At 41.5% G+C, this 72,089-nt stretch overlaps 4 protein-coding genes across 11 annotated transcripts in view; all 4 read left to right on the top strand.

The window, feature by feature from the left end:
* The first annotated feature begins 9,748 nt into the window (after window positions 1–9,748).
* On the top strand, window positions 9,749–21,805 carry LOC134878359 (paralemmin-1-like). 6 transcript variants are annotated; one of them, XM_063904353.1, is made up of 5 exons: window positions 9,749–9,982; window positions 13,638–13,749; window positions 14,126–14,251; window positions 18,136–18,216; window positions 19,470–21,805. In XM_063904353.1, the coding sequence occupies exons 4-5, from the start codon at window positions 18,171–18,173 to the stop codon at window positions 20,219–20,221; spliced, it is 798 nt and encodes a 265-aa protein (XP_063760423.1). In that variant the 5' UTR covers window positions 9,749–9,982; window positions 13,638–13,749; window positions 14,126–14,251; window positions 18,136–18,170; the 3' UTR covers window positions 20,222–21,805. The 6 variants fall into 6 exon arrangements, 5 of the variants coding, with proteins under 5 accessions (XP_063760423.1, XP_063760425.1, XP_063760421.1 ...); XM_063904351.1 differs by having other exon boundaries at window positions 9,755–9,982; window positions 13,674–13,749; XM_063904355.1 differs by lacking the exon at window positions 14,126–14,251.
* Window positions 21,806–22,749: 944 nt separating this feature from the next.
* On the top strand, window positions 22,750–27,723 carry LOC134877702 (uncharacterized). 2 transcript variants are annotated; one of them, XM_063903299.1, is made up of 3 exons: window positions 22,750–24,735; window positions 26,793–26,863; window positions 27,242–27,723. In XM_063903299.1, exons 1-3 carry the CDS (start codon window positions 22,938–22,940, stop codon window positions 27,338–27,340), a joined length of 1,968 nt encoding a protein of 655 aa, XP_063759369.1. In that variant the 5' UTR covers window positions 22,750–22,937; the 3' UTR covers window positions 27,341–27,723. The 2 variants fall into 2 exon arrangements, with proteins under 2 accessions (XP_063759369.1, XP_063759370.1); XM_063903300.1 differs by having other exon boundaries at window positions 22,758–24,735; window positions 27,245–27,723.
* A 26,873-nt stretch (window positions 27,724–54,596) lies between these two features.
* Window positions 54,597–58,084, top strand: nfil3-6 (nuclear factor, interleukin 3 regulated, member 6). Its single transcript, XM_063904227.1, has 2 exons — window positions 54,597–54,838; window positions 56,038–58,084. Exon 2 carries the CDS (start codon window positions 56,119–56,121, stop codon window positions 57,244–57,246), a length of 1,128 nt encoding a protein of 375 aa, XP_063760297.1. The 5' UTR covers window positions 54,597–54,838; window positions 56,038–56,118; the 3' UTR covers window positions 57,247–58,084.
* An 11,133-nt stretch (window positions 58,085–69,217) lies between these two features.
* Window positions 69,218–72,089, top strand: part of LOC134877695 (ataxin-2 homolog) — an 11,833-nt gene continuing 8,961 nt past the window's right edge. Inside the window, exon 1 of one of the 2 annotated variants that reach the window (XM_063903287.1) lies at window positions 69,218–69,414. The gene's annotated coding sequence lies outside the window, so the exon portion shown is untranslated. Of the gene's footprint in view, window positions 69,415–70,265; window positions 70,466–72,089 lie in introns of those variants that run through there. The other variant, XM_063903288.1, reaches the window with a different exon arrangement.

The raw sequence follows: 72,089 nt of genomic DNA on the forward strand, positions 1-72,089 counted from the left end.
CAGTATTATCAGCAGGGGATGTGTGAGCATGATAAAGTGCAAGGTGCTGTTTGCAGAAAGAGAGAGAGAGAGAGAAAGAGTGTTGAAAGCCAAAGAGAGCCCGGGAGAGACACTGGATCAGGCCTTTAACCCCGAGGAGTCAGTGCTAACTTCCAAGACAAAAAGGAGAATCATTCAAAATTCAACTCTGAATATTGGTGTTCTCATCCTCATAGTTTCTTCCCCTTCTCCAGAGCCGATCCCTCTGTTACGCACAGGTTTCATCGACTGTTGTGAACCCTTGCCGCTCAAACACCCACTTCTCTCTTCTTCTTCTCGAGTTGTGCGTTAAAGGGAAGCGACAGCTGTAAAAGGCCACTTTTGAAGCCCCCTGGGAGAAGATCAGGTTGGAGGGGAAGATAAGAAGCCGTCCCTCCTGTAAGGAATACAGACTTTCAAATTCATGTCTGCTTTTCTTTTGCTTTTGCAGAAAATGCTTCTCCCATCAAACCGGAGAGGAGTCGTGACTCGGCCAGAAAAAGGCCAGACAGACGTTTTAAATGTCAAAACATGCGGCATTTATTTTTCCTCCCTTGCAGTTTAGAAGAACTTCCAACATCTCCCGGATAGGACGGTTTTTTTCTTCTTGATTGCGATTGTTAATGTCAACATCAAAGGCTCTCTGAGCACAGCGAGGTTGAAACGCATTTCCTATCTATCTGCACTTCTCCTGCTCTATGTGCACTTTTACCCGTGCGCATCAGAAGCCTCAGTAAACATTTCCATTGTGTAAAAGCAGGCGGCTTCCAGTTGTCTTTTTATAGGGAAGCATGAAAAGATCAAAACCAGTAAAGGCAGAGAGAGCAGGACCTGAGAGGATTTGAAGGAGGTTTCTCCTCAATACGGAGGGGAGTCTTTCACGGTTTCATGAACTTTAAAAATGAGACCTTTACACTTTCTACATCTGCATTAATTCTAAATTAGGTGCATGTCCTTCTGCTACGTTTGTCTATGAAAGAAAAACCTTTTAATGACAGTTCCATGGAACCACTTCGGACATTTCCTCTGTCAACTCTTAATTACAAATGAATTTCCCTGACCCTAAAACAAACGTGTTGATGGATGTCTAAAAGGCCAGCTTGTGTGGTGTGCTTCTGACTAAGGCCAGTACCCTTAGCATCTGTTCTTAGGCTCAACACTTCCCTCTACCTATGGTCTCCGAACGTAACCCTAACCCTAATCTCGGAAAAAGTCACATGGCTTTTATAGTGGGAATCAGTCCCGGTTCTAAATGGAACAATTCTAGATACAAATAGCATTATACAAATCTAAATAAGCCGTCATGAAGTGTATTTTTATCCAGTTTCAGCCTCTTTTTATTATAAACTGTCGATTTTAACCAGATGAAGGGTTTTAGTCATCATATTGTACAAACAGGCAGAAAACTATGCATGAAAAGATCAAAACCAGTAGAGGTAGAGACAGCAGGACCTGAGAGGATTTGAAGGATTTTTAAATTCATGGTTTAATGGACTTGTTTGTACCACTGAATGGATCTGTTCCTAGACTCAACACTTCCCTTTGTCTCCAACGTACCTAACCCTTCATCTCTCTGAAAACGCGACATGGCTGTTCAGTGTTATAGTGGGAATCCCCGTTCAAAACACATTGCTCTATGAACAGAAGGAACCCTTAATGGTCCCACAGAGGGGAAATGTACATTCTGTCTTAAGTTAAGTTCTTGTTAACCTTCTGTCGAATATGGAATAATAATATGGACAAATTCTAAGAAAAGAAGAAGCATTAAATCGATCTGAGTAACGGTCTGTGTAGCGGTGTCGTCCTATCCCCTCTGCCCTGCATTAGCGTAGTCGTAAAGTGTATTATTATCCAGTTTCAGCCTCATTTTTATTAGAAACTGTCTTATTTTAACCAGATGAAGGATTTTAGTCATCAAAAGTCAGAATTTTTGGTTAGAAGAGAAACAAGCTGTCTAACGTTAGCCTTTAGCTCGTAGCCCTTTCATCCAGCTTCCACAGAGGAAACACTGATCTTTAACACGAAACGGTGTTATCCAGGATCCAGATTTACTCTCCAAGTCTCTTTCATTTTGAGAGGAGAAAACCTCTTTGAAAAAAGCGATGAAATGTTATCCTAACCGGGAGAATCTGATATTCTGCTACTTCGTCTTCTGCTACGTTTTGATCGAGAGCCTCCTCTTGTACGTTTTAAGTTGGTGTTAACCTGCACTAGTTCCTCAGAAAACACAGCTTTAACATCTGCTCCTCCAGCTCTTAGTGTTCACGAGGCAAAGCGAGACTTCCTTTTGACCGTGGGGATTCCTCCCGGGTCTCAAACCTCCCTGGGACCCAATCTAAGGGGTTAGTTAGTCGGTGCCATTCCTGCCATCCCGTTGGGTTGTCTCACTGTCTCCGTGTGTCCGGAGGAACTGATACGTATGGTCTCAAACGTTTAACATCCATCATAAAGGCCTGCTTCTAAAGACCTGTGAGGATGATCATAACGGTGTCTGTGAAACGGAGGCTTCACTGCCAACCAAACATCAACCACCGCCTTTCTGATCTCATTAACCTCCAGGCGACACACCCACCACCACACTTAGTGTAATATCCATATTCTCTCCACTCCGAGGCAATGTGTTGGCAGCTCTTTAGTGTGTGTGTGTGTGTGTGTGTGTGTGTGTGTGGGGTGGGGGCTGAGGCTGCTGTCAGGAGCAGATAGCAGTTCCCCCGGGGTTGTCAGTGACCTTGAGCTTCTCAAATGAGCCTCTTTTTCAGATTCAGCTCCCAGTAGAGCTCCTCCATGAGCTGTCCTCATTATGATCTCCTTCCCAGAGACGCTTCCCCACCTGTAGATGACAGATATATTTTGTCTTGAACTTCGTGTTTCCTTTCATCTCTGCTTCGCTTTGTTCTGCTTATCAAATCGCTGGATTTCCGTGAGACTGTAAAGTTACAGTACTAGCGTTGTCACTACTCCTGCAACTCCTACTGTGTTCATCTTCCTTCTGTTTGTGTAAACCTTAAAGTCCCACCCCATACGTAATCATTGTCATTTCGTAATCTGCCTCCTTTACAGCCTGCGCTCGCGTAGGAAAGCTTTTCTCCAGATTTCCGAGCCTGGCTGCAGGGATTTATGGGATTTGCATTTTATTGTCATTGCCCAGAGTCAGCGGAGGCAACTAAATGCAGCTTAGCAGCAAACTAGAGAGAGTCAACAGCAGCAGCATGTTCATAAAGTATAAATATAACTGAATGACACCAGAAGATGAGACCAGGAGTACAACATATGTAGTTTAATGACTGTACACCTTAACCATCTTGTAATGGGATTTTAATGCCAGTATATTTTCATGGACAGAGGAAGCTGTAGCTGCTCCACACTGTAGTGCCTTATGTGGAGGAAAATGTATCCCATAGACGCTACAGACCATGCATCATACTTCAGTACCAATGATCAGTTATCAGCGTGGTTAATGCTGAGTCTTGAGTAAAAGTAGAAGTACTCTGATCTTGTTGTTGAGTAAAGTAGAAGTACTCAGATCTTGAGTAAAAGTAGAAGTACTCAGATCTTGAGTAAAAATAGAAGTACTCAGATATTGAGTAAAGTAGAAGTACTCAGATCTTGTTCTTGAGTAAAGTAGAAGTACTCAGATCTTGAGTAAAGTAGAAGTACTCAGATCTTGTTCTTGAGTAAAGTAGAAGTACTCAGATCTTGTACTTGAGTAAAGTAGAAGTACTCAGGTCTTGTACTTGAGTAAAAGTAGAAGTACTCAGATCTTGTACTTGAGTAAAGTAGAAGTACTCAGGTCTTGTACTTGAGTAAAGTAGAAGTACTCAGATCTTGTACTTGAGTAAAAGTAGAAGTACTCAGGTCTTGTACTTGAGTAAAAGTAGAAGTACTCAGATCTTGTACTTGAGTAAAGTAGAAGTACTCAGATCTTGTACTTGAGTAAAGTAGAAGTACTCAGGTCTTGTACTTGAGTAAAGTAGAAGTACTCAGGTCTTGTATTTGAGTAAAGTAGAAGTACTCAGATCTTGTACTTGAGTAAAGTAGAAGTACTCAGATCTTGTACTTGAGTAAAGTAGAAGTACTCAGGTCTTGTACTTGAGTAAAGTAGAAGTACTCAGGTCTTGTACTTGAGTAAAGTAGAAGTACTCAGATCTTGTACTTGAGTAAAAGTAGAAGTACTCAGGTCTTGTACTTGAGTAAAAGTAGAAGTACTCAGATCTTGTACTGAGTAAAAGTAGAAGTACTCAGATCTTGAGTAAAAGTAGAAGTACTCAGATCTTGTACTTGAGTAAAGTAGAAGTACTCAGGTCTTGTACTTAAGTAAAGTAGAAGTACTCAGATCTTGTACTTGAGTAAAGTAGAAGTACTCAGATCTTGTACTTGAGTAAAGTAGAAGTACTCAGATCTTGTACTTGAGTAAAGTAGAAGTACTCAGGTCTTGTACTTGAGTAAAAGTAGAAGTACTCAGATCTTGTACTTGAGTAAAGTAGAAGTACTCAGGTCTTGTACTTGAGTAAAGTAGAAGTACTCAGATCTTGTACTTGAGTAAAGTAGAAGTACTCAGTCTGATTTAAGGTTGATTATATTTACCATCATTCATCCTAATCTGCCTAGCAACTAAAGGAGTAAGTAAATGTAGTGGAGTAGAAGTACCAAGTTGCATAAAATGAAGTTCCTCAAAAGTGACAAGGGGTCACATGTACAGTGGTATGCAAAAGTTTGGGCACCCCTTAGGAAAACCACTGCATCAGTTTGTCACTTGCTGAGCTTTTGAAGCAGCAACTTCATTTTAACATATGTTATACCTTATGGTAACAGAAACATCTCAGTAGTGAAATAACTTTTATTGGTCAAACAGAAACATGTTTATGTGCATTCAAACAAAAATAGGCATGTGCATAAATTTGGGCACCCCTAAGAAATAATTCCATTAATATTTAGTATTGCCTCCTTTTGCTGCAATAACGGCCTGTAGACGCCTCCTGTAGCCACAGACAAGTCCCTTAAGCCTGGCAGGTGGTATTTTGGCCCATTCTTCCACACAAAACGTCTCCAGTTCAGTCAGGTTTCTTGGCCTCCGTGCATGGACAGCCTTCTTCAAATAAATCCATACATTTTCAATGATGTTAAGGTCTGGGGACTGGGATGGCCATTCCAGAACATTGTACCTGTGCTTCTGCATGAATTCCTTGGTGGATTTTGATCGGTGCTTAGGATCATTGTCCTGCTGAAAAATCCAACCCCGGCGTAGCTTCAACTTTGTGACTGACTCTAGAACATTCTTGTCAAGAATCTCCTGGTACTGTAAGGAATTCATGTGGCCCTCAACTTTAACAAGTTTTCCAGTACCTGTGCTAGCCACACAGCCCCATAACATGATAGATCCTCCACCAAATTTTACAGTGGGCAACAAGTTCTTTTCATTGAATGCAGTGTGTTTTTTTCGCCATGCATACCTGTTCATGTTATGACCAAATAACTCAATCTTGGTCTCATCTGACCACAGTATTTTGTTCCAAAATGCTTCTGGCTTGTCCAGATGTGCTTTTGCATACCTCATGCGACTCTTCTTGTGATTAACACTCAGGAAAGGCTTTTTGCACATCACCCTTCCAATGAGCTCTTCCTGGTGCAAAGTACGCTGGATTGTGGAACGGTGAACAACTACACCATCAGCAGCCAGATGTTGTTGTAGTTCTCTGGAGGTGGTCTGTGGCTTCTCTGTGACCATTTTCACCATCCTTCGCCTGTGCCTTTCCCCTATTTTTGTCGGCCTACCACATCTTTCCTTCACACGGACTGTTCCTGTGGCCTTCCATTTCACAACTACGTTTCTGACTGTGGAGACAGACAGTTTAAACCTGTCAGATAATTTTTTGTACCCTTCTCCTAATTTATAATGTTGGATTATCTTAGCTTTCAGGTCAGTGGAGAGTTGTTTTGAGGTCCCCATCTTGCCACTCCCTAAGAAAGAACCTAGGCCAGGCACAGCCAGCTATTACCTATGTTAAATAGCCTTTTTCATGATTGGTTCCACCTGTCTTTGTAATTGAAGGTCTAATGAGCTAATCAAAGCAATTTTGTGCAGCAACCTGTCAGCTATAAATCCGTACAGGTGTTGAAATGAATGCTATTTATAAGGGTGCCCAAACTTTTGCACATCCCATTTTTTGCATTTTATTTTATTATAATAAAACTATGTAATGCTACCCTAAGAATTTTGGTCTGGAAAACACTAAAACGTCTACATCTTTGTAGGAAAACAAATGTTGTTGCTGTGATCTTCTATTATAAAGGAAAAGCAAATTGTCATGAAATCTCAGAGGGGTGCCCAAACTTTTGCATACCACTGTATGTATTATAAGAGTCAAAAAGCAGCTTTACACGGCATCAAAGCCGACCCCCAGTGTCAGGCTTATACTGTAATATGTATTCCCACCAGGGACCAGTTGCCTGCATAGAGGTTACAGCAATATATAATCCATATTATCTGGTGAGTATTCTGGGTCAGAGAAAGAGCTCACCAAAACTCCCATCGCCTCATTTTTCAGATACGAAGTGAAGATCTGAAATGAACGCTCTCTCGCCGGGCGGTGCATCGACTCATCCTGCAGCGCCCTGAAGCAGATATTCCCTTATCCCTCCCGTGAGTTACTAAACAGTCATTAACGGTAAATTATGATACATCTCAAAGGGTTTCTAAAGCCTGCCGACTTCAAAGAGACGGGGCCTTTTCAGCGAAGAGGCTTTGATGTAATGTGCGTGCAAAGGAAGTCTGAAATCTGTCACAGGATGACGGAGCAAGGAGCATTACTTTTATATTTAGCTCTTTATATCTGGGGAGGAAATTAAATTAAGAAGATAGTATTTGTTGGTAAAACTGTTGGCATTCCTCTCCTAACCAGAGACGAAGGCATGAACAACAGGTGGAGCTAAAGCGCATTTTCACAGCGTGGAGAAAGTTCAGAGTGCAAGTTAAACGTGTGAGGAATGAGAGCTATATGTGTCCACAGCTGTCTCCCTCACACTCCGTCTAAACCGAGAGTGTGTGTAAGCTCTGGTGTTGGCAAGAGCTCAAATATTTAATCTGTGAGTCTGTCAGGTGTGAACTGATCGATATCTATGGAGTCTCTTTATCGCTGCTCCTCGTCTTGGGAGTGCTTCTTCCATTGATCAATAGGTGTTTGAGTTTGTCTCCTCATTATTACGGAGGGGCGACCAGCTCTTAAAGATGGCAAAGTTCAAGCCCCGTCACCTCTTACTTTCCTTTTGGTGTTTCAAGAAAGCCTGGATGGAATTTGTTCAAATTTGTCAGACATGTTGAATTGCACTCGAGGTTGAACTGTTTTAAATTCCCTCGTGAACCGTCTTGAAGAAATGTCTATACATGTGGCACAAAGGTCGACATTGACTCAAGGATTAACCCATTAAACTTTGCTGGTCAAAGGTTTCTGTGACCTAGAGTTCATGCCATTCTCAGGAATAGGATATCTCAAGAATGCCTAACAAGACTTCTGAAAATGTGCAAAAGGCCGATACACTCTTGAACTCCTATGTTTATTTGATAACCATGCAGCTGCTTATAGTGTGATATAGATTGGTGCATGTTAGGCGCTTCGAGGAAAGCTTAATGTACAACAGACACTTTTTGCCAGTTCAAGGATCGATTATTGCCCCCTTGTGTTTTTAATACTTAATGTATGATTTCTATTTCCTTTCTTTTTAAAGCCCCCATGCCGTGATGTAAAGTAACTAAGAACATTTACTCAAGTACTGTACTTCATTACAATTTTGAGACACTTGTATTTCATTTAATCCCTTTAGTTACTTTACAGATTAGGATTAATGATGGTAATATAATCCCCCTTAAATCAGACTGTAGTTCACCTGCAGTAAATCCAGCAGCTACCCTGCAGTATACAAAGCCATTCAAACTAGCTGCACCTTTACCAGCTCTGAGAACACTTTAATGATCAATCATTATAAAACATATCAGAGATATTATTCTGAAATGGACCAATCAGACAATGACTACTTTACTGTCACTACTTTAAGTACATTTAGAGGAGAGTACTTTCTACTTTCACTGGAGGAACATTTAGAATACTTTTACTGTGACAGAGTATTCCTACACTCTGGTACTTCTACTTTACTCAAGAACAAGATCTGAGTACTTCTACTTTACTCAAGTACAAGACCTGAGTACTTATACTTTACTCAAGTACAAGACCTGAGTACTTATACTTTACTCAAGTACAAGACCTGAGTACTTCTACTTTACTCAAGTACAAGACCTGAGTACTTCTACTTTCCTCAAGTACAAGACCTGAGTACTTCTACTTTCCTCAAGAACAAGACCTGAGTACTTCTACTTTACTCAAGAACAAGACCTGAGTACTTCTACTTTACTCAAGTACAAGACCTGAGTACTTCTACTTTACTCAAGAACAAGACCTGAGTACTTCTACTTTACTCAAGAACAAGACCTGAGTACTTCTACTTTACTCAAGTACAAGATCTGAGTACTTCTACTTTACTCAAGTACAAGATCTGAGTACTTCTACTTTTACTCAAGTACAAGATCTGAGTACTTCTACTTTACTCAAGTACAAGACCTGAGTACTTCTACTTTACTCAAGTACAAGATCTGAGTACTTCTACTTTTACTCAAGTACAAGATCTGAGTACTTCTACTTTACTCAAGTACAAGACCTGAGTACTTCTACTTTACTCAACTACAAGACCTGAGTACTTCTACTTTACTCAAGTACAAGACCTGAGTACTTCTACTTTACTCAAGAACAAGATCTGAGTACTTCTACTTTACTCAAGTACAAGATCTGAGTACTTCTACTTTACTCAAGTACAAGATCTGAGTACTTCTACTTTTACTCAAGTACAAGATCTGAGTACTTCTACTTTACTCAAGTACAAGACCTGAGTACTTCTACTTTACTCAAGTACAAGATCTGAGTACTTCTACTTTTACTCAAGTACAATATCTGAGTACTTCTACTTTACTCAAGTACAAGATCTGAGTACTTCTACTTTTACTCAAGATCTGAGTACTTCTACTTTACTCAAGATCTGAGTACTTCTACTTTTACTCAAGTACAAGCTCTGAGTACTTCTACTTTACTCAAGATCTGAGTACTTCTACTTTTACTCAAGATCTGAGTACTTCTACTTTTACTCAAGTACAAGACCTGAGTACTCCTCCCACCTCCGCTCCTGTATGAATGAGAGGAGCACTCATAAAGGCTGCAGGCCGTAGCGTTGACACTGTGTTTCTTCACTTTTGCCCTCTTACTGTACATTTCAGTCTGCCTTAGACTAACTTGAGCTCTCACCGCACCAACGTGGTCTCATGTCACTTCAGTGGAGCGCTCTGCGTTGATCTGCGCTGCCTGAAGTTAGCGAGCAGAGAGCGTTAACTTCCTGCGTAGTAATCACTGATCTGTGAAAGAAAAGGTTGGAGGGCCCGAGTGGATCCTGCTTGACCTCTCTGATTCATAACATACAAACACAGGTTTCTTCCCCAGAGGCCTGCAGTGGGCCTCACAGCTGACCGTACAGAAGCGGAGTCATGCATACAATGTGCTGCGTCACTAAAGAATCTCTCTCGGCCTCCCAGCTGTTTCTCCTCTCTTTAATCTTGCGGTTACGTCGCCTAAAAATATCCCCCCCCCCTCCCTCTCTCTCTCTCTCCGTCTTCCCTCAGAACCCTGCCCTCCATACACAACAAGTTCTTATCTTCAGGGAACCATGACTGCATTAGGGTGTTACTGCTGAAGAATTAAGAGTCAAAATTGGGTGTTTCCCTCCACCACAAGTACAGAGTTTGTGGATCAAGATCTGTCTGTTGTTAGCTGAGGAAACCCAGCAGCTGCAGAGGTTCCAGTTCACATTAACCTGCCTTTTTTCTGGGAGTAATTCAAGGGATCATTAGAAGACTGCTTATAAGTGAGGGGTAAGTAGTGATACCAGTCTGAATAATGCTCTTTTTTGTGGAATTACAGACAAAACTTTCAAGCAATGTAAATCTAAATGCAGCTTGTCATGTTCCGCTGTAGCTGTGGCAGGAAATCGAGGGAAAGTTGTGATTGAGTTGATCAAACAGAACAACTGTGGTCGTACTGAAGTGCAAAGCAGAGGATTTAAACCTCCTAACTTCTGAGGTGTGGTGTGAGGAGTTCAGTGGTGTCATGAAGTCTTACACTGGAAAAAAATGCTGCTTCAAAAACAAGTAAATATTCGAACAAATCCGCCACGAGAACGAGTGAAAAGGAGCTTGGTAAGATTTTTTGAAATAATATAATAATAATAATATATTTTATTTACAAAAGGCGCCCATCAACGCTCTCAAGGTGGGATATTTAGACAAATCAGAGCTTGCAATTTGCTGGGAACACTTATTTTGAACTATATTTTAGCAGAATCGGGACATGTTGTGATACAAAATCAGCCAGAAATGCTCAAAAGTTTCAGTTTTTCTGAAGTTATTTGGTGATTTTCCAATAAAAATGTAAAAAAACACAGTTTCATCTGATGCATTGTCTAAAAACAAGACTCTTTATCTCCCTGCATTGTTACATCTTAAGTGATTAGGTCTCATATCAAGTGTAAAGACAAATTCTGACCAGATATGAGACAGGTATACTTGGCAAGATTGGAGTAAAAGTCATTCGAACAGCTTCTAGGATTTCTATGGAAGCCCATTTTCGCCAATCAGATTTTTTAAAATCCTAGTAAAATGTTGACTTTTCCTCAAAATAATGATTTAGTATTTGCAATATGATGAGAACGTTTTCTGAAACTAATGAATGACAAAAAGAAAGTGTCATACATTGAGTTGCAAGAATAGACATTTGATTTATTCGACGTTGTTCTAAAGTCCCTAAATCTATCAATTCATTAATAATTCATCTTGATTTCAACAAAATCTGCTCTATTTTTATTCTACTCTGTTTCCTCTTGCAATGTTTTTTATTTAATGGATGTTTAGTGGAGCTTGGGACTTCAGATTTGTATTGCCATTTCTACACGGTAGCTACTGTGCACATTTGAATGGATCCGTTTCTCAAAATATGTCGTGTTGGGTTCTGGAATTTGAGGGGATTGGGTCTAGAAAACCATTGCATTTTGCTGGGTAGAGTGGGAACCCGGCATGATAATGAGGAACGTTTCTTTTAACTAAGTATCTTATAATGAATTAGCGTCTTAAATAATGATAGTTCCTCCCAAAAAGTTTGGAAGTGTGTGTTTGCTGCATTTGGTCCGTCAACAACCTCAAAGGCCTAAGTTGACGACAGATTTGTGATGGGTGACCGATGGCCATGGGTAAATATACGGATGCTAAACTAGCCGGGGTGCATCTCCATCCACCGTCTGCATTCCCAATTCCTGGGAGGTTAAAGATGCGGAGCGTGTGGACGAATAATGGCTCAAGTAATAAGCCAAATAGCAAAGTCAAATTTGAATTTCTCTTTGCAAACGAGTCAATAAATACATGTATGTCTGAGAAAATATGAATTTCAGTTATATTAGATTTACTTTTACCTCCAAAAACAATGAAAGTATGACAGTGGTAAAGACTGTTAAATAATGAAGGCTCTTGTCTTGTAAAGGCTGTAAAAGCTGAGGGCTGGGATCCCTTTGTTTGCCCTGCTTTCCAGCTGCTTCATGTTACAGATTGACTGGTCTGTCCCACCCTCCTATCTCGTCACGTGCCAAGCTGAGCTGCTCTCCAAACAACGTCAATAGCTTCAGTGTTCAGGGTGGGGTCCCTTTATTATGACTCTGATTTACTCACATAAGCAAGTTGTTTTGTATGTACGTTGCATTTGATTAACAGAGTAGGTCTATCCTATTGGAGGGGATATTTAAAGTCCTGGCTCCAGTGTGGAAAACAATATGGTGAAAGGAAACTGGTGTGATGACAGAAAAGGACATTTTTAGACAGGATTTTTTTTGGCATCATATTGCTGCAGGGCTCGCTTTTTGGAAACAAGTAACACGTAACACTCTTTATCCATGTACTCCTGTGCTGCATCGTGCACACAAACAGCGTGCAACACATTTCTGCTTTCTCCAAACATACACAACGCCTCGGGGCAAGTTCATTGCTAGCGGCAGAGACAACCCATTTCTACTGCAGTGTGATACCAATATAACGATGCCTTTCTGAAGCCTTAATGTGAGGCAGTTTGTCCCTTCTTTACTTGGAGCTATTTCAAAGGAATGTCTTTTTTTGTTGATTTTTGCAACTCATGTAGACCAAAGTGGTTGTGTTGCCGTGTAAGGAATACTCAGTATCCTGTTAGCATCATTGCTAAGTGAACTAAATACTATTTAATACTATTTTTCAAATAAGACTAAGCTGTTTGCAGGTTGCTTAGTCATTCAAAACACTATCTGTTACATGGTGCATGTTGGCTGTCATGCTTACCACAACCAAACATTTTTGTGGTGCTAGCTTTGCTCGGCAAATGCAGCTACGTTAGCTACAAAACTAGCATATCCACAGCAGCTACCGTCTGTTTTTTACCTCACACCAAGAGTATTACCCAGAGAGAGGAGAGTAGGATCAATCAAGAGTTTGGGGTTTCAAAAGAAAAGGCCATGTCAGGTTTCAGGTTGTCACTCCTACATGTACTCACGCCATAACCAGCCATGAGTGACAGATTGAGTGTTAGCTCCAGGATCAGGGTGTTCACAGAGCTGCGACACCTTTTCACTGTCACTTTCACTCGGACAAAAGCAGCCTGCTGGCATTACTCATCCTCTGCGAGACCCAAAAGAGCATCACCACAGGCCTTGTTTGGGCTGCAGAGGAGCCAAAATGCCAGAGGGTCGCTGCCAGGGGGCTAGCTGTGTGTCTTCTTCATCCCCTGAATGGTCGCTTCTGGTCTGACAGTCAGAAGGCTTGGGGTGCAGCGTGTTTGTTTAGGTCATGTCTCGGTCTTCTATGGTGGACAGGGATTGTAAAATCTTAGCTAGCATCCATAACAAGCCTCAGCTGGTCTGTTTTCTCATGCTGAAGCAGAGCGTATGAACCTGGAGTGAGCGTGATATTCTATATCCAAAGCATTTAGAGGACAGTGTCTTCCAAATTCTTCCCAAAACACACTTTAGAATGGATAAAACTGTATGTTTATTTGCTAAAGTGTAAGCTGAAATCATTAGCATGTTTGGCTAACTAGCGTTAAGCTATCAGGCTAACCTCAGCGGCTCTTTCAATATATTGTATTTGGGGTAAGGCAGCTCAAAGCCAACATTATCCACATCCTAAAAGCCTTCTTTGGTATAGTTGAAACTAGAAAGAAACATTTAGAATTAATAAGTAAGTAAGCAAATGGGGATGAGGGTGCTTACCTTTTGAAATGGACCTGTTAGCTTTAGTCTGTTAACATGCTAGCTTGTTTACCTCGGACTGGAGTAAAGACAGATAGCTTTAAAGATGTTGATGGTTAACCTGACCCTGATATTATATGAAATTATTTATAGTACAGTATGTGTAGCCTGTGTGTGAACTGAAGACACACGCTGAGGAAAGAGCCTCACAGAGTTAATGATTACTGCTGAGATAAAATCCTGAAACATTGACTTTTCTCACTGACCTTTAGTTTGGACCTTTTCTTGCTGTTTCTTTTGTCTCACAGGAAGTAATCGAGGGAGCAGTGGCTCAGTGAAACACCCCTCCACCGTTCCAACACTACTGAGGAAGCAGACGAGAGCGTAAGCCACATCTTCAATTCAATCACAATCTTTCAGTATTGATATACAGACATTCGTGATGAGGAGGACTGGAGCACTTGTGGTTTTAAGGCTATTGATTCTGCCCTCTGCTGGCACATAGATACTGTATGCACGTCTGAAGGTATTATGTAGCAGGCAGGACAGTGTTTCCGTCACAGTTACCATTCTATATTGACCGTGACGAGATAAAATAGGAGGCAGCCATGTGACAGCTAACGTGATGGATTATACCCAAGGACACACACACACACACACACACACACACACACACTACTCCCAATGCCTCTTTTCTCTTGCTCCACTGCTCTGAATCAAGTATTTTATGAGCTGTAATGTGGATTTTTTTTTGTGTCAGGGAGAAAAGCAGGAGTCAAAAGACGCCTGAGGAAGAGGCAGCTGATCCCACAAAAGAGAGGAAGTCTTCCAAGAAATAAAGAAGGAATCTGTGAACTGTACAGCCACAACACACAGCCACTATCAGGTGACATACAGGAGGCAGATGTTCCTTAGACCCAGGTTTATCTTCCAAAATGACAGATGAAAACGAGGCGATGTACAGTACATGTTTAGTCCTATTTCTTATACTTCCCTTAGTGCACTGTCATGTTGTTACATGAAGACAAAAGGGGGAGTTAGGGTGTTGTAGTTGGCTCAAGATATGGATATGCGTCCTGTTTGAAGACAGAGCTTTCCAGTCATGTTTATTTAGGCTGTAACAATGATACAAACAAAGGAAATGATATTCATAAAACAAAACAATGGAAATGGAATTAACATTAAGTAAATACACATTTACAGATAAAGACAGTCTTACAATCAAAGTATATCAACAACCAATTTACGCCAATTAATATACTGTAGAGACATTCCAGGCAGATATATATGTGCATTTTACCAAATAATCAAGCTGCTTCTAGTACACACTAACGCAGTTATGCACAGAAACAGAGGTAGTGCATGACGGAAGAAACGAGAGGAAAAAAACGTCACCTTAGCATCGACCATAACCAATAAAAGTAAAAGTACACATCATGTCTTTGGCTCGCTTGACACGGCAGCTACGATGATGTGACAAAATAAATTACTAGCGTCCTAGAAAACAACATTTATAAATCACAAATGCCCTGTGAACACTTGCACAGTTTGCACAGTTTGCACATCGTTGCGTTTTCTGAGCCGTACACAGCTGATGCTTTTCGCTAGCTAGCTAGTTAGCCACATTTTTTGTTTGCAGTCCTAAAATCATTACAAACTGATTAATAAAACCCAGTGAAATGCACAGTGGCTTCTTTTCCACACCAGTATGCAGTACATGTATTCAATATTCGGAAAAAACGCATGTGTAACTTCTATTTGCATAGTGCTGTTTTCCCGCCAATTTCGCTATGTAGCCAAGATGGCCGCTTTTACCCTTGTTGACCGTAAGAGTTTATTATCCAGTTAGTCAGTGCATTTTCCCATCATTTGATGAATGTATGCACTCAAAATAACAAGTGTAATGTACCCAAGCATGCACATTGATTCGTAACAGAACACAGCATTTATATATTTAAAATCGGAGACACTTTAAAGGCTAATATCTTCCCCAAAGGGTGAACCTCTTTAAATCTCTGCTACTGATCTGCTGAATATGAATAAAGGGGCAAATTTATCCCTCAGGTCAAAAGATGTAAATGGTATTCAGTTTGGCCCGGCGCCACATCCCAGGCAGTCGGGTGGTAAATAAATAAATGCTACAGCGAAACAGAAGAATAATCCACCGGTCGGTACAGATGGGATGCGAGTGCTTGGAATTATGTTTCATGAATAAGAAATAGCAAACACGCCTAACACATTATGATTTATCGCCTGCATGAGTAAACACGGAAATGTTACCCTGAATTTGCTGAATAATGAAACAGATGTCTTCTTTGTTTTCAAGGAGTCTTCACGAAAAACATTCCAATGAAATATTCAAAGCCTTCGTCGACATAAGCACAACAACAAATTGCAATTCAAATCTTAATTAATACACACTGCAAGTGTCATACTGGTGAGATGAAGGACGAGATACAACAGATTTTCAATGCTAAATGAAATGTACAGTGGAATCAAATGGGTCTAAAGACAGATGTGTGCTACAGATGTTTTAATATCATTTCAGCGTGAGTTCAGAACATACTGTAGCACGTGTTTTTATTCACAGTATTCAGGTTTATAATATACTGTTTATAATTGACTACAATAAACATGTATTGATTCTTTGAACTACTGTTAATATTGTTCATATTTGATATACTTTTTTATATCTGTCTTATTTATATTAAGGGACTCACCTTCAATGCTTGGATTGTTGGTTGTTCTACTCTATTATTTTCCCTACTTGTTTGTTTTATTTGTTTCCCGTCTGTCCTCACAACATGGAGAGCGGCCTTGGGTCCTTTGAAAGGCGCTATATAAATTGGATCTATTATTATTATTATTGTTGAAACCTTAAAGTGTAAACTTTTTTTGACCTTAAATCGTTCCGTTATTGCAGCGCAGATGTGTACCATGAATCACATGCCAGTGAAAGGGGGATAAATCAGCACAATCTACATCTTCTGCTCTGACTCCAGACCAATATCTCTTTGTGTCACAGTTTGGTTATAATGCAGACCCAAACGCAGTACAAACAGTCTGTGATAAACACAACATTATGCAGGGCAGGAGGTGAAGCCAAAGAAAAGTAGCAAACAAAACTGAAATCGAACCGGGAAGAGTTAGGACTCACGGGAGGTCAAGACTGGACGATGTACAGGACCAATGACGACAACCCAATGAGGAACACAAGGGGAAGCGAGACTAAGTACACCTGGAGGGAAATCACAAGACCAGACACAGCTGGGGAGGGGAGGGGAAACACAGGGGCAGCAGGTGAACACAATCAGACAGAGACAGGAAGCAGAAACAGACATGAGACAGGCGGTGAAGACCTTTCAAAATAAAACAGGAAACCGACCAACTGTGACAATTCAAAATGACACATTGGGGATCTCAAAAATACAAGTGAATATGTAACACTTGTGATTCCTTATGTTGCTTTACTGCTTCTCTTACACTTCTGGTTATCTTCTCACTGCCCGTCATTGTCCCAGTACTCCCAGTGCATGGAATCTAACCTATCTACTGTATGTTCCTCTCTACTGTACAGCCCAGATTTAGCTCTAACAAAAGGCACTCAGCAGAGGGGTCTGCGCGCGTCTCGATGTGACGGCTTTAAGCTCGCTCCAACACTTCTCTGACAACGACTGTGAAATATGTATGGCAGGGTTACTCGTCGGGGAGGGGGGGGGGCATGTGTTCAAAGTTGCAGACTCAGTGTCTGATGGAAGTGTGGGACCGCAGAGAGCACTTAAATGTGTCTCCTCACTTTTTGCCCGCAGGCACTGAGGAGGACGCGCAAGGTAAGGAACAGCCGTTAGCTTAGCATCAGCTCCCATCCCCTCTTTGTCACTGTCATGACTACGGTCGCCCAGAGTCTATTCTCTCCCTCTGACGGGACGATAATTCGCCATAACTAAGTCTTTGCATGAAGAATGGTAATATAAATCGGGGTGACAGAATGGAGCCGCCGCTGAGAAACAAGCTTACCCTCGATCCGCTCACATGTGACTCGCGGTGCATTAACGCCACGAGGGCAGAAGTTTAGCCCAACCCTGCAGACGGTCTCCACCTGGTGCACAGAGTTTAACAGCAGTAACCACTGTGTGTGTGTGTGTGTGTGTGTGTGTGTGTGTGTGTGTGTGTGTGTGTGTGTGTGTGTGTGTGTGTGTATATATATATTTGCAGGTTCATATTTATATCATTTATATTTAATAAAAAACATTTTACTTTTTATTCTAAAGGTTTTATTGCACATTTTTAAATAAACTTCCTATGTTCATACAAACAATGTTTAAACTTTGATCTTTTATTGGACATTTGTACTTTATTTAAATTAGATTTATTTATTCCTCTTTCTATTTATCTTCTATTTTACATTATTTCATTGTAAAATGGAATAACTGTAACGAAAACCAGTGCACTATTTAATTCTTTGCCCCCCCCAAACCTCACAAAACTATTTATACGGTTGCTAGGAAAAGGACAATTTGCATTCTTGCTAAAAATCCTTTTAGCACATTGAAATCTCCAGGACGCCGGCTCTGTTCAACACACCGGATGATTCACTAATACACCATGAAACTTCCCCACTTGATTCCTTACCATGAGAAATGATTTTCTTCACACAAAGGATATCTTGATTACAAAAACAATATTGGATTTAAATTATATTCATTGTTAACTAAGTTTCAATGAGCTAAATGCTCACCTGAACAACACACCCTACTTTTTCTGTTTCAGTGAGTGAAGAGGCTGAGGATCACTTCTCCACAAAAATGGCACAACGGACGTTTCCTGAAAGTGGGCAAGACGGACGTTCAGGTGAGAAACGGAAATAAAGATTATTATAATTCATTGTAAATGTGGATTTTCAGTATTTAGGATTGTGTAATTACTGTTTGCAGTGAAGATACCGATGAATATATCCAGTATTTTCGGCTTAAAAAGTCCTGTGACACTTCAGAATCAGAATCAAAATGCTTAATTTGTTTTTAAAGAAGATACTTATTAAACATAATATAAGTATCAATGTGCAATAAGTTTCAAATGAATTTAATCAAAACAACTCATAATCAAACTTGTATTTACAAAGTTTAAAAAGGTCTTTAAAACTACAGCTCGTTTGTTTGTGTGACGAAGCGGTGCTGAAAAAACCCCCCAATGTTTTACCATGAATCATTTCTAACTAGATAAACAGAAGTTTAGACTAGAAATATTATTGGTATTCATCTCTCTGCTCCTCTGCAATGATGACCTCTTTATTAAAAGTCGCTCTGCCCCGAGGGTACGACTTAACAAGGAGCAGAGATTTAGCTCACTTTGTTATTTCTGTTTGTTCATTTGTTATGCCGCTGCAGGGCTGTGTGGAGTCCAGAGCTCGCTGTGTTTCTACAATGATGTCCATATATGTCTATTGTGCTGGATAGTATAAGTTAGAGGGGATTCCAACAGAAAGATAAAAACCTTTAAAAGAAATCAAATAAATGAATATCACAGATGTAAGACCCCCTTTTCTTGATAAGGCCCCCTCCATACTACAGTATTTGCCTTATAACATTTTTTGTTTATATTTTAAAAATAAGTAATTATTTTATTTGTATTATTATTTATTCTATTTATTTTTATTGTTATTTATTCTATTTATTTTTATTTGTATTGTTATTTATTCTATTTATTTTTATTGTTATTATTATTTATTCTATTTATTTTTATTTTTATTGTTATTTATTCTATTTATTTTTATTGTTATTTATTCTATTTATTTGTATTGTTATTTATTCTATTTATTTGTATTATTATTTATTCTATTGTTATTTATTCTATTTATTTGTATTATTATTTATTCTATTGTTATTTATTCTATTTATTATTATTTGCATTATTTTATATTTATCATGTTTTTTTTAACCTCAATTTTCCTATGTTTATTTAAATATTTGTATTTGATTCTATTATAAAATAGGGAAACACAAACCCTAATTTCACCTTAAATAAGTCATTCTGATTCAGATTTATATCTTCATTATTAAACATATATATTTTTATAATTCCACTTCCATCTCTTGTGTTTGCAGTCCTGGGGATGTTGTCAGTGCAGGTCGAGAGAGACCCAAAGACAGGGGCCACCGTCGTCCGCTCCGTGGCCCCCCTGTCCTCCCCATCCGGAGCCACTACCACCGTGTTCGACGACGGGAGGAAGAGCATCCACGCTGTCGGCGGATCCGGAAGTCAGCCCTCGTCCGAAGAGCTCGGGCAGATCTTGAGTGTCGTGGACGGAGTCGGGATGAGAGTGCTGCTGGACGAAGTCACGGTCACACCGGACGAGGTAAAGACGGAGAGTGAAGACGCCGTCAAAGCACCGAAGGGAAAACTGTTGTCTGTTTTTAGCCGTCAAAACGAGGACGAAACGCTGCTGGACGCCTCGAGAAGCTACGAATCTGATCTGAAGACACAGGAATGTTCTGGAAGCAAAAGGCTGGTGCAAGACATCCCCGGTGAGGTCAATAACGTGGAGGATCTAAGTCTTGAGGAAGGCCCGGTTACTCTGGTGTTTATGGGATACTCTGACCAAGGCCAAGAGGACGACGAAGGTCCGATCACCGTGGAGAGAGTGATGATCACCGAGGAGGGGGAGGAAACCGTCATAGGACCCCAAACACCCCCAAAAGAGTCCAAAGAGTTTCAGGACATTCTCCTGGAAGGAAACGGAGCTAAAGTCCAAGGAGAGGAAGCCGACAAGGGGCTGCATAATTCATCTTCCCCCAGTGAAGCAGAAGGTGGAGGCACTCCCAAGCGTAAGAGCTGTCAGTGCTGCTCCGTCATGTGAGGGGGGGATGATTGAAGAGAGAGACTCACCTCATCAGCCTTAATCGTATCATTTGTCATAATCGTGACTTCCATTACACTCTACATGCTGCCTAAATGACTGATATGAGAGAGTCGACCACCACCTGGTGTAGTCTGACGATGGTGTTCGGCTCCCATCACTTTACTTCACTTTGCCAAAGACATCCATCATGTTGTAGCAGCAGCTCTGAGGGACTTTTGAAATCCACTTCCTCCCTCTGGTGGACAGATCAGAGAACTACAACAGGACGTTTTCTCATTTGAAATATCTCGGGGACTTTTTCGTGCCTTATTTTCAGACAAAATATAACATATTTGCTCTAGAAATGGAAAAATCCAAAGCAGAAGAAATGTATTTTGCTTTAAACATGGTGTGGATGTTAATGGATGTTAATGGATGTTAATTTGCAAATGAGAAACATTGGTGAAACACTCTGAATCTTTTTCAACTGTACCTTCCTCTCACCCACTACTCAGGGCTACAGTTTCCTCGTAGGACACAAACCAGGAGGGAATTACATAATCAATTAACTCTGTTGTGGATGTAGTTTTGTGTCAAAATCCTATAATATGTCATCATTTCTGGAGGAAATACTACTTTTCTTTAAGAAATAGAACTTCCACAAAGTAAAACCTTTCCACAGAAGGTACTGCACATTTAAATTAGACCATTTTAGACTTCAAAGGTTATCATAATGATCGGATTTGTTATTTCTCCTGCAGAATACAATGATTTGCGTTGGAGGAAAGGTTTTGAAATGTCCTTTATGCAATGGTATAGTTAGATCAAATTTGCCAAATGTAAGAAGATGTTTTTTAAAGATGTTGTGGCGTGGTCATGTCACGGATGGAAAGCAGCGTACAAAGGACCCAAATGCAGAAGACCATTCCTGGAAATCAAAGTCCTTTATTGGCGGAGCTGGGCCAGGCGTAAAACCAGGAAAACCATTAACTCTCTTCCTGAAAACGACATCAAGACTCTGACACCGAATGACAGAAAAAAGTGAACTTAAATGCACAGGTGACACAGGTGGGGAGGGACGAGAATCACAGGATCACCAGGTGAACACAAACAAACAGGAGGGAAACCGAGACAGGAAGTGACAGCAGACATAACACGGGGAACGCTTTTCAAAATAAAACGTGAAAGCACAGACAGATCGTGACAGGTCGGACCTTTACTGATCGCTGGGGGGGTTTCATGCCCATTTTACATCTTAAGTCCAACTTTAGTTACTTTATCAAGGATCAGTTACTCAGGTACTTTACTTAAGTACACATTTAAGGTACTACACTTGAGTTTTTCAATTGTATGCATGCTTTTAACACTTCCACTCCGTCACCTATCATAGGTAAATATGCTTCCTAATGCATTTTGAAAGTGTGCACAGCAGCCGTTATCCTATCTCTGCCCAGATATTGGATAATGAAATCATGTAACTGCATGTACAATGCCACTAAAGTATTTAATAATCTATAAAAACCTTCATTGCAACAGCGTAGAAAATGCTCCTTGAAAGGATGATGGAATAAACAGGTTAAGCTTATTAAGGCGCATCAATATGTTCTGTTTGTACAGTGTAGTAATCCGGTGTGCAGCGTGGCTGGCATTAAGCTGCTCGATACAGGTGTAAATATAGAGTCACAGATTCAAATCTGCAGCTCAGAGAAGGGGATGACACCGGGATAATATTTATATTGAGGAGGACACATCTTGAAAATGAAACTGCATGGCGTCCACTTGAGGAGGAATATGTGTTTCATGCTCACGGATAACAGGAAGTAACGCCGATGAGTTGAGGTCGATTATACATAAAGCTTAATTGTAAACACTGGTGAGAAGATCAGAGTCTCTGTACACGGTGTGCGTGCCAATACAGACTGAGAAAAGCCGATTACTCTTTCCTTTTGTCAGCAGAATTGGCTGTGCTCGGTCACAATGGGGGGGGGAAACAAGTCCCCACAACTACACAGAGGCTTTATGCAATGCTGGAAACAAAATATTGTGATCACTTCAGGCAGAACAATTAGGAATCTGGACGCCTAAACAATAAAGTCAGGAAGAAAATATGTACCGTTTTGATCCGTATGAAGGCGCTGCAGCAAGGGAAGACACATAGTTCAAGGGAGGCACAACTGACATGATAAGGGGCCTTAACATGCATCCTTAAGGCCTCATCGTGCTTCCTTATAGTCATTTGCAAAGCAGGGAATTGTTTAAGACCACCTTAACTTTCTTGCAGTTTCCTTTCCCATCTTTTTTGGTGCTTTGCTTCTTTGAAAGGGAATGAAATAGCACTATTTGTCCACGGTGAGTTGCATGAGGAACACAAACAGCATTACATATGGTCAGGAAGGGCAGCTGATTAATCAGGGTGGATGCAGACTCACAGTTCGAGGGTTAAATCAATTTCCCTCCGGTTTAGGGGCATAATTGGAACTGGGCCGATGTCTTCACACCACCTCCTCCATCCTTCATGGCACCTTATTTGCACCTGCAGATGGCAGCAGGGCTATTAAGGTAAATAATTCCAGTCTGACCCTTACAAATGGGCCATCTGACGCCACAGAGCCTAGAGATAATCCTAGTGGCTTAGACTGGCACCCTGCTGAGAGGCTGTTAACGGCAGCAGGCGGATGAAGTGATAGAAAGTGCAGTCAGGAGTTTCACGTCCCAAATACAAGACAAAACATATATGGAGGAGACATGTTATGATTCACACGGAAGAGACTATCAGGATAGCACAGGGGACGAAGAATCGAATGAAGAACAGGAGGATCATTCAACTTTGATTGAGGGCCAGGAAAAGTGGAGGGAAAATGACGAAGGAGAAGACGGCTCTCCTGAAGATGTGACTCATCTTGATGAGGAGGAAGATGATGGAATATCCCAGGACATTTGTGGTTTTGCTGAGACAGAATCCAAACTAAACACAGAAAATACAGAGGATGTGGAGACCCCAAAGCTGTCCAGTCTGAGTGATGATTATTTCGAGTCCTGCCGTAACAAGATGGACGCATCAATGGGCGATCAGCTACCAGATATCCAAACAGAGATGTTCAGTGATGATGAAGAGGAGGCTGACAACTATACCCTCAGAAAACACAGAGGTAGTGGTACCAGCCAGTTGCAAGGGTCCCGAGACTCGATCTCTGAAGACAGCAGGAAAATAGCGACTGAAATCCAACAAGGAGAGGAACTGCTTCAACGTCTGCAAATGCTGCAGCTGCGACAGGATGAATGTACACCGGAGAGTCCTCAGACCTCCAAGACTGTTGTCCACGAGACGGGAGGTGAGACGAAGGGTGAGCTTAGGGATGAATTAGATAATTTCAAAGCAGAAGAAGACGATCTGCCAGGTGGAGATGAGACAGAAGAGGAAAGATCTTACCTTGGAGAGGATCAGGAAGCAAAGAGGATGGAGAATGAAATAAATGAGAGTGAAGAGGTTGAACCAAAAGCAGGGATGTCTTCGCACACAACGCTTGCGGAGTCAGAGTATCAAGTGATTGCAGGAGACTCCGATGATGACCCAAGTGAAAGCGGGGCACTTGAAGACCAATCTCCACTCGACCCCATTGCATCTTCTACCCCCCGACTCTCAGTCGACGAGACCTTGTTGGAGACGCAGATCTTCGAGGAACCAAAGGGGAAGCAGAACATGCAGAGGTCTGGCGGCCTCTTCAATCTCACGGATAATCCAGATGTGCTCGAGTTTCCCTTTAAGACCGATATCTTGCTTGAGCCATTTGAGCCGACAAAGGACGAACCGGACCAGCGCAGCGACTGGCAGTTCTCCGAGCAGAAGATGAAGAAGGAGATAAGTCAGGATTTTCAGAGGGAGCTGGTCATGGTCAACCAGGGGAAGATCCCAGGGGGATACAGCAAGGAGGAAACCCGGCAGTTAAAGGAGACAAAACTGCTGTTTGAGGCTTTCCAACAGGACAACACAGTGGGTCCGAAAAGGCACCGGAAACCTCCTACATCACTGACGAAAGGTTACGTCTACCCTTCCGTAATGGAGCGCACACGTAGCATGAGGTTGTTCTCAATGAAAAGCTGCCCTGTGTCTAGATCAACTTCCCTCAAACTGTTCAAAGACACTGAGAAAAGTCCTGAAATCTTGAGATCACTGAGCTCCGCTGGTGGTACTCTAGACAAATCATGCTTAGGGTTCTGCAAAAACCAAAAACAAAAGGCCAGCTGGAACAGATCGATGGACTCCATAAACAAAGATGTCTGTCCGTCCGATGTCGGTGCGAGGAGTAAAACTCCGGATGTAAACACGAAACAAGAATCTCCTATCCTGAAACATAACCCTTTCTTCAAGTTGCGTCCAGCTCTCGCTCTGCAGCCAGAAGTAGAGAAGGAGATCCGGGAGGCCAAAGAAAGAGAGGAAGAACTGCGCAGACAGAGATGCACTTTGTACGGAGAAAACGGGCACGGAAATGAAGACGTTGAAAAGTCTCACATCGAACCAATACTTGCAACAGGTGAGTCTGCATGGTCTCTGTCATACGTACGGCACATGAGTATTCTGAGGTACTTATATTTGAATATTTATATTTTTGCTTCACCACTTTTCAGAGGGCAAGCATGACACCACCAAGTAGAATGAATAACATACTTCTCAAAGGGTTACTTTTACTTATTTATCAGAAATGAAAGTACTTTTGTTCCTTTCGATTCCCCTGTACTTTTATCGAAGTATTTTATAAATGCATTCCTACTTTTACCATCACTTTGTTGCTTATTTTACTTTAGTTTTCTTCCATCTCTAATGATAAGTATTCTGTGCGCGACTGTATGCAGCAAGGAGGTTAATTTGCACATTAATTAAACAACCTCCATTGTTGTGATACATTTCAGTGACAATCTGTTCATTTGGATAAACATTACTGACAAAGCCGGGAGAAAAATTAATGGAAAGTAATAAAAGATTCATGCATGATTTCCATCAGACTGCTAGGACATCACTATGTCTGATAAGAGTCATTTAGATCCTTATTCATTCCACATCCCGGCCTTCTGACACTCAGTCTGAGCGCTTTAATGAATGCCTCTCTACATTAGCATCACACGGTGTTATCTAAGCAGTCTTATCGACAACTTAGTGTCGACCCTGTCACAAGCGGTTAAGGGCGAATCACTCCTACAGCCGTCTGATCTGAGTCAGCAAATGGCAGCGGGCTGAGTGACAACATGAAGGCTGCACCCCAGCTTGAGCCCGGGGTAGATCTGGTTCCGTAATAGTGTTTTGTAAATACCAGTGAATTCAGAGGGTTGATAGGTCTTGTTGAAAGTGTGTACGGTTTGTGTGTCTTCATTTTTCTGATGTCTGATGTTGTTGTTGCCTCTATGCATAGCAGCAGAGCTCGGGGGCCTGAGAAAACAGAGCAGCCAGCCAGGGAGTGTGTCATTATGTAGCACCATGTTTGTATTTTCAGGGTAATGATGTGTGGGGTTGACTCAAGCTGACCAAGAGAGAGCTACGTGTGACAACATCCTAATATGTCTGGGTGTAAAACTGGGATAAACTGGAGGAAATGACTCGTTCTAAAGGTTGAATAAGCTGTAGTGTGTTACCCTAACCAGTCATGTCACAGAGCCGTTTGATAATGTGCTACCCAGACGCTGTGATAGCTTCACAGATGACAGTTTTGACACTTCAGTGAAGACATAACCTTCATAGGTTAAAATATACAGTGAATAATGTTTAATCTTGTCCCATCAAAACCCTTCTATCTGTCAAAACGGAATCTGTGTTAGCATGCTAAGAGTACAAACATACATGATTTAAACTGAGGCTGAACTTTGCTGTCTGCTATGCCCCACCAGTGATGCTGCTATTCCTGTCAAGCTCTCTTTCTACTTCCTGTTTTACAATAATAATGAAAAATGTTGAAACTAATGGTCCTAAAGATTTATACAGGGGTTGAGAGAAGAGTTTCTCAGGTTCTTTCGAGTCAACTTTCAGAAATGTTAGTTAGCAGTTAGCTAGTTAGCTTATTAAGCTAATGTTAGCTAAATAAGGCGGTTGCACACGTTTTACCCAGCAGATTTTTCATTGTTTGACTTGTTTACATATGTTATATCATGCTAAAATACTTGCTATCACGTGCCCGTAGTTATTATCAACAAATGCTAGACAGGTTTGATGCTAATGACAGCTTAAATGCTATGTAAACCCAGCATAAGATGAGACCGCTAGGCTACATCTTTCCAACATAAGCCTGTTTAGCTGCTTATCCTACTTTGACAAGCAAGCTGTCAGAGGTTGTTTTAGTTTACAAGGACTTAAGATGAGGACTCACCTTGTGTTTTGACAATGTAATCCATCTCAGAGGATGAGTATAGCTCAGTATTCTGGAGCGTAAACTTTCCCAAATCCAAAAGAGCAGCAAAACACAGTAAGCACCAGTAAGCTAGTTAGCCGGATATGCTAACGTTGCTGTACAGACACAAGAGGATTAACCTTGTTAAATGTATGAAATCCTCAATGGTTCAATGGAGTTATATCCTGTTCCTTTTCTACCTTTCTGTCCTGTAGTTGTCAGGAAACAGTCCAGGGGGAAACTGGAACGGGTTTGGCCGCCGCTGCCGTCCAAGAAATCTGAACAGGTGATGTGAAAAATGTGTAGTTTTCTTTCCTGTTTTCTTCATGGTTCTGTAAAATCTGCATGTGTTTAGGCAATACGAGAAAACATTGTGCCATGATGTAATGTTGTCACTTATTCAGGGTCAAACTACAGGATGGATTATCCTTAGAAAGCACTCTTAAGTAGGACTGCAAAAGGTGAAGTAACATCAGGATAGAAAGTCAGGTTTCATCTCATTTAAAACGTCTTATTCTGGATCATGTCAGTATTCCCAAATGAGTTCTGTTTTACAAATGCCTGGATTACTGTAAGTGGTTTCTGAAATTGATCTCAAGTTCAGAGGATCAAGACAAAGGGAGCTAATCTCCGACTCTAAATCCTGCTCTGTTTTATCTCCCAGCAGGAGGCGAAAGTTCAGAGACCAGGAGGTCAGAAAACTCTGTGGCAACGCTGGGAGGCCGGCACGATCAACGGGAAGCCGCCAAAGGAAAATAACTGACGTTGGTTATCCCGAGGTCTTCAACTCCACAAATAGAAATATCATTAATCTGCGATGCTAGAGCTGTATATGTGCAAGATTAACTCATTTAACCAAAACCCTAGAGGTAGTTCCAGCTTCAATGGTTTCTGTCTGTTCTGCTTTGAATCTGTGTAAAAAATACGACTTTAAACTCTATTAATCAGCATAGCTATCACTCTCCATTATGTTTGTGTTTATGTAAATAATGCATGTCTATTAACTGTCTGACATTTTAAAGGGATGACCAATCTCCATTTACAGCTGGCTAAAGACTTACGTTTCTTTTTCCACAAGATCTAAATGTACATTTCAACTGTATGTTGTTTTTCTTCTTTGGATTAATAATAAATTACAATGATAGATTTGGGTTCCAATTTGTACACCATTTGTTCAACATTTTGACTTTTATTTTCACAAATCAACAGACTTTTTAAAGGATTTTTGTCCAAGGTGAGGTCACTTAGGTTCTGTAAAAGCACGATCCTGCACACGACTGTTCTCCTATTCTCGTCCTCTATTTCGTGAGGTGGGGGAGACGGTCCCGCCCTCAGGACCGAGCCTACTGCAAGAGAACAGAACCAGATTACCAGCATGATTTTATTTAGTGACTCAAAATTCTGATCAGCTGTCTGGCCTCCGGCTGAGCCACTCCCACCAAACCCCCGCTGCCACAAACACTTTTATGCAATAGTGCACCTTCCACTTTTTCTTCCCCTCTCTCTGTTACTATTTCATTTCAAAACACAAGAAGTGGTGCAAGAATACGGCGGTTTCCCTTTCTGGCGGTTGATTAACGCACATTTCTTCTTGTGGGTGGGTGCAGATCGCCTCTCATAGGACAAAACACCCATGGGCAAACCCATCCCTACTACTCAGCCTGAACAAGCAGTTGTATAACGGCCTCTTCGGTTGTGGAAGGAGCTCTTTAAAGTCTGAAAATATAACCCACATGAATGAACCAACAGGGAGATTGGTGGATATATATAATCATTCAGTTTGTATGACCAACTATGGGTTGATTCTAAATACAAGTGGCAGTAAGAAAGAAGTCTGGTCACTCATAAATTGTGTCTAATTTAAGAAGTCAGTGGTAAATGAAGCCATCAGAAAAAAAGTCCAGGAAAACTTCAGTTGACCTGTGATCACATTTACTCGAGAGAGCTTGGTTTCTAATCTCTGCAGCTTAGCCTGTCGACAGTAAATACCATCTGTCAGGTCGACTCTGCCAACAGAGGAAAGGACTCTCACTCTGCCCTTCCTGGCTCGGGTATCCCAGTGTTAATTGGCCACAGTTCCCACCAACCCCCCCCCCGAGGCCTGGGCTTTTAGAGTAGAGCAAACCGTACATCCCCCGGTGTGTGATGATAGAGACACCAGCAGCAGGGGTGCAGGGAGGACGTACTAGCCTACTGGGCGACCTGGAAGATAACTTTGCAAGGGATCCCTGGACAAAAAGCGATGGAGATTAATCAGAATGTGTCAGTAACGGGGGTCATTAATGGCTGATGGGTCCCACTTTGATTGTGAGGTAGTGTGGTTGTCTTATAATAAGAAGGATGGGGGTTTCGATCCCAGTTCCAGTAGTCAGTCAGTGGGAAATAGCACCGTGTATGAATGGGTGAACGCTGACTTGTGCAGGATATGTAAAGTGCTTAAAGACGGGAAAGGTGCAGCCAAATAAATGCATATTTTTACACGCACTGCATCAATTGTGCACTGTTGCATTGGTGCTTTTACTTTATAAAGGACCTTAATACTACTTCAATCACTTTGGAAGTCTGGTATTTTTGGGGATGGGGTAAAAAAGGACGATCAGTAGTCACACAGAATGGGCTTGTATGCTATATTCAGGAAAAGCATCTTCTTGTAAAAGGCTTCGGTACTTGTATTTTTTGCCATAGTGATGCTTTTTTTTTTAATAAATGTGATTCTTTTTATCCATTTCCATAAAATCTTATTGAGATTTCCATTAAAACGGTTTATCCATCTAGTTTGGATGTGAAGATGTTGCATCTGTTACCACATGAGGGCAGTACAGCCTCAGAATTCAAGTGAGAAAATGTCAACACAACATAACGTTTATACAGGACTATGTGTATTAAAGGGTCTCTAAACCAGAGTATCGGTATAACAAACCCTTACAGATTAGAATTTTAAGATGAACAGGCTAAAGAATAAGTGACACATCTTTAACAGGACATTCAACCACAGATCCTTCGACCCATCCCTGCAGAATATCATCACGTTCTCCAGACTAATTAACTCAGATGTGTTGATCATTAGGGTTGCTAATGCAAGACTAAACAAGTGAGTTCACAGGAAGGGTAAACGTATGCTGAGAAAGTACAGCAGTTATGTAACCTTTGTAATTCATCCAGCGATGACTCACTGACTGACTTCACAGCCCCAGAGTCAGCAGCTCTGTACTCTCTTCCATGAATAAAGGAGGAGAGAGATGTTGCTAAAGAGTACACGTGCGTCACTTTCTGCAACAGCATGTGGGCGGTCATTTCTTCAGATGTTTGGCTAACACTCAGCCTGAGATATACCCAGCACATTAAGGGTGTGTGCTGTTCCTAAATGGAAACCATCTCCAGTGAAAACAGACACAAGTTGTGTTGTAAGCAAACTTAAAGACAGAAAAATGTGGGAAAGCTCAGCATTGAGAAAACAGGGGCTGACAAGAGCAAGTGCTTATAATTCAGAGATAGGGGAGCTTAATGAAGACAGTCAGTGCTGCTTATGCCTTGCTTATTTTTTCTACTTGGTTAGTTCACTTGGTTTGTCTAAGATTTAAGATTCAACACTTTGTTGTCCGATGCACTGTAGCTACAGTGTAGATATGGCATTAAACACTTAAGGCCCAGGCTCCTCCAGCAATGCATCATGCATATACATCATATAGGACATAACACAAATAAAACCAATACAAAGAGTGAAAGAAATAACAGAATAGAAATAGACGTACACGTACAGTAAAACAACTCATGCCCTAAAAAAAAGCTCTATGTTTTTTACCAGAACAAAAAGAAATATGAATATCAATAATAATAAATAAATAAAAACAAATATTTTACTTTTTATTTACTTACTTAGTTTTTCCAGACATGTACTCGTTATAAAATACAGTCTAAATAAACCTTACATTTTTTAACCGTGAAATATAATAAATAAATCATTCAAAAACATCCAAAATAATAGTTTAACTAATACTTTGACAGAAGCATTCAATAGAAAATAGAAATGGATGTAAATGATAATAATAGGAAAGGTCCATACATGTACTTTTTTACATCCAGTAAAAATAAAACATTAATTACTGAATGCTTCATTTATTACACGAAAGGAAAAAAGACTTTAAATATGTATAAATAATAATAATAAATGAATAAATAAAATCAACATTTATATAAATAATAAAATATGAAGTAAAAAAAAAACTAAAAGCATTTAAAATGACGTCAAGATTAGATGGATATATCCTCATAATGTCATCACAGTAGTTCCCCTGGCTTCAGTTCTTATAAAACACTTCACCAATAACAAAGAAAACATAGATATATAGAGAGAGCTATTACTGTGTCTGACCCTGGCTGATGCAGAGCTCTGTCTGGCGGAGACAGCGACAGCTCGGACTTCACGGCGGTGGGAGACAGGGCTCGGCTCTGCAGCAGCGGCCTAACGAAGCGATGGACAGATGATGGATGACTCACTCTCTCCACCCACACAACTTCCCATCGTCAGGGAACTCTCACTTGGCTCCAGATTAAACCTGTCTTCATCCTCCACACAGTAAAGACTCAGAGTTTAACAGGATGAACACGGCGTCTGGAAGCTATGGATGAAAAGTGAACGGATGTGTCAGGGATTTCCAACCAGGAGAGAAATGAACTCATTCACATATTCCACTTATCTGCACATTTAATCCACTGGAGTGCAAAGCTTTCTGTAAATGACTTAATGATGTAGTGGATAAATGATTCAAATACAAATTAATAGTCAGCTACTGTAGAAGTAATGTCTGAATAGTTCAAATACAAAATGTAAAATACATGAATAGCAGTTTAGCTAAAAGTGTCTTAGAAACTAAAATAGATAGCTCAAATTACTAATGGATAAATGGTTGGAATTATAAGCTATGGTGACAGACATTAATGGTTTGAATAGTAGGATTAGAGATAAATGGTTGAAAGACTAAGTTACAATTAAAGTTGATTATCCAAAGGTCATTAACAACAGTTAATATCAAAGCTAAAAGTAATAAATATGAACTAAAGCTGAGGAAAAATCACAAGCAACAAATCTGTTACCACTTATGGTCCAAGGAGCCACCAAAGATTATATACAGAGCTCTTCCAGATGGTAACTTTCAAATACAAAGCTAGGGCTATAGCTATTGTCCAGCAGTGGCTCAGTCAGTAGGGGCTTGGACTGGGAATCGTAGGGTCGCCGGTTCAAGTCCCCGAACAGACTTGAAATATGGAAGGTGGACTGCTACTTGGAGAGGTCCCAGTTCACCTCCTAGGCCCTGCTGTGGTCCAATCCCCCCTCCCCATTGCTCCCCCGGCGCTGCACAATAGCTGCATGCCCACTGCTCCTCGTACTAGGATGGGTTAAATGCAGAGGACCAATTTCACTGTGTGTGCTCTGCTGTGTGCATGTGTGTGACAATAAAGAGGGTTTCATCCTCCGATTCTCTTCTATGGTTAAGTGGCTAAAAGCTAAAAGTCATGGATAAGGAGTGAGGGTTAAAAAAGAAAGCTAACTAAAAGTTTGGGATAAATATTTGAAATTCAAAGCTAAGAAGAGGCCGAGTGGTTATTGAAATGAAGTTTCTGCAAATCCAAAGAAGTATAATGCATGAAAAAAACTGAACAAATTAAGGTGTATTTGTATTGTACCACCTCCAGACTACGGACCATCACTAATGTGCATTTACATAGCCTGTAAATATAAAAAACGGCTTACAATTTTGCACTGTTGTTACTCGATGCTGCTTCAGTCAATTCATATTTTCACATCTTCCTAATGCTGCTATTCATTTATGTACGTATGTGTACCCATTTCATCTGCTCAACATGTACCTCCTGATTGAATATGTTATCTGTACTTACGATAACAACAATAACTTACTTTGGTGGGATAAAAACAAAGATTTCTGATCTGATTCCTTAAAATCTGTCACAATATACATTCAATATTTCCAATTATTGACATCATCCAGTTTGAAATCAATTGACACGTCATGAGTTTAGAGCAGGGCGGACCCAGAGCTTCATCTGCACTACTACTAGCAACATAACCTGCCCTATTTCATTCTAATGTATCCTCCTCTGTTTCATTTTGCACTATTTTTTACCCTATATATGATATGTTGCATTATTGGAGGAGCTCGGGATCTAGGATTTTGTATAACTAAACTGTAGCTACGGTGCACATGGTGATAAAACCCTTGACTCTTGAGATGCAGACAGACGACGGGTCAACAGGAAACACCTTTATTCAGGTCGCGCAGGGCAAGGCCGGGCGATACAAAATGAACTATCCCCCTTCCACATAAGAGGATCTGACAACTCCCAACATAAAAACCAGAACTTCAATACTAATCACATCGCCAAGACACAGCTGGGGAGGGAAGGACAAACACAGGTGAACAGAATCAGGTAATCAGACACACAGACAGGAAGTGACACAGGGGCTGAAGTATTTTCAAAATAAAACAGGAAACTGGTTTGACAGATCGTGAAATGACACGAGCCAATGGGCGTTAACGGGAAGGCTTTAGGGATACATTACACAAAAAGATTGAGAGAGCCTGAGTGACAGTGTGTGAAGGAATCCCTCGCTCGATGTGTGTCGACATCACATTCCCTTATTCCACCGAGAGACGCTCTGGTGCTTTCCTCAAATTACTGAAGCGAAATGAGTGAATAAACATTGGGTAGCAGGAGCATGAGGTAAGAATAAGCAGACCTCAGATGGCCTTGCGTAGTCCAGCCATTGTCCTCAACAAACCCTTGTGTTCGCCCTCGCTCCTCCTCCTCCTCCTCCTCATCTGCCCTCCAGCCTCTCTTTTCACACAATGAAAACTCAATTGTCTAATGCCATGATCCCACATTACACCAGTCAACAGTAATATAAAGAAGTCTTGCATGATAGGATGATGTGTGTTTGTCATGAGGCTTCAATAACCCTTTGTCTCCATTTGCCTTCGGGCTTTTTAAAGAAGCCTCCGGGTTAAACTGTGTTCTGGAAAGCAGATCAACTTTCTTCGGAAATAGATTTTTGAGGAACTAAAACAAATTAAGCAATTTCCTCCCTTCATGTGAAATAGCCTCATGTTATATAATTTCCAAAGAAGTAGGAGGGGGGAGCGTTCTTAACATAGAAGCACAGTCGGTGGACTTCACAGTGACTGTATACTACTTCTTACTGCCCCTAAAATCTTCACAAATTAGCTTCAGATACGGATTTGTTGCACAACGTCTTTTACAAAATACCCAGGGCTATTTGAAAAGGTATACATGATGTGTTAATGTATGATAATAAACAGAAGCTGCAGCCTTTACTGTACCTAAGCTTAAGTAATCAAGTAACCAGATGCTTTTGTTCCTGGAGAATTCCAGTTTGTTACAGAGCCGTAATTCAGCTAACGTATCTGTAACGGTAGAAGTTTCAGCAGCGATTTGGGTGTGCAGCAGCATCTATAACCAACAAATAAGGAGAAAGTTACTGGAAACCATTAGACCAAATGAGGCCCAGTCAACAAGAAAATGTGTGTTTTTTATGATTAAATAGACATGATATAGAGCAGTGGTTCTCAAATTGTACCCCCCTTGGAACATTTTGATTTTTCCAAAGAAATATCAGACTTTTTTTTCTAAATGTCGACTTTTCTACTATTTTCTCATTATTCTAACACTGTCTTCATGTGGCCCTAATCATCTTCCATCTAACCGCGGTGGTGGCAAAGTCCATAGGGGCTTGGCCTGGGAACTGGAAGGTCACCAGTTCAAGTCCCCGAAAGACCAAGTGCCACCGTGGTGTCCCTGAGCAAGACACTGGTTACCTACACTGCTCCTCGGGCGCCGTACATAATGGCAGCCCACTGCTCCTAACACTAGGATGGGTCAAATGCAGAGACCGCATTTCGTTGTCCTAGTACTTGTACTTGTACGTATTTCGACTTTTTTGCATTTCCGACAATTTCTTCAAAATTATCGCTTTTTTTCCTATAAATTCTGACTTTTTTAATAAATGTTGACATTTAAAAACGTCCCAGTGTTTTCTCATTATTCTAACTCCTCCTTCATGTGGCCCTAATCTTCTTCTTTTAAAAACTTGCATTTTTTTGTCTCCTTTTCCTTTTGATTTTCTTTTCAAACTTCTATTTTTTTCCCCAAATTTCGACTTCTTGGAATTTCCGACTATTTCTTGAAATGTGTCCCTTTTTTCCAAAAAGATCTGACTGTTTTTTCTCAAATGTCGAAAATGTTCGATTATGATTAGTTTTATTAATTTTCCATTTTTATTTTTCAAATTTCGACTTTTTGGAATTTCTGCCTTTTACCTGAACATTATCACTGTTTTCAAAATTTCCGATTTTTTTCTAAATGTCGACTTTTAAAAATTCAGATTCTTGTTTTTTCATTTTCACTTTTTCATAAAAATCTAATCTTTAAAATTCAACATTTAGAATAACATTCTGAGTTTTGGAGCTGAAGCACAAACTACTCTGTAATTGTTGCCTTCCCCTGAAACAGCTGGTACTGAAACTCAAACCTGTTGGTCTTGTTTGTCAGAGTTATGGAAGAACTACAGGTCAGATTTATATAGAACTTGGTGGAAGACTGTAGCATGAGCCAAGGAACAACTCGTTGTATTTCAGGGAAGATCCAAATCCTGGGGCGGGTACATCCATACGTTCTTAACACCGTTGTTGACACCAAAGGAATGACTTGTTATTAGTTACTATGAACTCCTAATAATAATATGCAGCATGATGTCAGAAATACATGGATCCAATCAACTGCTTGCAAACTACTTTTCAACACAATGCAGTCCAAACCCTAACCCTAATTGTGAAAAATGTAGCGTTGCTTTGGTATTAAAGGGTTCATGGTGGCCTAATCTAAGAGCCTTAATCGATCAGTCTTGGAAAAAGCCGTTCTTACTGAACAACATTCAGATCTTCTTCTCTCTTTTCTCCCATCTTTTGGCTGCTGGCTCTGGCGGTCTGGCTTTGAGCATCAGTGGAGCAGTTCACTTCGGTTTAAGCTCCTTCGACTCTTCAAAGCCCCTTTTCTGCATGGTTCGCCTCTCTTGTGGCTGCCTCCCGTTCTATTTTCGGATTTAAAGGAAAGACGGTATTCTCGCTCGACGCTCAAGAAAAAATCCTTTCAATCCACTGTATGGAACCCCACTGGGATTAGGATCCAGTCTGCGTTACATAAAAGTGGAGATAACATCCTCGATGAATGTCAAACCAAAAAAGGCAGCGATGTGCCGGTGGGCTGCGGTGGGAATTAAGTAACGAGGCCTCATTTTCAGATTTGGCACACAAACTGCACACAATACAGCAAACCTATAAGGGCCCGTCTTTGGCTTTGTGGAAAAGAATGAACCCAGCATAACCAATTACCAAGACGTGTTGAATGCGATTAAGTCTTTTTTGCATCAAAGCATACTAGTTGCGTAAACATACTGGCGTGTATCGGGATTAAGTTAAGACCTATTAAAGGTTTAAAGTATGTGAGGTCAGGAGAAGTACAATGTGGCCATTATATTGGAAAGTTCTACCCGTTATTTCGAGGACGGAAGTAACTCTAGTGCATTTCGTTAGTGTTTCACAATCATGACGTAATCATTTAGACGTCTTCTGTTGCATCATAAGGAACTTGCCGGACAATCCTATCTGCAGAACCATCGCTGTGTTCTTCTGTCTTCAACCGTGGATGAGAAGGAGATACCGTAAGCCTCTCTGAGCAGAAGGTATTTCAGGAACCTGACCTTAGTTGGTAGTAGGAGCATGAGACTCAACAAGACCTACTTTTTGTGATGAAACCCAAGGTCCGCATATTATTCATTTCTGACAGGGAAGGAAGACTTATGAACACACGAGATGAAGGAACGACTAGTCCAGTTCTCTAGAAGGACAAAAGTGATAGATTGGGATTCATACATTCATAAAGTAATATACAGTAAGTATACAATATATGAATCGATGCACACACCTCTCAAGTCAAGCACGTTCATTGGTTAACTCCAATCAGGATGCATTAAATCAGAGTAAACCTGTAACACCAAAAGACACAAACAATTGAGCATCTCTTTTTAAAGTTTGCAAACATGGAAACATTTCAGCTTTGTGACGCTGCCTCAAAGTGCATCCAGCTGCTTCCACATGTCCAGGGAATTCATTTATTTTCCGTTGCTGTAGCTGACAGGTTAGGAAGACTTTTCAGTCCAGAGAGTTTTCAGGATGCAGAGCCTTTAATCACATAAAGGAGAACCCTTCATCCATGGATCAAATAAACACACCTCCCAAGTCTCAGCAGGTTGTAAAGGCCTTTGAGTCTCCAGGAATAACACAGTGTTCCCTGAAGCATCTTAGGGTTGTGTCAGGCTAAGCATTAACACTTCAGTCTCTGAAAAAGTCCTTTTTTTTAAATTCAAAGGGACGTGTTACATTCAAAAATATGACCATGAAGTACGGTGTTGCTATCTGGTCTGAATAAACAATCCTTCATGAATCCTGCTCCAGGTCCAGTAGCCTCTTGTCTGAATCTTCCTGAAGACAGTCGAGGATGACCCGGTTAATTGGAATTTTACAAGGAGGATCTCTTGTGGTTGTCACCTTTTTTGGGGAAACGTTATAATGTACCATTCTGACAAATCTGTGGATGTATTATCCTTTCCTAAATTCTCCAAAAGAATCTGCAGAGCAAGTCTTTTGATGAGTCTTCGTTAAGGGCTTCAGGACCAGTTTGTAGTTTCCTAAATATTTCTGATTGTATTGGTATTAATCTGTACTGGTATTCTGGTCTTGGGCATACAGCATGTGTCTCTTTGGTGGGGTGGTGGTGGTCTGTTTAGGGCTTCTTCGAAATGCTCTTCCCATCTGTCGAGCTGCACCTCCAGGGTGGAAATCAGTCGGCCATTCTGTAATTGGTTTATTACTAGGCGGGTAAACAATCTTTGTGCAATAACTGGTGAAATCTGATGAATACTTTTGAAGAATGGCACTTTTTGAATGTTTTATGGTCTATTTGTTTACATTTTTGGCAAATCCTCATCAGTTTCTTTTCCTAATTAAGATAAAATGTGACTTTTGCTTCGATATAGCCAAAGCAAATTCCTCGTATGTGTGAACCTATTGAGCGCATTATCTGTTCATCATAAAAGCCAACCTGTAAATCAGTATCTAGCCTCTATCTGCAGCAGAAGACAAACAAAAGAGAAACCTGAGTGTCCTGTGTGATCTGCAGGTGGCACACAGGGAGATTGCACACACACAGAGAGATTACACACAGATGTTGGCACAAAGAGACAACATCAGAAGACATTTTTTCTAATGTTGCATGTCTACTTTGGATGTAATCTGTGTGACATGGCTTAGAGGGGTTGTGTGTGCTGTGGAGAGATTATCGAACAAACAAATTATGACTCACGGCAGAAACAACTTCAACATCTGTCCATATTCGTGCAGAAAAAGGCAACGGAAGTGAATTTATAGTGCACATTTCAACCATAGGGCACCCCCCCCCCCCCCTTTCCTCCTTTATTATATATTTATATGTAGTTGTTTTATTTATTGTTTTAGTATTATTATTATTGTTTTGTATTATTTATTTTTAGTTGTTTTATTTACTGTTTTAGTATTATTATTTATTATTATTATTTATTATTATTTATTTTTAGTTATTTATTGTTTTAGTATTATTATTATTAATAATTATTATTTATTTGTAGTTGCTTTATTTATTGTTTTAGTATTATTATTATTATTTATTTATTATTTATTTGTAGTTATTTTATTTATTGTTTTTGTATTTATTATTTATTTTTAGTTATTTTTAGTTATTTTATTTTTTAGTTATTTTATTTATTATTTATTTTTAGTTATTTTATTTATTGTTTTAGTATTATTATTTATTATTTATTTTTGGTTTATTTCTGTTAGTCTGTACATCACTCTCTTACATCTTGTCTGTCTTAGTTATGAAGGTGGTTGAACTGAACTGAACTGAACGTTTCAAGAATATTTAATATTGTAAATCAAAACAAAACGTCAACAAAAGAAATCAGCGCTGAGCTCAGTCTGTTGTCTTACCACCAAACCTCCACACACACACACACACACACGTGCCCTAAATACCATTAACCACGACCATGTCACAATCACCGGAAACAACCAATCACAAGTGTGTGTGGTGTTAACAAATAATGAAGATAATGTTACTGTAAGCCCCGGCATTCTGGCTCCTATCGTCACGGACTGACAGAATAGTTATAGTTACTTTAGTTTCATTCATTCTTTATGCTTTTATTTTGAAGGAGCGCTGTCACCTGGGTATTAGTGTATGTATTGGACGCAGGTGGTGATGGGATTTGTACTCCTTTTTACCAGGAGAACCCAGCAGCAGACGTTTGAAATATGCTTTCAATATTTCCTCTGAGGCTTCTGTTTTAAGGAACGAGCTGCCAACAAAATAAATGAACCCTATGGAGAGCTGTGATGAACTCCTTTACTTTCTTAAAGCACTTTCTAGTATCAAGAACAAGTTACCTGCATTTGAGGCGATACACCTCACCTCTAGAGAGGGGCCCAGCCCTTCGTATATTCCTCTGTAGTGGCCCTCAGTGAGGAAAAGTGTGTACACCCCTGGTTTAGCCGTTACAGATATGATCCACTTTCTTGGGAGAAATTAGGACCACAGCAGCAGCGTTTTGAATCTGGTTCCGCTCCATGTTTAAAAGAACATTCAGCTTTAATCGACTCTCAAAGTTTGTGGCCCAAATAAAATAAACCTAGTTCCCTGCCACAGATGCCCCGGGTGAACCTGAGAGTCAGGACACTGTGCCACTGTCACGCTGGAACGAACGAGATGGAAACTGGGCCATCTATATCTGTATTACCCTCTGATTATAAACGGATTATGCAACCGCACAGCATGCTTTACATAACCCGCAGCAGCCATGCTCTCCTTCTCTATACACCCTTTGTTATCAAAGTGAATCATTCAAAAGCCCCCGACCCCCTTTCTTTTCTAAGCCCCCCCTGCCCTCCCGAAACCTCGTCAAAATGTTGCAACACCTCCTCGCTGTCACTGGGGTCTGTTTTGACTTAAAGGTCACATTGAAAGTAATGCAAATCAGCCCCTGAATGAGATTCTGTGTACTCATAAAAAACATCAGCGCCTGGGATGGATTTATTGAGTGCGCACACAGTTATTTTATAGTGTCGATGCTTGCTTGTGTCCAGTAAGTGCATTATGACCTGCCAAACCCCCCCTAAAAACACATTTATAATCTTGATTATATTGCTTATTTTTACAACTCAGAGACTGCTGGAAAAAACAGAGTGAAGAGGGGCGTCAGAGGAAGGGGTTGGGTTAATATAAACATCACAAACTTGATTTCATTTAGACATTCGACCGGTATTTGGAAGCTGTCTGGAGGAAAAACGTCTGTAATTATTGGCAAAAAGCATGAGGTCATTGATTTAATCTAATACTGATTAGTTGGTGTGGTGTATTAAATCTGTTCATACAGTGAGTTACTCTCTGAGGTCACAGAGAGTGCAGAGAAGATGTTGTTCAGGGAGAATGGTGTGCCATAGGATGTTGCATAACAGCATCTGGAATACTTGAGGGGGCCCCCATGAACACATACATGTCACTTTAGTGGGGCACACGCACACACATTGGACACGCACACACATTTTCTCCTATAAATTGAATGCACAAGAGATTTCGGGGGGGACTTCCACAATTGGCTCTGGGAACCTCGTGTTGCCCGTGTTGGGGTATGATACGATGCTGTTTGTAATAAGCCTTAGTATACGAGCTGGTGTCTCCGGAGACTTCTTCGTCATCATCACAAACATCTCTACAAGATATGCCTCAGTGGTAAATTCGGACCTGGGAAAACAGTTTTCTTAGCTGCAGCTGAGATTACAATCTGGAAAGTATTCAGAGTGGCTAGAATATGTTGTTGTGTTTCCAGAAATGTGTGATTTTGAGGTGTTGTTGAAGGATATTGTATTTTATCTAACGCCAAGGAAGGCTCCAAAGTGGGAAAGTGGACGATGCAGGCTAGGATTTCCTTTTTTAAATAAACAATTCAGTAAAACAACAAACTTTTTTCTTAAAATGTTCTTATTTTTTCTAAAAACAGACAACAATATCTTGCAAATGAACTTCATTTATTGTGTTCTTATTTAATTGCATCACAATGTGTTGATACTTCCTCCGCACCCCTTCCTATGAGTAGTTCTGACATGTCTGAGCAGTGACTTAATGTTTGCTTGATTACCATTGATGTATTTTCTATCAAATTAAACCTTGTAAAATGAGTTATATTTGATATTCATTTTGCGTTTGTTTCCCTGTTATTGAGAGTAATCCTATTTTGAGGTGTTGTTGAAGGAGACTGTGATTTTTCTAAGTCAAAGGAAGACTCCAAAGTGTGAAAGTGGAAGATGCAGGCTAGGATTTCCTTTTTTTAAATAAACAATTCCGATATCACCCCTAAAACCACAAACTTTGTCATTAAATTCCTTATTTTTCTTACATTTCTTGCTGTAAATTGCATGTAATTGATTGTATTCTTGTTTAATTGCATCACATGGAGTGTTGATACTTCCTCTGGACCCTTCCTATGAGTACTTATGACAGATCCGAGCAGAAAACAAACCCTCCAGTGACTTCATATTTGCTTGATTACCATTTCAATGCATTTTCTATCCAATTAAACCTTGTAAAATGTGTTATATTTCATATCCATTTTTGCGCTGATTTCCCTGTAATTTGGGATAATCCCCGGAGAAATGTCCCCTCCAATACACGTCATATGTTTTTACGACCATTTCATAACACCCCCCCCTCCACACACACCTCCCCACCCTCAAACCATCGAAAGTGGTTGCTTTGGAAACAGCGTGACGTATTTAAGATCCCAAGAATAGACGCATGCATGAGGAAACCGGGTCTGAGGCTCCTGGCTTTCTTCCTCCAAATGCTTTCCTCTAATGTGTGTCAGGGGCCACTACTCCAATGAGGCCGACACATTTTCTACTGTCTGATTACAGAGCAGGAGGGGGGGAGGTGGGGGGGGGGGATTACCTGCTTGTGTTTTTTCCCAGAAAAACATCACCTGACTGTGATGCAGAAAGCTGAGCGAAAAGACATCCAGCAGCTTCTATTAGCCACAACAGGTTATCAATCAACGTATACCTGCAGACACACAAGCACACGCGCCTGGCCTGTTACGAAACAGCCCCCCCAAGTCAAACAAAGTGAGTCATAGCCTATTTATAGCTACAGCAATACATCTCATGTGTATGCGCCGGGGATGGAGGCTGTGTCTGCGCTATAGACGAGCTGTTACATAAACGTGTTTCTGCACACATGTCTCAGGGGAGCGGTGATTCACAACGTGAGCTCTGTTTAACTGCAGTTTTCTTAGTCACCAGCCAAGTAAAAACAGGATTATCAAGACGGGCTCATTTTAGTTGTGCTTTGACACTTTTTACCCTAGATTTATATTTTCGGAAGCGGTTTTGATTTTGGCGTTTAAGAAAACTAATGAAAACAAGCGTTGACATTTGAAGAAATCCTCGATTTCATTTGTTTTTCAAAAGTTGGACAAAAGCATTGAAACCACGCTTATGTATGATAAATACGAGGCGAACACACTAGGGCTGTCAATTTCCTCTATTATCCCATTCGAATTTCATTCATTATTATTTTTTTAAATTCGAATTATATTCGAATATTTAATGGTCAATTTTGACTTATTAATATGTACTATTTATCTATCTACACACACTGTAAAAACGGGCTTATGAATTGCCACTGCCACTATGACATCGTAGTTGACTTGTTTTACATTATGTCCACTAGAGGGCATTTCAGTATTACTAATAAACATGTAATTACCAGGTGATAGCTGTCTTGCTAAGTAAATAAGGATAAAGCTTAGACACAAAATGAATAAAGTTGTCAACTTTAATGAACATTGTCAACAGTTCTCTTCTCGTATGAAACAGAATAACAGTAAGTGCGCTGTTTAAGTGCGCTAACGGTAGAATTAGGCTATAGGCAAGGCCAGGCAATATAGTAACCAACTAGAACTAAACATAAACAAGATTTGGTCTAAAGGTTGTTCGCCAAAAAAACAAGCCGATCAACGTTCTCTGGATCGAGTGCAGAGCGTTTTTTATTAACTATAATCCCCGCCGTGGAGAAAACCCTTTCTGCTCTAACCGAGCTGCCTGGGATGCTCAAGTACCGTCGTGCCAGCTGGGCAATGTGGGAGTACTTAGACCCTGATGCTTTCCACCACGACAATGGATCGCTGTCGGTGGGTAGCGGCGTCTCACTCTCATAGATAAGCATCTCTTGTTGCAACACATTGCCAATGTCCACGGTAGGCCTACCCGATGCGTCTGTGGACTCTGCGCCTTGGTAAACATTCCCAAAAAGATCGCCCATAGCACCGAGAGCTGTTTTCTCCTGTGTCCCCTTCGCCATGGCTGCTACCTCCCCGTCTTCCTCATAGCCTCCGCAATCCTCCGCAATCACCATCAGCTCCGATTTTACTCTCTCACGTACCTCCTGCTGTTGGTCTCGGTCCAGGTGTATGAGCCGATGGAAACGCGGGTCGAGGTAGCTGGAGGTATTTAGCAGCATGAATGCGTCTTTGTTAGGATTGTATCGCTTCTCGAGATCCGTTGAGATCTTAGTTTTCATTTCAACTTTACAAATCTTGCAGAAAACTGTCTTTTTACTAATTATTTGTCCATTTCGTGATGGGAAACCAAAAAAGTTCCACACATTACTTCTAAAATTGGCAAGAGTGGTGATCTCCGTCTCCGCACCGCTGGCCGCCATTTTTAGATTGTGCATTAAGAGTGACAAGCGATTTGTTAGGCCTATCACACCTTCCCTAAAGATAGTCAACAATTAAAATATATATATATATATATATTTTTTTAAAAACCCATTCGAATTCTAATTTTTACATTCGATTAGTATTCATTTTTTACAAATTCGAATTACATTCGAATACCGAAATTCGTTCCAACAGCCCTAGAACACACCCAGTTAGCTTAGCACAATGAACGTAAATCAAGCCCCCAGGAATTACTCCGGAGGAAAATATTCGTAGTGGCCAAACAACTTCCGTATAGGCCCGTGACGTCACCCGGCCCAGAAAGACTTTCTCCCATTGACTTACATTGGGAAAGAGACGTCTGTAAATCAGCAAAACTAAAAAAAAATACCCAGTATGAACCCTTTTATGGCCCTTATTTCAATCATTATGTCCTTAAAGGTGTGAATAGGACTAAAAGCAGAATCCAGATGTATTTTCTCTCTCCATTCATTCTATTGAGCCGAAGTGGGAGATCGGGGGCGGGGCTTAAGAGGAAATTCAACTGCGCATGCTCTATGATCTCGACAGCCAGGAATGAAACGGAAGGCGTTCTAAAAAAAAAAACAGCGAAGAACCGCGAAAACAATGGCTATGTCTCGAACCGGACACTTCAGACAGTGCACTGAGGTTCAGGGTCCTGCATTGCAGAGCACTGACATCTGTGGTGCGCACCTTCGCTGATAAGTGTTCGATTCGGGACAGCACTTAACGTTAAGCACCTGGCGGAAGTGAGGAACGCAAATCTGCTTGCGACTCTAAACCCGCGAAACATTAGCAAAAATAAACTACATTTGTAAACAAACCTACATGAGCAAAAATTAAAAATGAGTGTGGTTTTGGTGATTTTTCTCTCCTTGGTCTACCCCTTTCTCCACTTCACCGTCTCCGCTATGTGGGAGGATACTGCGTTTACTTGCTGAACCCGAGCTGGTATGCAAATTTGACATTTTGAGGGGAGGGAGGGGGAATGTGCGTAAACATTTAGCATACACGCATGAAAGCAGCCAAGATCCCGAAATGGCTCCTCCTCTTCCGCTACGTAGCCAAGATGGCGCCCGTGAGGTGCGCGAAGTGTCCACGTTTCACACTCAATTTTTTTCCATCTGAGGGGCACCATCCGGGTACTTTTAGTGCGCTGAACTCTGCCGATTTTGCCAGTGTGAACGCCCTAAGCCCCCAAAGTCAGTGTCCGAAGGGCAGAAGTGTGCGAATCAAGACAGGGCCAATATTTCTCGTTGGTCCGTTCGCTTGTTCCATCATGTCTGCTCAGCAGTCTGCAACCCGTGATGCAATTTACTCAACACAAATATATACCACGAAACAGAGTATAGTAGTATAACAGTATAATATAATAGTGGAAACAGTCTTACATGAATGAGTGGACGAACGTCTCAACTCGAGGCGGAGTGAATGAACAATGTTTGAACTAAAATGGACGCTCGGCACTACCGGGTCAGAGCACGGCATAACCGGGCAGCGACAGCAGTGACACTGCCCTCTAGTGGCCGGCGATAAATTCTTCATCCCCCCAGACCGGAAAGCTATGGGCCGGAATAGGTTAACGGTCTAGATGGAAACTTCTACAACCACAACCCGATATCAACCACAACACTGCTTTGGCACATGGACAGTAGCAGAACGGGAAGAGGGACGATAGCTGACCGTCCAGGGTGTCCCCACTTGCAGTTCCACCAGTCGGTTGTGGCCACGTTCGATAGCGTTCTAATAGTGTCTGCTGAGGCCGGGATATTATTTAACAACGCTGCTGCCTCCGTTAAGCTTTGTGCAGGCTGCTGAGCAGACATGATGGAACAAGCAAACAGACCGACGAGAAATATTGTTTTCGCAGTTCTTCGCTGTTTTTTTAAAAAGCTTTCCGTTTCAACTCAGATCGCCCTCACACAACGTACTGAAACCCCTCTCACACAACGTACTGAAACCCCTCTCACACAACGTACTGAAACCCCTCTCACACAACATACTGAAAACATACTGACCCCCTCTCACACAACATACTGACCCCCTCTCACACAACGTACTGAAACCCCTCTCACACAACGTACTGAAACCCCTCTCACACAACGTACTGGAAACCCTCTCACACAACATGCTTAAAACATACTGACCCCTTCTCACACAACATACTGACCCCCTCTCACACAACGTACTGAAAACATACTGAAACCCCTCTCACACAACATACTGACCCCTTCTCACACAACGTACTGGAACCCCTCTCACACAACGTACTGAAACCCCTCTCACACAACATACTGAAAACATACTGACCCCCTCTCACACAACATACTGAAACCTCTCTCACACAACGTATTGAAATTGCATTTCGTGTGTGTGTGTGTGTGTCTGTGTGTGTGTCTGTGTGTGTGTGAGAGATTTTTACATATGTTTGTAAATGATGTTGGTTTCAGTTGTGTGTGTGAGAGTCTTTCACATCTGTATGTGAACGCTACTTCTGAATAATGTCCCTAACGGCCCCTCATAACATATGTTGCAAGAGCAGCGTATGTATAATGCAATGTGTTGTGTAATTGTAGAAAGATGGAACGATGGAGCCGAGCCAGGATGAAGGAGAAGAAGAGCAGCGGGTAAACAGCTACGCATAACTTAATTTGAAGTGAAAAACATGTGCAGGGGTCAGGACAATATGTGTTATGTGTTATTGTGTGAATATCTAATGTAACTGACGGCTCCTCTTATCTTGCATAACACCGGTTGAACAGCACTTAGTGTTATCACATTAGATAATGCTATAATGCAAGAGAAACGAGGCCAAGCTGGCGTGGGGCTGGGTGTCACCGCAGACAGATATTCTTTCTGACACATAATTAGGCGAACATTAGAAAACGATTTTCTTCACCTTCCTTTTGTCCTCAGGTGGACCCGTTTCTAAGAACTGTTGTGTTGAAATGAGGAGTGATTTAATGTAGTATGATCACATACTCTGTTGTTCACACACACAACGTATTGAATTAATGGTAGTTGTTTTATTTAAAGAGTCCCTTTTATGTTATTGGGTGTTTTTACTCTCCTGTAGTGTGATGAATAGGTTTTAGTGCATGTAAATGGTCTGCAAGGGCTAAAATCCCTGTGTTCCTTCCAGACGGAGTTTCTCTCCCACTCCCCACCTGCCTGAAACGCCCCCATTTGACTCATTTGTTTACTTCTGGAACATCGTGACATATGTAAACACTGATGTGATGCAGTTTAGTGCATGTAAAAGGTCTGCAGAGGCTAAAATCCCTGGGAGTTTGTAACATAATGACATCGCTATGCAACAGTCGCGCTTCTATTGGCTAGCGCTCCAACACGTTGTACCTGACAGGCTAAGGTGCGGGACATCTCGAAGCGGTTGAGCAATCACAACAGAGCCGACCAGCTAACCGATCAGAGCCGACTGGACTCTGGTTTCAGACAGAGCAGCACAGGCAGTATGAGAGAAATGAAGGTTAAAGCATTACTGATATGATCCTGATGTGACCTTTTATTCCTGAAAGACCACTTTTTGTGTTTTTGTTTCTTTCTCTTTGTTGTTGTTGTTGTTGTTGTTGTTCTTTATGATGCACTTGCTCGGTTTGATTTGTGAATATGAACATGGATGTGATGTGCCACATAAAGTTAAAAACAAATGATAAAACTTCTGTCTGTAACTGTGTCAGCGGAGTGACGGCCTCCTCCCTGTCCTGTCCTGTCCTCATCTCCGGACTTACCCTTTAGTCTAGTTCAGTTTATTTAAAGCTTGTTCCTGCCCCCTCCCGCGGGCTTCTTTACGTAACCTCGTCAAGTTTTTTGGCCAACACCTCCCAGCTCATCGGTCTGCCTTGCTGTGCTTTAGTAAAGCCGGTCAGCTGGTGTAAACAGCCTCAGTGTGAGTCTTGTCTGTGCCACCCACTTGGCAGGAACAGGGCGCAGATATTTATATCCGTGCTGCTGCTGCTGCCCACAGCCGCTGCAGATCCCCGAGCGGATGAATTATGAAGAAGGCCAGGATGTAAAAATGATACCGTCTGAGGCTGCGTTCTGAGTGCAGTTTATAAATGTTATAAACAGCTGTGTTCACTGCCAGAGCCAATAGAGCTTTCCTCTGGGAAACTGAGGCTTTTATGACTCCTACCATTGTTTCACAAGCATTATTAAAGAACTCCTACCAACATAAATAATCCCAAACCAGAGGAGTAATGCTGCTGACGACTGTGCAGGCCGGGGGTAATTACCCTGTGCCGTAAATCCTTCATAATTACCCAGGAAGTTTCCTGGAAAGTATTGAGTAATTTGGAATTAATCATCAAAGTTCTGAGAATAAGCAGTCGGATCTTTGATAGAAATGGTACATTTGTGCATGTTAAACTGACATATTCACTAGGTTACACCAGTACTAACACTATTAGGTCATTGTTTGAGTCAGAAAATGGGCCGTTCTGTTCTCGCACAGCACAAAGAGCTGCCACGGGTTGAATTTCTTTTAACCTTTTAAAGTTGTTTTATGAAGATTTGATCGAGAACAATGTTTCCAGTCTGGTAAAAGAGGTTCAAGAAAGAGAAGAGATCATCCAAGAGTCTTGATATAGTGAGAATTGTTTTATGAAACCGTCTCAATAAACAAAAGGTGAACTTTGTGGACGGTGTGGCGTGGGATCATGTTGTTGTTGTTTCATAGCTAAACAACTGCCATTGCCAGTTAATGTATAATTAAGAAGCCACATGTTTGTGGATGAGGTTTTGTATTGTATAGTGTATCCAGTATGTCTAACGGAACAGCTGCATGTTACGTTAGCTAACGTAAGCTAATTTACCATTAGATTAGTAGGCGACCAGTACAGTTAATGGGAATAACATTAGGTTTGCTATATAATAGCCTGCCTCAATGTCATTCAAGACCAAACAAAGTGACAGTAAAGCCAAATAATACCTAAATAATTGCTGGGATTAAGACTCAAAAAGCCCTGGTCTTCAGGAAAAATCCAGAAATTAGTTAGCATTTTAGCACTACCATGGCCCTTCTCCAAGACGTCTCCAGAGTTTTTGTTTGAAGCCTGAAATAAGGTCTTTGGTTAGGGTTAACTAAACGTCATCAAGCTGAACATTAGCCTCCTTTAGCTTAGCGGTGGAGGCGTGAAGTCATGTGACCGTGCTGTAGTTCCTTTATAGCCCAACATTAGCCGCCTTTAGCTTAGCGGTGGAGACGTGAAGTCATGTGACCGTGCTGTAGTTCCTTTATAGCGCAACATTAGCCGCCTTTAGCTTAGCGGTGGTGACGTGAAGTCATGTGACCGTGCTGTAGTTCCTTTATAGCCCAACATTAGCCGCCTTTAGCTTAGCGGTGGTGACGTGAAGTCATGTGACCGTGCTGTAGTTCCTTTATTGCGCAACATTAGCGTCTGTCCAGCAGTGGCTCAGTCAGTACGAACAGAACAGACGTGAAATATGGAAAGTGGACTGCTACTTGGAGAGGTCCCAGTTCACCTCCTAGGCCCTGCTGTGGTGCCTTTGAGCAAAGCACTGGACACCTCCAATCCCCCCTCCCCATTGCTCCCCGCGTGCTGCACAATAGCTGCTCACTGCTCCTATTACTAGGATGGGTTAAATGCAGAGGACCAATTTCACTGTGTGTGCACGTGTGTGACAAATAAAGAGGGTTTCATCCTCTGATTCTAACCTCTGGAGATTGGATTAACTCTTCAACTATTTACAAAGTGGTGTTAATATGTATCATGCTGAACTCAATATGACAGTATTATGACTATAGCACTTCTGCAATATTCTAAACTACAAGTGTCCTTGGCTTTTTAACCGTTCTCCCTGCAGCACTCTATAACACTCTCGTCTGAATGTGACTCTTTTTGCTTGCATGTGCTTCAACTCTATTCATACTGTTGAGTTCACCGGGGTTCATGCAGTCGGTATCCCTGAGACGTGAGATGTTTTTCAGTTGAGTGCTCTGTTTACAGGCTTATTTGCTCCCTTCCCCCCCTGCAGGTCAAAGCTACAAGGTGAGCCCTTCCATAAGAGTCTATGCCAGAATGTCAAGAATTCAGCTCAAACCCGTTGAACTCATGAGGTTCCTCCTCGCCTCGAGTTGTTTTCCTGCAGTTGCGACACACATTCTGACTGACCTGCTGATGCTTGTGGAAGGTAATGTGGAAGAACTGAGTTACCAATGCATTGATGTTGAAGTGTTTGCAACCACATAATCTACATGAAATGACTTGGACATCTTCCCAAAGTAATCAGAAGACACTGCGATCTTGTTTTGCTTCGTCTTTGACAAGCTGAAGCTAGAACCACTTTCTAAAGATGTGTTTAGACACGTGTTTCAAAAGCTCAACTGTTAACCAGATGATGCAACTCAATTCCTGTTGCGCAAATCTAACGGACATTGTGATTTTGTGTTGTTGTGTTTAATCTGCATATTGCTGCACGCTCAACTCAAGAATAAAACTCATTAAACCTTCCGTTTTTTATTTTTCTGACTTACTTCTCCATGCTTCCTGTGACTCAGGTACAGCGGCAGATTAAAAGTGATTAGTTGTTTCAGAAATGATGCAGCAGAGTCAGTACCAGTAACACAAATCCAATCATTTCTTAATAATACAAAGTTAATTTGTGGGTATACTGTACAGTAGGCAATTTAGTTATTCAAATCTTCAGTTTTATAATATGGTTTTCACTCTCAGGACAGACACTCCTATAATGCTATCTCCCAATCACTTGTTGTGAGTGTGCACAAAATGTTAGTTTTGCTGTAACGGAAATCCATTTTATTAAGCCTGGAAGTTCATAAAGCTGAGGGACACGTCATCGCATGTAGTTTAAGCTGCTGTCGTGCAAAGTGTAATGTAGTGGGTGCAGAGGAGGAACAGGACGTGCAGTAAACGGAGAATCGGAAGCAGTCGAGGGTTAATCTGTGTCTGTTGCTGAACTGCTGCATGCACTCCAACCTTGAGGCCTTCGAGGATCAGTGACACAGGACAGTGGTAAAGTCTCCTCTTTTGTGCCCCAAAAACATGTAGAAATGTCTCAGTTTGCATGGACTTGAAATGGCTGGGGGTTATTATGGAAGATATCTTAGTGTCAAGGAGGATTACTCCCTTTCCCACTCCTTCTTTGCTGTTTGAGTGTGTCAAACGGTAAGAAAATGCTTTAAACAAAAGCGTATTCTCTATCAATAGCTCTTCCATCTCAGTCCAAGAGTAACAATATCCTTCTGGGTGTCGGTTAACAGATTTAAAAGATATAACCAGTAAATTTGTGAGTTGTAATGGTGCTTTGTACAAAGCCAGGCCAGCCATTTCCACATTACCAGTCTTTGAGCTAAGCTAGGCTAAACAGCTGCTAGCATAGGAATCGATGGTTCGAATCTTCTCTTCAAACTTGCTGCAAACAAACAAGTGTAATTCCCATCATCACAGCCTACTCCTTTAATCTTCTTTACCTTTTTTAATTGTCAGTAGCATTATATAAATCCTGTGTTGCTGTAGTAACCGACTGAAACCCAAAAATATGCATATCATTCAAAGAGGAACTCACACCTAATGTCAAAATTCAAAGTCATTCTTATGGTACAAGTAAGTTCAAAGCTTGAGTAAACGTACCTCATTGCATTGAACAACTCGTTAGTAGCTCATGTTCAAAAATATTGATTGATCTTTCCTAGGTCATGGCCAAACATTTGGAAAAGTGTGTTTTTTTATGGCGCAACCTGTATGTGGACCATGTCGACATGGGTGTTTTGAGCAGTCGGTGTTCCCGTCTCTCTACATGCTCCGGCTCCTGTCTCGGTCAGGATCCTGATTTGGCCCAACATCGAGGACCACGGGGCCCCGAGCGTATCTCACTGCAAACCTGAGTGTGTGTGCTCAGGGAGTTTACATATGTGATATGATGAAGTACATGCGGGTCATTGTCTGTGTTCCCCGTAGAAAACACGGGTCAGGTAAGACTATCGGCCCGCTGTCACACTGAACATGCGTCTTATCAGCTGCTCCACATACAACAGTGTGTGTGTCAGCAAACCCACACGCTCACACTCTCACACACACACACACACACACACACACACACACACACACACACACACACACACACACACACACACACACACACACACACACACACACACACACACACACACACACACACACACACACACACACACACACACACACACACACACACACAGGTGTTGTCTTGCTAACTCTAAGAGGACCAATCCCAAGTAGTGAGTCAGACGTTGTGTAATGCAGAGGATTATTCTATTTGAACAGTTTGCTACACAAAGTACTTTGGATTATTCTCCATTATGTATTATTATGTGCTGCTAGTATGTCTCCCTTTAGGTATTATGCATCATTTCGCAAGTTTGGACCTCAAAGAGACTTTCAAATGAGTATTTACAGGTCCTGCCGATTGGTAATATTATCCGAAAAAGTTCCTAATGTTGCTGTAGATTCATAAAACAGCTGCCTGAAAAGGTTTTATTTAAAGCATGGCTCTGACTTAAGGGGTAACAGCGCAGCATTTGAATACACATTCATAAAACTTGCTTGTGACATACTGGACATAGATACCAGATAAGCCTGTTAGGGGCCCCAGGCTCCTTGTGTCATCTCCATCTACTCTGTGCAATACACCCTTATAATTAACGATTGTGCAAAACGCAGAGTTGAGTGTGTGTGTGTGTGTGTGTGTGTGTGTGAGTGTGTGTGTGTGTGTGTGTGTGTGTGTGTGTGTGTGTGTGTGTGTGTGTGTGTGTGTGTGTGTGTGTGTGTGTGTGTTAGGCTGCGGGTGTTGGCTTTACCCCTTTAATACACATTGAAACAGTCTTTATTGTTGATGTATTGCACAATGTGTACGTTTTAATTTAACTTCCCTTGTTATGTTTTGGTCGTACCTGGATCTGTCATATACTGTAGATCAGGGGTGTCCAAACTTTTTTCACCAAGGGCCACATACAGAAAAAAATACGAAGGGCTGGGCCCCTCACTAAAGGTGAGGTACAGTATATGCCTCATAAATTAAGTTATAAGTTAGAAAAATCCATCAAATGTAGGTAAATTAAGCTTGATACTTGAAAATGCTTTCAGAAAAAAGCTCTCCGTAGGGTTTGATTTATTTAGTTGGCAGCTCATCCCTTAAAACAGAAGCCTCTCATTGCTTAGAAGAGGAAATAGGAAGAGTATATTTCCTGCTTTTAATTTAAATAAGTTATTGGGCTTTTTACTTATCAGCAAAGATTTGTTGTTGGAAATGTTTTCATCTTTAATTGACCGAACACATTTTAAAAGTGGGCTTATTAACACATAAATACTACTGTGTAATATCTGTTTACATATAGAGGGGACAATATAAGACAAGCACACGTTTAATTTGTGGGCCATATTTCATTAGATTTTCTTAATTGACTGAGGGCCGAAGTTTGGACACCCCTGCTGTAGATCCCCCTGGGAGCCGAAGAAAAAAATGGTCTTCCAATTTGCATTTTTTGTGTGATTTCCAACCAATTTAGGGTTAAATTTAGACTTTTTAAAAATGTATTTGGGTTTTTTTATTTTACAGTATGTCCACTGTAGAGGAACTGAAGACCATTTTAGTTTGAACAGAAAGCTGCAATTAAAAGGTCAACTATGTAAAGAATTATGCTTCTACACATTCATCTTCATCTGTTATCTGAATTGCTGTTTATTTTGCAACTGAAAATAGTTTGGTTTTTGGTAAATGCTGTCCAGCAGTGGCTCAGTAAGTAGGGGCTTGGACTGGGAATCGTAGGGTCGCCGGTTCAAGTCCCCGAACAGACTTGAAAAAACATGGAAAGTGGACTGCTACTTGGAGAGGTCCCAGTTCACCTCCTAGGCCCTGCTGTGGTGCCCTTGAGCAAGGCACCGGACACCTCCAATCCCCCCTCCCCATTGCTCCCCGGGCGCTGCACAATAGCTGCCCACTGCTCCTAGCACTAGGATGGGTTAAATGCAGAGGACCAATTTCACTGTGTGTGCTCTGCTGTGTGCATGTATGTGACAAATAAAGAGGGTTTCATCCTCCCATTCTCTCTATCTAAATCTTCAAAGGATTTTTAGGGAATGTACTGGGAAAAATACTGAATTGGACTCCAGGTTGCAGGGTCAACTTGACAGTCAGGAAACCCCGGTATAGCCCAGGTGTGAATGTCTGATGATGGAGAAAATAACCACCAATAAATGAAAGATCATTTCAGGAATATAAAGTTAAACCTCACACAAATCTAATTGGATTTAAAGTAGTTCATGGACACAATTTTTACCATTTGGATTCTATGTTGAAAATGTATTATCCTCTTTTAATCCAAACATGCTAAATCTGATGCAGGTTGTCCTGGTCTGTTTCTCTCAAAGCAAATGTGTGCAAAATTAGTGTTTTGGTTTTGTAAATACATTTGAATTAGACTCATGTTTATATAAATCTGTTATAGTAGCTTTCATTGCACATTTTTGCTTCAACTTACTTCCTTAATATATATTTAATGTTTCTATTTTAATCCACATTTTAAATTGTAATTATTCCTTAACTATGTGTATTTACATATTTTATTATAGTTTATCCTTTTATGGCACACCTTTACTTTCACCTCTTATGTTAATATATATTTTAGTATTTTATTGTATTATAAAATGGAGCAGCTGACACTAAAACCCCTCGGGATGAATAAAGTATTCTAATAATTCTACTTCGTTGCTCTGTTGGAGGAGACGTATTCATATTGCATTAATTGCCAACAACTACACTTGTGCATATGCCAAATATAGCCTTTTCATTTTGAAATCTACCTCTGTACATTAGTCGGATTTAATGCAGGACTTCTACTTAGTGTAGAGTAGTTTTTTTTTTACCACTGCTTGCACTACAGAGCCTCTTTATGCAGGACACGGAGACATTACCTAATTGTTATGAGCAGATTATCCTGTCACAGGGGGCGGGGCCAGGGAGGTCAGATGATGATGATGATGATGAACTGCTCTGTTATGTGGAGCCTTGCTTTGGATTGCGAAGAAAGAAGGGGGGGTGGGGGGGTGGTCGCAGAGGGAGGCGGTCCTACACACATAGAAAGAAGCCCTGCTGGTTCAAGTGAGGATAGGGCCCGTCCCGATCTGAACTCAACGTTACAAATACGAGCTGCGCTTTTCCAAGTGGAGCAGAGTGGAGGTGCGCCACCAGGACCGTAATATGAAGTAACAGCCGCGAGGATCCGCAGTGTGAACCAGCGCGAGGCAGAGCAGCTGATTCCATTACCGGACAGGGAAACGCGACTAACCCGAGTTTTATTTACAGGTAAACATCTTCATTTTATAAATGGTGTTTTAGATGGTGTGTTTAGTTATTATTATGGATACTACAGGATCATTTCTCTAGATAAAACAACACGAAAGATGCAAAACTGATCCGTATTTACACGTGTGCAGATGTCTTCCTCACTTCATATTATGGACACTCGTTTCTCTTTTCGCAACAAAAAAAAGACCTATTTTCTTACTCTTTAAACGGGTCTGTATTTACAGGTTAACATATGTAGATTTTATTCCGAAATGTGTTAGATGTTTAAGGCAATTAAAGTGTCAGTATGAAGCACGTATATTTAGACAAAGTACATCTAATGCACACATTTCGGTAAATAAATAAATAAAAAACGAAAGAAAAACGATCTTTATTTACAGGGAGAAATTATGCAATAAAACCCAAAGTTTTTTCGATTTTTGTTAGATTATTATTATGCAAACTTTGGGATTTTTCCGTAACTAAAACAACACCAAAATGCATAAGCTATATTCTCCAAGGCAATATTTAATATTAAATGTAACCTTTCTTATTACTGTAAAGTGTAACTCGCTTTTTTAATGTGTTCAGCTGTTATGTGGCTTCATGCTGTTACTCTAACATTGAATTCGCTCATGTTATTGTCATGTCGTCCTATACAGACACATACAATAACTTGGATATAAATAAAGCTGGTTTAGAGTGAAATTGTGCCAGTGATGCTGCTGAGTGAATACGAGTTAGGTCAGATTAGATAACTGAGAGCAACCAGAGATCAGCATGTCCTGGAACACATGTGCTGATGAAGCAAGTTAAACAGACCGGAAACCCGTCACGAAAGCGTGTTGTTTTGGATATAATATATACACAGAAACATGACAGACTATCCTGAGAAACAACAAGGAAGATCGACCTATAAGTGTTTGTGTATGCCCTGAATACGAATGTAGGTTATCTTACTATAAATAGTCTCTTCCATCTTGTGTTTCAAACATGTGCTTCTAGTAATGCTCAAAGTCTGCTAGGGCTGATTACATGTATGTTCACAACACACACGGTCACATATTGGACGGGTAATGAGGCTGGCAAGGTTATGGTACAAGTCGCTCCCGTTTTATTGAAGAGATGTAATGGGGTTACATAACACTGTGTTGTAAGAGATGTTGCATAACCTCTAAATCCCTCTTCTGCTTTCCCTTCTTCCTTTTGGTCACTAGGTAGCACTGTTGCTGCATCCTGAGACGCACAACACAGCAGAGCAGGACTCAAAGCGACTCATCCGACCCCGGACAGGAGTGATGTTTGAGGAGGAGTCGCAGCAGATGAGGGGGCAGCAGGAAGTGGCCGTGCTTCAGCCTCTTGAATCCCCTGGAAGTCCAGATGGAAGCAATGCTGGAGGTCCCATGTCCTTCACCGATGAGGCCGTGTCCATCCTGACCTCCAGCAGCATGTTGGCCCGGTCCCTCCTGGGTCGATCCTCGGCCGTCAAGCGCAAAGAGAGCCCGTCGTCCAGCATCCGACGCAAGCGTGAGTTCATCCCCGTCGACAAGAAGGACGATGGCTACTGGGACAAGAGGAGGAAGAACAACGAGGCGGCGAAGCGGTCGAGGGAGAAGCGTCGCGTCAACGACATGGTTCTGGAGAGCCGTGTTCTGGCTCTGCTGGAGGAAAACGCTCGACTCAGAGCCGAACTGTTGGCACTGAAGTTCCGCTTCGGCTTGGTCAAAGACCCGTCCAACGCCAATATCCTGCCCCTCTGCGCAGCTCCTCACCACGCCGCTCAGACCTCAAATCCTCAGTACTACCTCCACCGAGGAGATGGTTCCTCATCCTCTCATCCCAACAACCACCTGCGGGCCTCCAGGGAAGCCGGAAACATGTCCGAGGACTCCGGGTTCTCCACGCCAGAAGGGTCCAGCGTAGGCAGTCCGATCTTCTTCGAGGACCGGCTGAGCGAACACGAGAAGTTATCCCCGCACGGCGGCGAGGAGCTGGGCTACGACCTCCACCACTCCCCCGCTGAAGTCCACCACATCGCAGCGCCCGTCGTGGGGAGAATGGAGTACGCCGAGTCGATGAAGAACCTTCCTCACAAGCTGCGGTTCAAGACGCCCGGTTGCGGGGATGCGTACGACATAGCGGGTGACCACAGACGAAGCCCCGTGCCACCAACTCAAGCTCTCAAAGGACTTAGTGACACGGCAACAGGCCACTGGACCCAGCAGCTGGAGGGGGAGGACGGCAGGAAGGGGAGTCAATTCAACCCCACCTCCACCAGCTACAGCCTCCAGCCACCTCACACGCAACCTGAGGTGCAGTACAAACACGAGAACACTCACCTGAAGACGCAGCTCAACTCTCTGAGCATGGAGGTGGCGCAGCTGAAGAAGCTTTTCGCAGAGCAGCTCATGGCCAAAGTCAACTGAAAACTGGGAGGGTGGAGACTTTTAGAGGAGACTGGTTTTGTTCCTAAGGCTGGGCGACATGTAGAAAATAAAACACCACGATATTTCTGATCACATACCTCAACGTAGTAGGGTTGGCTATTGGTGCTTTCACAAAATATTCCAGATTTTTCACAATTAATCGTCAGTGATTTGCATATAAGAGGGTAAAAATCTAAAAACAGTGGGAAAGTTTTAAAAATTAAACCTTAAAGCAATCTTTGAACCAGGAGAGACATTTACAGACGTTCAAATAGGATTGCGATGTTAGGAAATCCACAATTTAGTATCACCATATCAATTTAAATTTGACTTATCGCCCCGCCTTAGTCAAACCATGCTGGTGTTGACTCTTTGACATTTTTAAATACTGTATTATATTGTATAGCAAGTCTTTAACACATCTCATAACCTGCTGTTTAACTTCTTAATCTCACCGATACATGTCTTATATCTGTAGTAGTGTTTCATAGTTTCCATACACTGTGATGCAACATTACACTGTTTACATCACGTTATGAGGACACAACACTCTCTGGGGGTTCACAGTGGAGTGTGTACAGGGTTAGAACCTGTAAACACACAGGAATAAACATATGAACTGCCTAAACCTCCTCTTAGCGTTCACAGGAAGGTTTGTTGGGTGTCTCGTCGCTCACCGTGTGTCACAAAGAGAAAGATACCGTGCTGTTTTGGTGTTCCACGTCTCACTTGTTTCTCTGTTTGAAATTCTTCCACACTGCCATGTTTACTGTGTGATTTAATGTCTGCTGTCTTTCTGTACATTTTCATATTCAAAATAAAATACATTTGACAGACATCGTGCTGGTGAGGTCATCATTACTGTGAGGACATCTCAAATGCAGATTTAACACTTGGAAAAATAGTCTTCTGGAGCTCCGGAGGAAACCTTTTTAAGTTTGAGGACCCCGAATAAGTTGCATTGGCTTTATTATATGACTCACATTTACTTAGAAGGCCTACCTTTCAAGTTAGGGTTCGTTAGAAGGAAATGTGGGTCTAATTGAGGGAATATTAGTGGGAAATTAAAGAATTCTCAGCATGTTCTGCTTCAGTTTGGACTCCTCTTAATCTAAAATATGTACCTATATCGCTCTTATTGGTCCACAAAATAAAAAGGAACAATAGCAAATCACTTTAGTGCCCCTTTCAAGGAATACTTACCCCCCAAATTAGATAATTACTATATATAATAAGTAAATGACTCACCTGGTGTTACCCGTAGTTCTTGGAGATAAATGAGATTTGTTTTAGTCTTGGCTCACTGAGGATGCGTTCAGTCTCCTGTAGCTCTGGAGGAAGCTTTTTAAACTTTAGATATATCATCCTGAATAAGTTGTATTGACTTTATCAGGCGTCAAGTTAAGACTTACATTTATTGAGAAGGCCTACGCAAAAAAAAGTTTGAAGAAGTTAGTATTTAAGGGGAAATGTGGGTCTAATTAAAGGAATATTAGTGGGACTAAAAGCCAGCTATTTGGACTCCTCTTAATCTAAAATATGTACCTATATCGCTCTTATGGGTCCATAAAATAGATCATAACTATATAAAATATGTCATTTACTCACCTGGTGTTACCTGTAGTTCTTGAAAACTTAGATTGTAGGTATCGATCGTTCACTGTGGATGCTTTCAGTCTCCTGCAGCTCTGGAGGAAGCTTTGAATATACAACCCTGAATAGATATTGACTTAATTAGGCTGTTAACGTAAGATTTGCATTTATATAAAAGACCTCTATTAAAAAATGTGTTTCTAAATGTCAAATAGGAGGAGGAAATGTGGGTCTAATTGAAGGAATATTAGTGGGAATAAAGTCGGATATCTCGGCGTGTTGTACTTGCTTTGACCCCTCTTTATCTAAAATATATATCTCTAAAAAGAACTAGTAAAAAGGTACAACAGTAAATCACTTTAGTGCCCCTTCAAAGGAATAATTCCCCCCAAAATAGATCATTACTACACTGCTATATAATGTCAGTTACTCTCCTGGTGTTACCTAGCCTGGATATAACCAGCCTACGTACTTCCACCCAATTTCATTTTGCTCCTGTAAGTGAGACTGGGCAAGACTCATTACTATCGGTCCAATCAGCGAACAGGGGGAGGGGTTGAGAGCGATTACGTCGAAGTTGGTGCCGAGTTTGAATTGCGTTTCCAAAGTCAAGGAAGTATGCTCAGCTGCCGTCCTTTAAAGGACAGAGCGCCGACAAGCACTTGTTCCGACGTCGAGAACACTCAAAAACTCGCCCTTTGTTTTTGAGAATTCTGAGAATGTTCAAGGATGCATCGATGGATCCTCAGGGAGCAAGAATACCCACAATCCTCTACGTTCACGCTGCGCGGTGTATTCAAAATGGCGGAATCCCGGCCGTACACATTCAAATGTAAGTGAAGTTAGTTAAGTTTTCACAAATATGTTGTTCCGTATTACGTTATTCATTTAATGTAAATGCAAAAAATGCATTGAGCTGAAAGACCTGTGCGATTATTCAAACGTTCTTGCACGTTATAGCTGTATAAACAAACTACTGTCGCCAATAACAATTTCAACAATTAAAATATTGAAATATTTACCACTGGCATTGCCAGGATTACAATTTAGCCTACTGATTTTGACGCAGAGATGTAAAGATCGCGAGTTAAAGAAGAGAATGGAAAGGATTTAGTGTTAAAGATGCCCGCCACTGTTACTCTCTCACACAATTACCGATTAGTGCGCATTTCCTGACCGTGTAACATAAGCTAATGGTTATTTTACAGCCCAGCAAACCGAAACCTTTGTGCGCGTGAGGGTGGCGCACAATCATCTGTTTACGGGGGGAGGGAAAAGGTATAATAAAAGCCCGACCGGAAGTGCGCCCACGCTAGCTAGTCGCTCCAAACACTAGGTAGCACTCTAGCCTCATTCTCCATAGAACGCGACTAGCAAGGACGTGTTCGAGCAAGTATGCTTCCTTGACTTTGGGAAACGCAGGGCCCTATATAGTCTGTAGTTCAACAATGGCGACGGGGCCCTATATAGTCTGTAGTTCAACAATGGCGACGGAGGAAGAGACGCTACTAGCGGGGTGTTGACAACCACTAAAGCTAATTTTAGTACATATATCGTCGCCTTCCTTGTTTTCAAATAACTGTTTCGAGTTACGAATTGTCCCCTGAATCCTTAGCTTCGACTGACAACACGTTTTGACAGCCCCGCTCGCAGGTAGCGATTTGTTTACTACTGTGAAAGCGGAAGTAGGAAGCGTCAGGTGAGAGCCATACGTCATTACCAAACGTTAGTGATTGGTTATGGGAACTCCAATGATTTTAAACTTCAGACAAGTTTCCCATTACAGTAATCCAAATCCAATGACACTGTTCCAGACTGTATGCCGGAGAGAAGTGAAGTCAAACAGGCTGGGGCTACCAAGCTAGGTGTCACCAGGCTAGGTGTTACCTGTAGTTCTTGAAGAAAACTTAGATTGGTTTTAGTCTTGGTTCACTGTGGATGCTTTCACAGTCTCCTGCAGCTCTGGAGGAAGCTTTTTAAACTTTAAATATATCATTCTGAATAAGTATTGGATGAGGTATTGCACCCTTTGGTTGTGGACTCATACGAGATATTATATTTTAAATTGTCCAAATCAACGCAGAAGAGGCCAAGATATCTGACTTTAGGCACCAAGTTATTTCAAACTCAGAAACTCTGACACCTTCTCCATAAATTCAAATCTTAAGCCTTTGAGTAATGAAGTCCACACCCAGTGTTACCTGGAATTGTAGAAGCATGTGAGGAAAACATTTCTTTAATTCTAAACAGCCCAACAGTTTGTATAGGCTTCGAAAATAAACAAAAGTTTCATTCAAGATTTCCAGGTAACAGCAAGTGAGTAAGTCATGTACGTAACGATCTGCTTGTACGTCACGCATTCCTTAGAAAAACTGTAACTTTGGAGGCAATTTATGACCAAAAACAGATTACTCAAGCAATATTCTGCTTATTTCAATCAAGTTTGAGTGGCTGGAATGCATTTTAGGCAAACAAACACTTATTTTGGGTACAATCTACTCCAGAAAACAGATTAGAAAAGCAATATTTAAAGTAAAGATAGACTCTTACATTGCATTAGCCTGTTGTGGAATGTCAAAATCCATCCAGATTGATGTTGTTGTATTTTCTCATGTGTTTATACTTACAAACTGTTTTATTTCAATCAATTATAGTGGCTGGAAGACATTTTAGGAAGACAAACACTTATTTTGGGTACAATTTCATCCCCAAAGCAGATTAGAAAAGCTCAATTGTGAAAGTATAGATGAACTCAGACTACATTGCATTAGCCTGTTGTGAAATGGAATTAGAAATCATCATTGTTGCAATATTTCGACACAGGTAAGAATATAAACGGCAACAATTTAGTCCCCAAAACAGATTAGAGTTAGAATACCTCATCCCTACGGGGCCCCTTTAACGGAACGACTCACCCAGTGTTACCTGGAATTCTAGAAGCATGTGAGGAGAACATTTCTTTAATTGTAAACGGCCCAATATTTTTTAGATGCATCGAAAATTAAAGCTTCATTCAAGATTTCCAGGTAACACCAGGTGAGTAAGTCATGTACGTAATGATACGTTTGTACGTGACGCATTCCTTAGAATTCCAGCAGGAAGAAGGTCTGACTTCATTTCTGTGAACTACACTGAAGCATCGAACCGGTTTCAATTTCCCAGAAAAAAATAAGAAAGACAAGGGGTTGGACAGACAGACAGACGGAGGGACAGACACACACACAGACACACAAAGAGACAGACAGACAGACAGACGGAGGGACGCACAAAGAGAGAGACAGCGAGGAAGACAGACAGACGCACGAAGAGAGAGACAGACAGACGGACGGACTTACACACAAAGAGAGAGACGGACAGGAAGACAGACAACCGGACAGACGGACGGACACACAAAGAGAGAGAGACAGACAGACAGACAGACGGACACACAAAGAGAGAGAGAGAGACAGACAGGAAGACAGACACACAAAGAGACAGACAGACAGACGGAGGGACGCACAAAGAGAGAGACAGAGAGGAAGACAGACAGACACACAAAGGGAGAGACAGACAGACGGACGGACGGACACACAAAGAGAGAGACGGACAGGAAGACAGACAGCCGGACGGACACACAAAGAGAGAGAGAGACAGACAGGAAGACAGACAGACAGACGGACACACAAAGAGAGACAGACGGACGGACGGACACACAAAGAGAGAGACGGACGGACGGAGAGAGAGACAGACAGACAGACACACAAAGAGAGAGACAGACAGGAAGACAGACGGACGGACAGACACACAAAGAGAGAGACAGACAGAAGGACGGACAGAGAGAGAGAGACAGACAGAAGACAGACACACAAAGAGAGACAGACAGGAAGACGGACGGACAGACAGACAGTTTTATCTGTCTATAGCCTTTATTTTAGAAGAAGTAAGGGCCAAAATACGGACGTTAAACTCTATTTTTAACAGGCATTTTTTTTGCCTTAATTGATATAATGCATCAATACTAGAATTACACAAACCCTAGCATGGGAGCAAAACTAACTGCTCATTTTGCAGAAAAGACCATTAAAGAACAATACAAATTAAATAACTTTTATTGACCTTTGACATTTTGCAGTTTGTGAACTATTTGCCTTTTTCCATCCCATGTTTCTTTGTCCTCAGCAGTACATCGTAGTTAGCGGGTTCATATTATTGAATAAAGGAGTACAGTAGGAAACATTCTTCCAAATTGCAGTGAAGTAGAAGCTTGCATTAAATGGAGAAGAAAGTACCTTTAAATTGTACTTCACTTGAGTAAATGTGCATAATTACTTTCCACAAGTCACTCCAGATCGGGATTGTTGTTTTCCATTGACATGAGTAACTCAAAACCATCAACATGTCTCCCTTGTCTTCAGACCAGCAGGGGGCAGCAAACACAACCCTTTCCTCGTCACCGTGGAGCCCAGAGTGTGTGTAAGCATGCAGCTGCGGATATAAATCATGCTATGGATCGCTGCAGGTATTATTGTTCTTGCAGATCAGCAAGTTAGTTGGCATGGTGATGGGCGATAGTTAAATTCAGACGCTGTGCACGTGTGTGTTTTTCTGTGTGTGCGCATGCAGGTAGCAACGTGCGGAGGCTGGAGTATGAAAAGGTCTATCGGATTTAGTGGAAGGTAAATATTCATCGCAGTATGGATGTCCGTATTTCAGGTCATAATAAGAAATAGTCCAGCGGCATTTCAGAGCTCCACCTCAGAGATCTCATTGGATTGTTATGGAGCCGTTATTCTACATTTGTGAATCCATTGTGACAAACTGGGGACGGATTAGAGAATTAAAACACTAACTTTGGCTACAATTTCATACCAAAACAGATTGTAAAAGCAAACATATTGCAAGTACTCATAGCCTCCGCGAACATTGCATCAGCCTGGGGTGAAATGTGATTAGAAATCATCACGTAAACACGCAATACACATTTTCATTGCTGTTTCTCTCACATGCAAATTCCTTAAAAGGAGGAACTGTAGTTTGTATATCAATTATAGTACTCTGGGAGGAATACCAGAATATTAACATTGCCAACAAATGATGCTTTTGTCCTAGAAGCAGTTATTATAGCTCTTCAATGTCATTGTAGGAAGCACATTTTAGGATAAGAACATTAACTTCAGGTACAATTTACCTAAAAAACAGATTACAAATGCAATATTTCCAGTATAGATATACTCTTACCTGGCATTAGCCTGTAAACATCCATCCAGATTGATGTTAAACACATTTGTCATTGCTTTACTTTGCTATTTTATATTTAAAAACAGTTTTACTAGCTTATTTCAATCAATTGTGAGCAGCTGGATTTCATTTTCGGTATTCAAACACTTATTTTGCTCACAATTTACTACCAAAAACTGATTAAAAAGCAATATCTTCAGTAGAAATACCCTCTTACGTTTGACATTTCACAACAGGCTACTGTTGTGAAATGTCAAAATGCATCCAGATTGCCGTCATACACATTCTTCATTGCTGTTTTTCTCCTATGTTTATACTTTTTCTAGCTTATTTCCATCAGATATAAGTGGCTGGAATGAATTTTAGGCATACAAACACTTACTTTGGGTCCAATTTAATCCCCAAAACAGATTAGAAAAGCTCAATTGTGCAAGTTTAGATGAACTCAGAGTACATTGCATTAGCCTGTTGTGAAATGGAATTAGAAAATCCCCATTGTTGCAACGTTTCGACAAATGTGAGAACATAAACGGTGATTTTGGCAACAATTTAGTCCCCAAAACGGATTAGAAAAGCCATATTTTGCAACAGCGGGGAGACTCAGGGTGCATTGCATTAGCCTGTGGTGAAATGTGAAGGTGGAGCGATGAGAGCGGAGGCTGCAGGTGTGGAGCGACGAGAAGAAGGGAGTGTTAATGAATTTACTGCAACATGCTGCTGTTACGCTACCGTCCTCACCCACTTAAAAAAAAAAAGACCGCAACTCCCACAACCCCCCTCTCCCCCCCCAATTCTGTTCCCCCCTCTCTTTTTCTTTTCCTCCAGTGAAAGGATAAAGCCTGTTGCTAGGCAGGCAGTGCGACAGTTGCCATGGGAACGCTTGCAGACATAGCTGGAAGGGGGAAAACGTTGGCTAGGGTGGGGATAAGGATGGGGTGCAAAAACAGTGTGTGTGTGTTTTTATCGGGGGGAGGGGGATCCAAGTTCACGGCCAATGCCTCCGTATTTCAGTGTTTGTCTCCTCCGGCTAAAGAGGGAAACAAACAAAGAGGTGCAAAGGAATGGCGGTTCATATTTAATTCATATTTAAGGACTCCACATTGGGGGGGTCACCCTCTGGTAAAGCAGTGTGACGGGGTGCTGAACGAATGGCAGATAAGAACACATCTCTTTTTGTAAAGATACTTGGAGCAAATTCCCAAATCTGGAAATGGCAAGCTTTTTTTTCTAAGCACATTTGAACAGCAAGGTAATTCAAAGTGCTTCCCAAAAACATGAAGCAAAGAAGACATTCAAAGTGACATTTAAAAACTCAGGGAAAATAAATTGACACTTAGCATAATTACAACAGAGAGCTAACAAACTAGCGCGTGGACAAACAGAAGAACAATCAGTGTAATTCAAAAGGTCCTTAACGCCCTTCAAAGACACAAAACAATCCAATTGCCCGGAATAATCGCTTCAATTAAAGCAAGTGGACGCAGGGAACACACTCAAGTGTTGCTGTGACGTGCTTACAGCTTTAAGGATAATTGTGATAAAAGCGAACACGTTTCCTGAACAAACACTCACACTTTCACACCCAAAGATAGTAGAGCCTTTGATCAGAGGGGAGATAATGAACACATCCGCAGCAGGCGACAGCCTTCAAGGCATCCATTCAGACACCCCCCCACCCCCATCCCTCTGTGGATATTGTACTGTATGACATATTAACTGAGGCCTGTACTATTCTTACAGTATGTGTGGAGGACGATGGGTATTTGGTCATTCAAACTAACCTAAAAAGCTGTGCAGAGACCCAGAAGTTAGCATCGCAAAGGCTCCTTCTAACAAAAAGCCAATGGGATTTTTCCATTGGCTTTTTGAATACGGAAGAAAATGAGATATTTTATAAAACTTCCACGTTCTGTTCTGCCGGATAACCTCCACATGTTAACACCAGTTGCTGAATTTTGAAGCTTTAACACAACCGGCAGAAGTAAAAAGCTAATACAGAAACTAGAGCGTACATGACTTCACGTCACCACCGCTAAGCTAAAGGCGGCTAATGTTGGGCTATAAAGGAACTACAGCACGGTCACATGACTTCACGTCACCACCGCTAAGCTAAAGGAGGCTAATGTTGGGCTATAAAGGAACTACAGCACGGTCACATGACTTCACGTCACCACCGCTAAGCTAAAGGAGGCTAATGTTGGGCTATAAAGGAACTACAGCACGGTCACATGACTTCACGTCACCACCGCTAAGCTGAAGGTGGCTAATGTTGGGCTATAAAGGAACTACAGCACGGTCACATGACTTCACGTCACCACCACTAAGCTAAAGGAGGCTAATGTTGGACTATAAAGGAACTACAGCACGGTCACATGACTTCAGGTCACCACCGCTAAGCTAAAGGCGGCTAATGTTGGGCTATAAAGGAACTACAGCACGGTCACATGACTTCACGTCACCACCGCTAAGCTAAAGGCGGCTAATGTTGGACTATAAAGGAACTACAGCACGGTCACATGACTTCACGTCACCACCACTAAGCTAAAGGCGGCTAATGTTGGGCTTTAAAGGAACTACAGCACGGTCACATGACTTCACGTCACCACCGCTAAGCTAAAGGCGGCTAATGTTGGACTATAAAGGAACTACAGCACGGTCACATGACTTCACGTCACCACCGCTAAGCTAAAGGAGACATAGTCTGTTAGGGAGGACATAAGTTACGTAATATCTTTTGATCTTTTCTTGAACCTCCCCAACTAGTTTCGTTGCTTAAACCTCACCACACGGGTTGATTTTCGAGTCACAAGTCTAACCAAATATTTAAAAGAGCTTCCTTTTTACAAAGGTCTGCCGGCACTCACATTGTTTTAGGAGTCATTGGCAAACGACCCGTTGTGTAATTTAGGCATGAGAAGATGTTGCACTAAGCACATGGCTCCCGTCCATATACATTCCCTGATACAGTCGTCTAAATGCAAGTGTGATATACAACCATTCAATGCTTTTCATTACCCAAAGGACTGTGTTTAAATCAGAGGAATGACATAACAAAATAGTTAAGACTCCCCGGCCCTGTGTGTAAATCTCCTCTGTGCTTTGTGTCTGCCATCATGACACGCATCGCTGTTTGTGTTCAAGATGAATCAAAACTTCAATTACATAACATGATTGCTTTCTGGCCAGAAGAGCGTATTCAAAACTCAGCTTATTGTGAGAAGTACAATGCCGGATGTGAGCTCCTGCCACCATTAAAGAGAAACGTTCCGCTTGGGTTCACGAGCTTACAATAACACAATGTCTGTGGTTTCCTCCTGAACGCTGGTGTCGCAATAGTTAGTGTTAGCTCCAAACACAATGAGGTTGCATAATAAGTCCTTTCCTGGGGGGGTATACACATAAATCCAAGGCAGTCCATCTGTGGGGGCAGGAAATATTCATTCCACTTATGCAAGTCATTTGATAATCCCTTAGAGGCAAGTAAAACAAAAGAGGTGATCCCTTAAACTAATCCATCCAACTAATTCTGATCCAAACAGTTCTTGTGTTTATGATGGGTGAAATATAGATTGATAGAAAGGTTTTAACATTTGTAAAGAAGAACTAAAAGTTTGCCAGGTGAGAAAAAGTGTTCTCTGTTTCTGTTTCAAACCAGTTGTCCCCCAAAAGATTGGTTGTATAGGTCGTGTTTCTAGGCAGATTAGCCATAGTTACGATAATCCTTACGCAGCGAACTCCAGTGGCCGCGGTAATTATGACAGGAGTGTAAAGAACAACAAAGCCTGGGTCAGGAGGTCCGTGTTCGTGTCTAGAGAGTCCCTAAATATACGAAAACTCTCAAAAAAAGGAGCAGAAAAGTGCAATAACGCAGATCAAGCATCATGGGGGGACAAATGGACACTTAGCATAATTACACCAGAGAGCTAACAAACTAGCACGTGGACAAACAGAAGAACAATCACTGGAATTCTGAAGGTCCTTCAGAGACACAAAACAATCATTATGTATACTAAACAACAAAGCCTGGGTCAGGAGGTCCATGCTCGTGTGCGGAGTGTCCCCAGAAATGCAAAAACTCGAAAACCTTACCGTATCAAATCCAGAGTTACGACCTCTAGTGGCCGTAGTAATTATGACGTTAGCCAAGGAGGACATTCACAGGACTTTCACCCAAGGGAACGGAGTTTGTGTTACTACATCAGCTCATAATGAGTACAACATCACATACTTACATACTTATTAAACCCAAACCATCTTTTCCTGAGGCTAACCAAGTAGTTTGTTGTTCAGACATCACTAATTAGTTTCAGTTTAACGACACGTAAACACTTTGACTGTTTACAGCGTTTACTTTGAACTTAATACATGTAGTCATGCATGTAATCTGCACCATTTCAGTGTATCTCCCCTCCCTTTCAGAGACCTGGTACATTATGCAACAAAAGCATGTAAGTAATAAACCCCAACCTCCTCAGAACTCCCCTTTTCTGATAATGCAACGCCAAGAGCTGGTGATAAATCAGACGTTTAACCGAGCCTTGGTTCACCTAACCCAGCTGTGGTTTTTAGATAATGTAAAGAGGTAAAAAGTACAATGTTTCTAAAGAGAGACTTTGAAATACTCCGAAAATGCCCTTAATTTCTTCCTACAACGACTGTACCCTAACCTGTAGAACAACTACAGGACATTTACATATATTTCCTGCAGGCAGTAAGCTTTGAGTCTTCTGCAGACGTAACAAACATTGATTTGAGTTACTCAGAAAGTCTCGTGGCTCTGCTTTCTGCACCAACGACGAGAATCTGCTTTTCCTACAATGTGTGTAAAACCGCGTCTGTCATATTCCTGAGCTCACGACTCGTCTATATGTGGGTAGATTTTTGTGAATGTCTGGTCCTCCTGTTATGGATATCATAGGCCTCAATCTGACTGAGTCTGCCTAAGAACCTATAGTCCATCCTCACAGCCTCCCCCCTCCTCAACATCTCCTTCCCCTGCAACAGGATTTGAAGGCGAGCAAAGAGAGGGAGGGGGCAGAGGCGAGAGAGAAACAAAAAACGTGACTAGGCACCCAAAGCGTCCTGTTATGCAACAACTGACCTACTAACATACATTTAGAGACTGCGCGAGAGGGAGAGAGGGACGAGAGAGAGAGAGAGAGAGAGAGTGCGCGAGAGGGAGAGCGAGAGAGAGAGGAAACATGACATGAGCAGCGCACTGAAGACAAGCAGCACTGTGTTATACCTGCAGTTAACGGAGAGCTGCTGTTTGGAAAGTGACGGAGAGGACCGGTGCGTAAAAGCGGATTTGTTGGACAGAACACCACGTGGATTTCGTGCTTTTTCAGACAAAAAACGGTAAGCTCGTGCGTTTATTCATGTCGTAGTTGTTGTAATAAAACATAATGTTGCATATGAGAGGTTCCTTGAGGAATTTTGAGTCGCTCCTACGCCACGAGTGTTTGTTTTGGGTGCGTTTTCTCAATGTCAAAGCGAGCCTGCCCCCCACTATAAGGGTGTGTGTGTGTGTGAGAGTGGGTTGGGGGGGGGGGGGGGGGTGTAGTGAAAGCAAGGTTTTGGGATTCTTTCAGAAAAAGTGGCTTTGGTGACGAATGTGGATATTTTTTTTTGAGCGGTGCCACACTTGTCATGAAGAAGGGTCAACATATCCGCGCGCTGTTGTGTAATACATGCATTCCCAACTCTTATATTCCCGGTGGGTTGTGGGGGTTTTACGGGAGCTGCAAGTGACGAAAGAAATAATCGAAAACTGCGTAATCGATTCATCCTTAGCGTAATCTTGAATGCAAAAAAAGAGGCAGGCAGGCATGCTGCTCCTGAAGGTGGATTTTCCTGCACTTAAACTTACAGTACAACACATTCAGAGACAGCGTGGACTTTGAGAAACTGAGATTTCTAAAGTATTTTCTTTGACGAATAATCGAGAAATGAATCGGCTGTTATTAAGTCTGTTTATCCAAGATGTGTGTCAGTAATACACCTGTATTATTTAACAACACATATGAACCGTTATTATTACCACATAAACAGAATATCCCACACGTGTAACGTTCAGTGTCAGGTTTATATGAAGCAGGGACTCATTTGATTTATCCAGAGCCAGCATTTTGGGTTAGTAGGCTAGTCCATGCACTAAAATCCCATGCAGGCACCGCGCGCGGACACACTTCTCTCCGTCACGTGTAGCAGCGCTTTGTAAAGGTTAACGCTCCGGGTTAACCCTTTATTGGTCTGTAGCAGTGTGAAGGGGCACAACACGATCCGGGGCACACCGATGATCCTCTTGGATACATGTGGACGTTTTTATTTAGTTTGGCTTTGCTGTACAGCGGCGGCTCGTGGGGATCCAGAAATATAAAAAGGATGAGGAATGGTGAAGCTCTGCCAGGTGAGGTGTGGATCCGAACATCTGGATCAAAGATAGGTGTTTCTAAACAGCTCAGTTAACAGCTAATATAGAGGTTTGTGTTTGTTAGAACATGGCTCTTCAGGAACGAGTAGAGTTCTTGTTGAGACGCGCGTGTTTTGGGTGGATTTCATACCCCACATGGATCCACGCAGTCGCCTCGGATGACTGGGAATCCGATTAAATATGCATGAAGACGATTTGTCAGACAGAGCAACAAAGAAGGCATGCGGGGTAACACATTTCTCACAATGTGTTGCTATGTGAATGATAGGGGGGGGGGCTTTTTAAGGCGATAATGAACCATTAATTTAATGAACCTGAATGCGTGCTGAAGCTCCTGCAATCCAGCTCTGCTCCCCTACAGTGATGTAACATTGCGTCCTAACTTGCACACAGGTGACAAAGACAAAGCATAATAGTTTTATGGGATGTTTTATGATGAGAAAAGTCATTTTGGCTCGTTTTCAACACCGGCTTTGTGGTTCACTACACGTGGGCATGGTCTCCTCCATCTCCTGCAGATTCTTTCTCCACATGTACTCTGCTCACATTAAAGCAGTGGTTCTCTGGGAAACTGACCCAATGGAGTGAACTGTACTTTACGCAGTGTAAATTGCCCATGTGTTGCTGTACACCGTGTAGTAGGGAACATTTAGGATTGCTGTGCATGGTGTATAATGAGTGAATTAAATAATGGAAGTGGATCAAAGTACGGGGCAGATTATGCAATAGGCGGAAACCCAGTCTGTGGCTGCAGTCCTGCGCTTTGCTGCGGAGTGGACGCTGCCAATTGGTTGGCGCACAAACAGAGGTCTCTATGCCAGAGAAATGTAGGTCACATTAGTCCTGTGGGAGGGGGAGGGAGGGAGGGAGGGATGGGGGCACAACCGCCGCTGACTAGAAAGGCAGAATCCAAACCCCACCAAAATAAATCCTCTCCGCGCCACAACAAAGAAACGAGACAGGCAGAAAGAGAAGATGAAAAGCAGCTCGACCTAAATAAATACACTTACTCTTCAGAAAATAAACAAATATTTAAAAAATGGATTGGGCCAAGCTGGGTTAAACTGATTCTTATCTGACTCACACTCACATGATGTTCTTATTTGGTGTATTTCTTTCTGTATTGGACAATAAAACTGATTTTCATGCAAAAAGCCCAACTTTAAATGTCATTTAGCCAAAAATGCTCAGACGTTTCTGGAAATAAGCATGAAAACATATTTTAAAATGTCTTATCAACCAAGTAAACTAACTATAGGATGTTCTTATTGATATGATCAGTGTTGACTGATAGATCTGCCATTAAATCAACTAAGTAAAAAGCCCGACTCTCAAGATGTGTTCATAGATTTTTTGGAAAAAACATGTAAAATATATGACTTTGTCAACTGATTTATATTATCTGATCTAATCGACAAACCAAAACTGAATTTCATGCAAAAGCCCCGCTGTTATCTACTGAAAAAGAAGGATAAAGAGCTCCATGCAGTGAGCCAATTTTAAATCTTGTTTACCCGAGATGTGCCCAAACCTTTCTAGGAAACAAGCACAATAAACATAAAATACGCCTATGACCTAAGACTATAACAACCAGTTAGTC

Source organism: Eleginops maclovinus, chromosome 16 (assembly GCF_036324505.1).
Source record: "Eleginops maclovinus isolate JMC-PN-2008 ecotype Puerto Natales chromosome 16, JC_Emac_rtc_rv5, whole genome shotgun sequence".
Taxonomy (NCBI): Eukaryota; Metazoa; Chordata; class Actinopteri; order Perciformes; family Eleginopidae; genus Eleginops; species Eleginops maclovinus.

Bases quoted from the DNA above. Each gene is read 5' to 3' on its own strand.
- LOC134878359 (XM_063904350.1), top strand. From the start codon at position 17,087: ATGTGTTCAAAGTTGCAGACTCAGTGTCTGATGGAAGTGTGGGACCGC. The intron at 17,196-18,135 runs GTAAGGAACAGC...TTTCTGTTTCAG, and splicing joins CACTGAGGAGGACGCGCAAG to TGAGTGAAGAGGCTGAGGAT. The intron at 18,217-19,469 runs GTGAGAAACGGA...TTGTGTTTGCAG, and splicing joins TGGGCAAGACGGACGTTCAG to TCCTGGGGATGTTGTCAGTG.
- LOC134877702 (XM_063903299.1), top strand. From the start codon at position 22,938: ATGGAGGAGACATGTTATGATTCACACGGAAGAGACTATCAGGATAGC. The intron at 24,736-26,792 runs GTGAGTCTGCAT...TCTGTCCTGTAG, and splicing joins CGAACCAATACTTGCAACAG to TTGTCAGGAAACAGTCCAGG. The intron at 26,864-27,241 runs GTGATGTGAAAA...TTTATCTCCCAG, and splicing joins CGTCCAAGAAATCTGAACAG to CAGGAGGCGAAAGTTCAGAG.
- nfil3-6 (XM_063904227.1), top strand. From the start codon at position 56,119: ATGTTTGAGGAGGAGTCGCAGCAGATGAGGGGGCAGCAGGAAGTGGCC.